Raw genomic sequence first — 72089 nt, forward strand, 5'->3', positions numbered from 1 at the left:
GCTTTTTTTCCAAAACATGCATTTTTTTATTGTAACAATCTCTTTCCTTGTTTTTGTTTCTCATGTGCTAATTACTGATCCTTTTTTCATAATTGGGGAATGATGTTAATTATAGATCGTGAATAAACTCTCATTCTAGAGGAAGCATTGATAGAGTGGATGAAGGGCCAATTCTTCCACTTTGTGAGTTCCTAGCAGTTGGAGTGACCTTGTTTTTCTGTTTATTTCTTCCAGGCAGGGATAACTAGAATATTTACACAATAACATTCCTAATGACAGCTGATTAGCAATTTATACTGTTGCAATTTTTGTACTGATTAACATTGGTCAGTTTGCACTTTCCTTGTGGTTTTATAATTTTCTCTTACATTGTTTGATACTCTGAGTGCTCGAATGATACATTGTAATGTTCTTAGTGAACTATCTGCTACATCACTTACTCTTATAATTCTTATGACCTAAATCCTGAATGAATATTGGTTTAATGTTTCATTGTATGATTTCTACAATGGACTACTTTGCCTATTTTAAAAGTCAGTTTGAGCCCAGTGCGGTAGCCTAGTGGCTAAATCATTGTCTTACATGTGCCAGGATCCCATACGGCTGCCGGTTTGTATTCCAGCTGCTCCACTTCCCATCCAGCTCCCTGCTTGTGGCCTGAGAAAGCAGAGGAGGATGGTCCAAAGCCTTGGGACCCTGCACCCACGTGGGAGACCTAGAAGAAGCTCCTGGCTCCTGGTTGCGGACACTTGGTGAGTGAACCAGTGGATGGAAGATCTTTCCTTTTTTCTCTGCTTCTCTCTGTAAAAATCTGACTTTCCAATAAAAAAAATAAATCTTCTTTTAAAAGTCAGTTTATTTTTCATTTTAGTTTTGAAATATGTACATTTATATGTTGAAAAATGAAATGTCTTTAACATATAAAGCATGTAAATATTTATATAATGCAAATGGATAATCAAGACAATTACAAAGTGTAGTACATCTTACACTTATTTGATGTTGGTGTTTTTGTCTACTTCAGTGCTCCCACAGTCCTAGGTGCCTGTTGTAGAGCCCGGCCTGAAGTGTTGTTCAAACTGTCCTTTCCATCTTTCGATGAGGTACTCAAAGTATAACATTGGCTGAGAAGAAGTGGCTGTCTTGTCCTCCATGTTCATCCGGGTGTGCTCCCCATTCTCAGGAACTGAGGTGGCTCAGTCCTGCAACAGGGGCTCTAAGATCCAGCCACATCTCCGTGTGATCTTCCCTGAGGTCAGGAATCAAGCACAATGGTCTAGTTGGGGAGCTCCCTACGCAACTCACCAGGAGGTCTTCAAACCTTGCCCTCATGTATGCCAGCTGTTGCAGAGTCAGGCTCAGTTTTCTCCTGGCACCCACTAGTGCTTGTCCTATAGGCAGCTGCCTGGTCAGTCCCATCACCAGCTCGGGCTTTCCCTTGAACTGACAGATACCTGGCCCACCCCCAGCTCCCACTCTGTATATACCAGCAGGAGCTGTGGCCTAGTTGGGACAACCCTGCCATCCCTTACCCATAATATCTCTCTCTTCACCCTCCACCTCCCTACCTCTCTCCCTTCCTCCTAATGGCTCCTATAGTTCCAGCACTATATTGGAAGGAAAAAAAAAAACAGCTGATATGTTTGGAGTACACATACTTGTCTGCTTCCAGACCTGAGCCACACATATGCCAGCAGGTATTGTAACCTGGCCTGATCTGGGCTGCTCCCAGCCTCGATCCTTGCATTCACCTGCAGGCACTGCATCCTGACCAAGGAGTTCCCCTAGCTCCTCTATCAGATCTTCTACCAGTGGCAGATCCTGCACATACTGTTGGTCCTTGACCCAGAGTGACTCTGTCCACCTCTTGTCCTGGTAGGAACAGTATCCTTGCCCAACCGTCCAACACCCTTTCCAGTTCTTGCTGTTGGGTGTTGCAGCCCAGACATAGCTCCCACATCGTTCATTGGGAGCCAAGACCTAGCCCAACCCATTCTACACCCCACCCTGGCTCTCATGAGTACCAGTAGGCGCTGGAGTCAGGCCCAGTCTGGTGCTACCCAGAGCCAATCTACACCCATGCCAAGGCAGACTGCAGCCATGTCTAACCTAACCCACTGACCCCATTCTGGCTCTTGCACTCACCTGTGGGAACCCCAAACCAGCTCAGGTATCCCCTTAGCTCCCCAACCAGGCCTGCTCCAAGCCTTAAGCCCTGTGTGTACCAGCGGAGATTGCAGTTCCATAGCAGTGAACCCACATAACAACCATCATATTCTACCCCCAGACCTGATTCACATGTCCGTCAGTGTCATGGTACAGTCCAACATTACCTGCCTCTTGTCCATAGAGGTCTTTGAGTAATTCATTCCTCTTCTGAACAGGAACCCTCAGGTCCCCACTTGGCCTCATTTGTGCCATTCCCTAGACCCCCTGAGAGCCCACATGCCTGTTTCCAGAGTGCACCGCCCCATATATCCCCTATGAGTCCACATGCCCAAGGCTCCACAGTGCACTGCCCCTAGAACCCCTATAAGTCCACATGCCCGTCTCCACAGTGTGTTACCAGGTGACCCAAGGGCTTGATTGGTGCCATTGACGCCCAGGCCGCCAGATCCAGGATTACCTCTGCCACCGCCTGACGCATGGGGTCAAGATGTCCCTAGGCAGGCTCCATCCAGGATTGCCTCTGATGCTCCCTGGCACACAGAGGCAAAAAGACTGCATGCAGGCCCCACCCGGGGTCACCCACCACCATTACCGGAGTTGCCTCTCATGTTTTATTCTTTCAGACCTAGGAGTACAGCTTTCCATTCTCTCTTGCAAGGTTTGAGACATCTGTCAATCTGATGGAAATTCTTTTAGAAGACCTAGAACTTTTCCCCTGCAAATTTTGGTATACTCGATTTATGTTTTACCTTTAAAAGTTTGGCTAGAATGTGCTTTGTGGTGAGGGTCCTTCTGATCACCTCTATTTGGTGTTCTATGGGCTTCCCTTATTTGAATGTCCATATCTTTCTATGGACAGATGTGGAAATGGGTTCACAGAAAAAGTCCAACCTCTACAAGACAATTTAAGACAGCTGACAGAGACAGCACAAGGTCACACCACACTCCCAATTCAATGCTGTCCACCCCTCTCATCAGAACACCACTCCATCACGGGGAGGCCATGAGTGGGAGCCACACCCACACAGCTTGTTTCCTTTGGACCTGGCAAACCAGGCCCAACAGGTCCAGGCACCAGAGGGGAGGGGTCCCCCCACAGGCTCTCTGACAGCACCTATTTAAACAGTTATATTGGGGAAAGACGGGAACAAGACTTGAATAGCACCCATCTGCATGCTCCTTGAGTAACTCAGAACTGCCAGTGTCAGGTGCACATGTGCTGGGACAGGTAGCATTATAGCATCTGGTGCACAATGGGAAAGGAGGCCCTGGTCCCTGGTGCTGAGCAGCCAGCAGCACACCAGGAATGAGGGGCAAGTGGGCGATGTGCTGAACCGGGTGGCATGCTGTATGACTGCTGCCCCAGTCCTCAGGTCCCAGCGACTTCCCTGGATCATCACCAGGCAGCTCAAAAAGATTCAGAGTGTCACGCAAAGTGAATACAACTGTCAGGATTTATTTAGAAACAGAAGAAAACCACCACAATCCAGAAAACGAAAGTCAAACAATTACAGGCACAGAGGCGGTCTCGGGAAGGCTCCCGACACTTACGCCATGAGAACGCCTTGCTCACATCCCTCCTTCACCCAGTTACCAAGCATCTGGCAATGTGGACAAGTCCCGACGTAGACATACACGTCTGTGATTCCCCCGAGGACAAAGGTCGTCAGTGGGCTGACACCATGGTATTGCACAGTAAGCCTCAGACTGCAGTGCCAACATCCCATTGGGGTGCCAGTTCAAGTTCCGGCTTGCTCCACTTCTGCTCCAGCTCCCTGTTACAGGCTTTGGAAAGCAGTGGCCGTTTAGGGAGTGAAACAGTGGATTGAAGATCACTATCGTTCTCTCTGTAACTCTTTGAAATACAAAAGAAATCTTTTCTTTTGAATATAAGTGCTCAGAGATACATTCCCCAATCCAGAGAGACCAAACGTGATCTAAAGCTGGGAGATGCTATTTTATCTGGCACATACACAGAAGGTATCGTGTTTATGGTCAGACCCCACTCTACAGAAGAAGAAGGTGAGAAGGGATCATGGGAAAACAACACAATCAGTTAGCTTTGCAACTGACAGGGTATTTCAAGTGCCATATAACAAATACAAAATTTGTGTGAAAATATAACATATTGCCATTGTCCCATCCTTAAGAGGATAGTCCCACCCAACAACGCAGGCTGGATATCAAAGAAACGAAGTACATTGTGAAGAGCACAGAGCCAGTCTGTCACACAAAGTAAGTCCTTTATGGGGAGTTCCTACTGCCTGTGGTTCCGTACGTTACATTTCAACATTTTCTCTGTATTTTTGCTGGTGTTTCTCCAAGTTCTCACTTCTGTTACATCACAAGGTTCTTCTTTTACATGAATTCCAACAGGCAGTGAAACAAAACATATGATGCAATGTTTTCCTAAACACCACAGTGCTTGCTCACCCCTTAGCTGTCATGGACAACACTGCCAGATGCAGAATCTAACGCGCCATCTTAACTCAGGATTCAGACTGAAGCCAGAGTGCGCCAGGGAGGAGACTCAGGTCAAGGCTGAATGCGTGCTGCTTTCTACGCCACCATTGAAAGGGTGCCTGGACTAGCCGTGCAGGGGCACACAGCTGGGTGAGCTCATGAGAGGGATAGTTCTGAAACTGAGTCTGGAATTTTCAGCTGTATCCATTAGAACAGAAAAGGAAAGCCAAGGGATGCAAGTCAGTGTTGAGGAAGTTTTCCCAGTTTGCAAATGACACTCTTCTCTATATAAACTTATACAGGGAGGCCAGAAGATTCTAGAAAGAGACTGCTGGATTTCATAAGGGAGTTCAGTAAAGTGACAGAAAAAAAAAAAATCAACCAATAAAAAAAATTAATACCCTCTGTGTCCAGAAACATTCCATGGCTGAGAAAAAAAAAAAAACCTGTAATATCAGTCCCTTTCATAATCATTGCAAAAAACATTTAGTATCTCTTAGCAAATCTAACCAAAGAACTCAGGGATCTTCAACAATGACAAAAATATTTAAAGAGACAGCAAAACCTGGAATAATCTTGTATGTCTGTGGATTTGGTAGAATGAACAATCGAAGCATTCATCCTACTGAGAGCAATTTACATGTCCAGCGCAATCCCAATCAAAGCACCCGCAGCATTTTTCTTGGATCGAGAAATTGCTAAAATTCATATGGGAACACCAGAGACCCCCAATACGCTAAAGCAATCTTTAAACAACAAAGCTGAAGCTGGAAGCGTCACAATACCAAACTTCAAGATGTGTTACAGGGCACTTGTATTGAGAACAGCCTGGTACCGGCACACAAACACAGCATGCAAATCAGTGAAACAAAACGGAAGCCAAAGAAATTAATCCACACATCTACAGGAAAATAACTTTTGAGTGATATTAGGCTGAAATTCTCCTAGGGAGAAACCACAGGCTCTTCAACAAACGGTGAGAGTAAAGTTGGGTCTACATTTGCAGACGGATGATAACAAAGCACCCGATTTTACACCTTATGAAAAATATCAAGGCTAAAATGGACCAAGGATACAATTCTAAGAGCTGATACCTTCAAATTACTAGAGCACAACATTGCAGACAGCCTGCAGGTCACAGGCACGGACAAAGGCTGCTTGGAAGACACCCAAGGAGCCCAATTCAAGTCCAAATAAAACCACTGGAATCACATCAAGAAAAAGCTTTTACACCGCAAAGGAAACCATCAGCAAAGTAAAGACTACCAATGGAACGGGAGAACATTCTTGCAAATTCTGTAACCAATAGAAGAACAATATTCAGGATCTATAAAGAACTCAAACTTAGCAACAAAACAATCCAGTTGACAAAAGTGCGAAGAACATGAACAAACTTTTTGCAAAAAAAAATGAAATGCAAACTGCTAACACCTGAAAGAATTTTCAAGCTCACCAGGCATCAGGGAAATGCAAATAAAAACCACAATAAAGTTGCACCTTATCCCAATTAGAATGGCTATCATAAAAGAAAACAGTGGATAAAGAGTAGCGAGACAAAAGTGCACTAATCTACTCTCATTGAGAACATGAACTAGCACAGCCAGATGGAAAACAGTATGGAGCTTCTGAAGAAATCTGAACAAATTCACCATATGACCATCCAGCCCATGTGTGGGAATTTACCTACAGTGACATCAGCCCCGGAGCGGGCTATCTGTACACCCACGTGTACTGCAGCTAAGTGCGTAATTGCTAAGATATGGAATCAACCCGAATGTCCATCAAGTGATGCATGGAAAAACAGTGGAATACTACTCAGCCAAAAAAAATAAGTAAAAATAAAATTCAGAGGCCCAGTGCAATGGCTCAACTGACAAATCCTCCACCCGCAAGCATTGGCATCCCATATGAGCACCAGTTCACATCTCAACTGCTCTGCCTCCTGCTTGTGGCCTGGGAAAGCAGCAGAGGATAGCCAAAAGCTTTGCACCCTGCACCTGCATGGGAGACCTGGAGGAGGATCTTGGCTTTGGGTCTGCTCAACTCTGGCCACTGCAGCCATTTGGTGAGTGAACCAGCAGGTGGAAAATCGTTTTTTCTCTCTGTAAATCTGCCTTTTCAAAAAAAAAAAAAAATACGTCTTTAAACTAACAACAAAAATCCTGTTTTGCAACAAAATGATATAGCTGAACATCATGATGTAACCACATTCAAAAAGATAACTATGCTTTCCCTGATATGTGGTAATTAATGTAGAACACACAAAAAGTATAGGACTGAAGTGGTCACTTTGGGATGTCACTGTCATTTTTAACCCTAGTTTGCACTTCAGCAGAATACGGCCTTCTGGCCTTCCACTTTTGTTTTGAACTTTATGAGTATTGGCAAATTAAGCCTTTGAATACAGAACAGATTAAAACCATGTTAAAATATTCTGGAACCATATGGAGGGAGAGGAACTGTGCAAAGTGTGGAACGAGGAAGCAAGGACAGCAACTGCCTCCTTGAATTCACGCCTACAGAATACAGACAATCTTTTCTTTACATTAACAATGTTTTCGCATTATCATGATACTATTTTTCTTTTGTATAGTTCTATATGCTTTAACTTGCAGCAAGTTTCCACAATTAATTCAAATTTCCCATCCATATTTAAAATTCTATGCCTATTGAGACTTCAATCATGGGAAACTGTTTTTTTTTTTTTTCCCAAATTCATTTCATTCATAAAGCTTTTCCTGGGCAAGGTTTCTGATGTGTGATCTCTAGAAAACAATTTTCTATATTCACTGCATTTATAAAGTTTCGTGATTATGTGAATCTTACGAACTATGACTTCTATGAAAATGCCTTTCCATACTCATCACACTGACTTGCTGTCGCCCTTACGTGTCTGGCGGTCACTGCCTTCAGAAATTTTCTCCCTTGTGCAAATTTTCTGATGTGTTTTTCACAACAGTGTGATTCCAGGTAAAAAGCTTTCCTACATTTCCTTTTGAAAAAGTTTTTGTCACAGGCAGACTTAAAGAGAGAGGACTCAAAGATCCTCCTTCTGCTGGTTCACTCTTTAGATGGCAGCAAGGACCAGAGCTGGGCTGGTGGCCTGAAGCCAGGAGCTTCTTCCAGCTCTCCCTCGTGGGTGCAGAGGCCCAAGCACTTAACACATCTGTTGCTTGCACAGGCGTATTAGCAGGGAGCTAGATCAGAAGCAGAGCAGCTGGGACTCAAACTGGTGCCCATATGGGATGCCAGCACTGCAGAGGCATAACCTCCTACGCCATGGTACCAGCACCTTTCCACATTTATTACATTCAAAAGGTTTTTCTTGTGTGAACTGTCTGATGTGATGAGGTGTGATCGCGGGGAAGGGCATTTCCGCACGCACTGCCTGCTGTGTCATTTCCTACTGAGTTAGGAAGTCTAACCTCTGCCAATAGACTTCGCCACATTCCCTGCATTCGAAAGGTATCTTCCCTGTGGGTTCTCTGGCGTTCATGCAAGTGCGTTTTTGACAAAAGGCTTTCTTCTACTATGCATAGGTCTCTTCCCTACGTGAAACTTTAAGAGGAATTGGGATTTCTGGGGAGATTTCTGTACTCGTACATTCACCAAGTTTCTACCTGTATGAATTCTCTTCCATGCTATTAAGTGCTGCTTCCTGGAAAAGGCTTTCCTACACTCATTACATTCAAGATGCTCTTCATGTGTAACTTCTCTGATGTTCAAGTGTAACTTGTGCCCAACAGCATTCTCACACTGATGACATGCATAAAGTTTCTCCCTGGATGGATTCACTGCTGTGTTAGGAGACTGGACCTGCAGCAAAAGGCATTTTTACACTCATTGCATTTAAATGTCTTTTCCTCATGTGAATTTTCTGATGCTTCTTGAGGTCTGACTTCCAGGAAAAGGCTTTTCCACACTCGTTACATTCAAAAGGTCTCTCCCCCGTGTGAATTCTCTGATGAGTTATGACATGCGACTTGTGGGAAAAAGCTTTTCCACATTCACTACATTTATAAGGTCTCTCCCCTGTGTGAATTCTCTGATGCTTTCTGAGGTCTGACTTCCAGGAAAAGGCTTTTCCACACTCACTACAGTCAAAAGGTTTCTCCCCGGTGTGAATTCTCTTATGCGTCAGGAGGTTTGACCTCCTCGAAAAGGCATTTCCACACTCATTACACTCGTAAGCTTTCTCCCCGGTGTGAATTTTCACATGCTTATTGAGGTCTGACTTACAGGAGAAGGCTTTGACACACACACTGCATTTAAACGGTTTCTCCCCTGTGTGAGTTCTCTGATGTGTTACGAGATGTGACTTCCTCGAAAAGGCCTTTCCACACACACCGCATTTAAAAGGTCTCTCCCCTGTGTGAATTCTCTGGTGTGTGAGGAAGTATGACTTGTGGGAAAAGGCTTTTCCACATTCACCACATGCAAATGGCTTCTCTCCAGTGTGGATTCTGTGGTGTGTTATGATGTCTGACTTCCTCGAAAAGGCTTTTCCACACACATTACACACAAATGGTTTTTTCTCTGGGCGGATTCTCTGGTGCCTGCTGAGGTATGACCTCCGAGCAAAGGTCTTCCCACACTCGTCACATCTATATATCATCTCCTCTGCAGGGATCCTTGGATTGGTCGCAAGGGCTGGTTTGCAGGAAAAGCTTTTCCCGCATTCACTGTACTCATTAGGCATTTTCCCTATGTGAGTTCTGTGATGAGTGGTCTGGGAGGATCTGTAGCTGAAAAACTGCTTAGTGGGCTCAAATGCATAGGATTTTCTTCCAGCATGATGTCTCAGATTCATTGCAAGATCTGACTGGTAATTCATGTCCTGCTCATACTTCAAAGAGTCACAGAGTTTATCTTGTGTGTGAGTCTGTTGATACCTACTGAGGTTAGGGTTTTTCAGCAAAGTTTCCTTTTCTAGCTGAATGGTACTTCCAGTGACAGTGGGCTTATCATAGGGATCTCTCGGATAAGCCCTCTCAAACGTGAAGAACATCTTCCTCTGCAAACATTTCCCCAGCCCACTGTGCTCGAGCAGCTGCGGCACAGGCTGCACCCTGGGGTGCTGACTAACCAGCCTCGAGCAATGACAATTCCCATGCACACCAAACACATCGAACCTCTCCCCAGCCTGCACCTCTTCTAGCACAGCAGGGAGATGCATGCTGTGAAATGCATCATACGTCTCAAGCTTCACGCCTGAATAATTTTCCTTTTTGATGACCAGTTTGGGAATATGGCTTGAGACCACACTGGGTGTCTTTCTCGATTCAGATCCCTTGTAAGTGAAGGTGGTGTTGTTTGTGATCAGAGTTTTCCTCAAACTTCTGTCCTGACTCTCCTTGCTGGTCACGATCAAATCGCGTCTTCTGTGGGCAACTGAAAGGAGAAAACAGCATGGTCATACTCATGAATCCCATTGAAGTGTGTGTTCTGAAACCCACAGGTAAAGGCAAGGATGTTCCTTCCTGTCTTAGCAGCCTAGGAGTTTAACAGGAGTATGTGCATATCAGTCCTTCTAATTTGACTCCGCAGACATTTCAATAACGCTTCCTCAGAGAAGGCAGGCTTCCTTCCGGCCACTCGCTTTTACAATCCTGATCTATGTCTGGGTTACTGTCATTTTCAGCTTCTCAGAACCACAAGCAGGCACAAAGAAAAGCTTCCATAAGCTCTCAATAAGCTTTTCCTTCCAGTGTAAGAGTTTTGTTTCTGTAACTCAAAGTATGTTCACCTTTGTAAAGTGTTTTCTAGCTCATTCTGAGAACAAATGTCCTTTTGCTACAATGGTTGCTTGATAACTTGCACTTCTGAAGGTCTTTAGTGTCTGTACTGGAGGATCAGTTTCCTTCTATTTTCACAGAAGACTGAATTTTTATGCATTTATTATCTTTTTGTTATTTTACAGTGATATTGAAAAAGGAAGGATTCAAATTATAAACTCTATTCCCACACCAATCTGAGCATTCATCATCACTACAGGGGTTGACCTAACTTTGGGACACACAACCTCCTCCCTTCTCTTCGTGAGCACAGAACCACTTCTTGCCAAGTGTCTATGACACTTCCGGCTTAGTCTCATTTTTTCTTTTAATTTGAAAGAGTTAACAGAGAGGGGGAGGCAGAGAGAAACAGTCTTCCTCCTACTGTCTTATCCCCAAAGGGCGGCAAATCAGCCCTTCTCAAATCTGCCTGAGAGCCAGAGGTGGGCCAGGCTGAACTTGGGAGTTGAACTTGGGAGCTTGGAGCTTCTTCTAGGATTCCCGGGTGGGTTTAGGGGCCGAGAGACTTGGACCGCCTCCTGCTGTTTTCTCAGATGCATCAGCAGGCAGGTGGATGGGCAGTGGAGCAGCTCAACTGCAGGCAGTGCAGCTTGACCCATATACCACAGTGTCAAACACAGCCCCGCAACTTCTGACATCAAAATAGGAACATTTTACTTTTTTAAGGGTCGGTGAACAGAGGAGGAAACAATATGAGAAATCTACAAAGAGTTCCCAGGCACTGTTCCAACCCTGAAATATCTGCAGGTATTCTTTATTTTATTATTGAATTAGAGGCTGAGAGAGGAGGGAGCGCCCATTCACTGGTTCAGCCCTGGAATGTGTGCCACACCCGGGCTCTAAGTGGGGCCCCAGTCTGAACAAATAAGAAGAACCAATTTCAATGAGCCCCTCAATTAATAAGAACAAATGGGGTTAATAAATACAAGAGAAACTTCCTGAGGAAAATCAGAGCATGAAACAGGTTAGAACTGAGGGGTTGCATCTAAGCATTCATGCCAAGGCCCAGGAGTGCTGGGGCTGCGCTCCTGGGAGCTGGGGAAGCCTGTGTCGGATGGCTTAGGCCAGCTGTCTCACGCCGGGACATCAGGAAACACCCGTAAAAGGCGTCTCAGAGCACGCTCGCTGCTTTCTCGCTGGCTCTGCCCCCTTGGCAAGCACGTGCCCACTGACCTTGGAGGCGCTGGGCTGGGCAGTCCCGAACCATCCATGGCTCTGCTCCTCGTTCCAATCTGAAGATCAGGTCAGGTTTGGTGAGGCAGTACCCTGTTAACAGGGAACAGTGAAAGACTCTGTCAAATCACGAATTTGGATTTTTCTGAAGAAGGAACATGTTCTGATTCAAATCTTGGAGGACAGGGGCTTAGAGTCTTCATGGACTCAATCCAGTACTCACCCAGCGTTCGCTTATAAAGTGCTCAGTTCAGAGTCAATTGGAAAAAAAAAAACCCATTCCAGTTGGGCATGTCGAGCCTGTCACTCACCCAGGGACAGCAGGCTGCTGTAGGTTTCCAGCATCACATCCCTATACAGGACGCGCTGGGCGTGGTTCAGCTCCTGCCACTCCTCCCAGGTGAATTCCACAGCCAAGTCTTCAAAGGACACCAAAACCTGCAAGCGCATGTTCCCCCTCAACACAGCAGATGTGCCATGAAACCGAAAGACCTGTGGCCCAGTCTCCCGAGAAACAACCCCCTGTCAGACTGCCTGGGTCTGTTACCAGCTGCTCGCTGATCCCAGCCTGCTGCTGACGCAGACCCCAGGAAGCAGCAGCAGGACAGGCACAGGCTTCCACAGCCCATGTGAGGGGCAGGCCCAGCCCTGGCTGCTCCTGGCATGTGGAGACCTAACCGCTCGGTGAGAGCTCTGTCCTTCCCTGTCTTAAACTAGCATGGAGTTTTTGTGTCTTTCTTTAGCTCGCATATAAATTTTTAAATGTTGCAAAATGGCAATGCAAGCTGTTTGTAAATACTTAAAGAACAGAATTAAGACTACTTCCAGCAGGTTAAAACCCACATGAAGAATGGGGTATTTGAAGATATACATCTCAGAGTACGCAGCCCAACCTGCACATACAGACGGCGTGAGAGGAACGTGTATTTACAAATCTGCAGCGTAGGTCCTCCGTGCAGCCCTGGTCTAACCGGGGATCCAGTACGTGTTTCCCAAAGCTAATGGGGACCACATTCGACCAAATGTAGATTTCCAGGAAGGACGGTACGCTATCTCACCACGATGACCATCAAACAGTACAGAAATAAACACTTACACAAGATGAGCTCATTTTCTTGGTCTTGGAAAAAATGCAGAGGTCTCAGAATTATACCTGGAAGAGAGGGGAGATGGAGAGTAGTGAAAGTAGTGTCTGGCTTGCTCCTACAGTCTACTGCACAAAACACGCTCAGGAAATAAACACACCAAGGGCAGACACGGCAGGCAGAGAGACAAGAAGCCTCCCTTGCATTCCAGAGCTGAACTGTGCCATGAGTGGCAAGAAAAGCACCCACGTGCCACTTGAACTGGCACAGATAAAACATCTTATCACTAGGTTAGTCATGTTTATTTATAATATTTATTAGTCAGTTCTTTTTTTTTAATTTGATGTTACCACCAAGATATAATGCATAATTTTAAAGATGACTGCCCAAGTAAATTATAGTATGCCAAAGAAAGATTCTGCTGTCACTAAAATCTAAACTCAGAAAAATACTTGTGTAGTATTAAGTCATTTCCTATTAGTTCAGATGTGCCACACAGGATTCCACACAATGCTTTTACTAGACTGTCTTGACATTTAAATATACAAAATTCCAAAGAAAATATACATCATGCAACCTGAATTTATATAGCCAGCAACTATACAGGAAAACAATGGATGGATTTTATTAAGTATACATTCTAGAAACTGTTCCAAATGACATATCCCCAAGCTTACAGCCTTCACATGATCCTGTCCCATGGTAACTTGCCTTTGCCACTTCCCTTGCTTTAGACCACAGGACACCAGCCAATGTGTCCCATGACATCTGCAGAGCAACTGCCTACTTCTTACTGGACAGGTGTCTCAGGAAGAAACCTGCTACTTGCCCCGAAAAGCAGCAACCTCGATCCTGGCACCACACAACTGCAACACAGAGCAATCCACCCCAGAATGACTCAGAAACCCACACAGATATCCATCGGTGACAGCGTGGAGAGGAACTGAATTACACACCAGAGAGTCCGATCCCACAGAAGTTGTCATGGGCATGACAGCGTGCTATTTGCCCACCAGAATGGTGTCAGCATGCTGTTGCCACACAACAAAAGCATTGCTTGACAGTACTAAGTCTGTCTTAATTAAAAAATAACAACTGGGAACAGTATTGTGTCTTGTTTGTATTGCTCAAACATTAACACTGAAAGTGTCATATATTTAAATTTTATAGAATCACTTGTCATACTAAACATTTATGATTATCAAGGATGAATAAATGATATTCAGTGAGACCAGCTGTTCCACTTGCAACCCAGTTCCCTATTAAGGCATCTACAGAAGTGGCAGGTGCTTGGCCGTCTGCATCCAGTGGGAGAGCTGGCTTCGGCCTGGCACAGCCCTGCATGCTGAGCCACGCGGGCAGCAAACCGTGAATGAAAGATCTTTCTCTACTTCTCTCTTTGTCTCTGTGTTATCTTCTAAATCTCTATGTAACTCTTTAAAATGAATTACAAAATAGATTAAGTAGGCATACTGCATTTGCAAAACACACAGAAAGTATAGAAGAAAAAAAGGGCCAGTCATACCCAAAGCAGTATCTTCTACAAAAGCGTTTCTTCTGAACTACCTTCACTTCCTAAACAGCGTCTCAACAATGACCACTTTGAGTACTGAATTACCTATGGTAAAATGGAGAACACCACACCAAAAGGTGGGATATGTGTCATGTACTCATCGACACTTGTCAACAGATTCATCAACTAAAGGTGTATTATCTGATAACAAAGATCCTGACGGTATTTCTGATGCTACCAGGAAGCACTATCAGACAGGGAGTGGGTTTGGGGGCACGGTAGGCCGATTCTCAGAAACATGATATTTTTCCATTGCAGACCACACCTTCAAGTCCTTTCCCAGCACTGATACATCCCAGGCCCTTGTCTTATCTTTCTCTAGCCATACACATCTCCCTTCTCATGGTCCATGTAACCCTTGCAACACCAACCATGCTTTGGTGAGCCACCGATGAGGTGACATGTGACATCACACGTGACGTCAGATCAAATCTTGATCTCCCTGGACAGTAAGAGCGATGAAGGCTGAGACCATGCAAAGCTACGGTCTTCACACTTCTGGGCTACTTTGTCTACTTCAAAGCAAAGCAACGGGGAGAGGGCTGGATCACTACAATATGACCTTGGTTGAATTCCAAATCACACAGCCCTATACTTCATGCAGCGTACCCTACCTCAGTAGAAAGAAAATCAGAACTTTAATTTTTTCTAATAGAAGCTACTGTCCAAGGAGACTAAATTTTGTATAGACTTCCCTGAAGCCTGCGGGACCCGTCTATCTCAACGTCCAGAGTGACTTATATTTTGAAAAACAATCAATTTATGTGTCTGAAATAAAGAGAGGGAAGAATCAAGATAAAGAGAGATTTGTCTTCTGGTTCACTCCGTCAAATGCTTATAAGAGCAAGCACCAGGCCAGCAGGGCAGCAGGCATCCCCATCAGTGGGTTAACCTGCTCCTCAGCCCCCAGCTCTGACTCAGCCCATCTCCACCTGCTGGCAGCATCTGGAAAGTGAGCCAACAGGTAAGTGTGCGCTCTCTGTTCTCTTTTCTCACAACCAAAATAAAAAAACTCAGCACATTTAGGCAGTCTCTTCCAAACGCCTGACCCTTGCACCCCAAAGCTCACAATCTCAATCACGGTGGACTCCAGCACCGTGGATCACACGCGCTGAAGAAACTCCCATCACTCAAGTGGTGGCTGGCTCATACCGCTCAGTTTTACTCACCCAGAACATAGTTCTGGCAGCAAGTACCTGAAGAGAAAAGAAATGAAGGGATGCTGCCCCCGTGTCAGCAGCTGGGAGGAGAGGGCGCCCTGTATTCTCAGTTGCACCTAACGGAGTAGAGTTTCCATTTCTCGGATTTCACTACATCAAGACAAGAGTATGAGGAGCCAGGTATGAATTCATATGGCATTGAGTTTCCATGCTGCTATCAAACTAATGTTCTCTAAAAAATATTCCTTTAGGGAATAGAACTCCATCAAATTAAGCTACTGCCAAGGACATCAGCATTCCATGATTCAACATACGCTAATCACATCAGGAGAACGAAGGATAAAAGTCATGACAATTAGCTCAATACATGAAGAAAAACATTCAATAAAATTCAGCATTCACTTATGAACAAAACTTCAGCAAAATATTTATAGAAGGAATGCATATCCCAGCTGTAGGTAACTGCCTAGATGGCCTGGTACCTAGGCAAGAGTTACACTGTTGAGAGGAAAGCAGCCAATAGGTGGCAGGGGTTCTGGGCCTGGTTAATGCCAAATTTGAAGTTCATTCTACCAATGTGCCAGCATACCTTTTTTTTTAATAAGTGGAAAGATGGGGGTCTCCAGGCAGGATGCACCACCCTAGGTGGCGGGGCCTAGCAACTGCCAAGAAGGAGGCTGGAGACATACTGGATTGGGAGTGGGTGAGTGTTCGTTTGACAAGGAATGATTTTGGAGGTCGTCCACAAACCAGGCCACTGCACTTGCAGGTGGACAGGGGAGCTGAGACAGAGTGGTTTAGAAGGCTGAAAGCAGAGGACATGTCTGGGTCAGTCGTGGGAGACCTGGGCTGGGCTAAACAGCATCATCTGCCAGCTGGGGCTGGAGGACATTCCTGGCTGGGCCTGGCCACAATACCTACCCATGAATGCCAGAGCAAGAAGTGGGTCAACTGGGCTGGGACACTAGAGAACTAGAGCTGGGGGGCAGATTCTGTAGAGGACTTGTGGTCCTGCACCTGTGGGACTGCAGCAACCACTGGTTTATGCAGAGAGCTGGCAGGCAATGACAGACTGAGCCAAGCTGGGCCAAGGAACACACCTGACAAGGACCTAGCTGACACACCGCTGGGGCTGGGAGAATGCTGGGTGGAGCAAGGCAGCAGCACCTGCTGGCGCATTCAAGGGTCATAAATGAGGGCAGACTACACCAAGCAGCACTCGACAGCACACACGAGATCCAGGGCTGACGGCAGGCCTGGTAGGAGAACTTGAAGAACTCCCATGCTAGGCACAGCTCCCACTACTGAGTCTGAGATGGGGCTAGGAGCAGGCTAGGGGAACTGTGGGTATTCCCCTGCCAGGCTGTACCTATAGCTGCTAAGCACAAGCATCAGGGCTGGGGTGGCTGGATGTGGGCCAGGCCCGGAAAGGGCAGCAGCATCTGTTGGGCATACATCAAAGGCTGGTTTGGAGGGCAAGTGAGGCTGAGCTAAGCTGCAGCACCCACTGCATGAAGGTTGGGTCTGACAGTCTGGCTGAGCTGGCCACAGCACCCATCAGTGTGTGGGATGTGTGGCTGAGGTGGAACTGACCAGGCTGCCTCAATGGTATGTGCACTGTCTGCTGCACATGACAGGTCGAACTTCATTCTGAATCGGCTAGTGCATCGAAGTGTCAACTCTGAGGTCACCTCAAGACTACCCAGCAGGACTCACCACAGGATGTGCAGTCAGACCTGGGAGCGCACGGACTGGGACTGGGCCTCCACAGCTGCGCGTGCAGTGGAAAGCATGTCCAGTTGCACATGGAGAACATGATAGCCAGCTCCACTAGGCCAGCAGAGGATGCTGGCTGCCTCAACAGAGGATAGAAAGAGGTTGGACAATTCTCGTGGCCAAGCTTTGCAGCACGTTCCTGGGTCTGTGGCTACGCCAAGGTGGACTTTTGTCAACCAGTGGACCTTGGAGCAGTGACAGCTCCAGGAACACTCTCGGAGCATTCTTCCCACATTGGGGTCTCCAGGGCATCAGCAAAGGACAGGCCCCCCCCCCCATCCCCGGGTACTGATGTGTGATCTATGTATGATGAGGAGGAAAGCGGCCCTCTCCCCCAAACCCTCTGCAGACAGAGCAGAGAAAAAGGAAAGAATGAGGCATGTGACCCACTCACCTTCCTCCACGCCTGGCCCTCCCCACCCTCATCGGAGGCCCACATGGACATTCATTCCTCTCAACTATGTGAACAATATTACATATAAGATCTTTTCTGCCCACAGTGTAATGAAGGCAGAAATTTAAAAACTCTGGAATATATACAAACACATGGAGACTTAATATGCTCTTTCATGAATAATGAGTTACAGAAAAGTCAAAGGAAAATTAAAATATTCCTAGAAGCTGGACTCCCTACCTTCACTGTTGAATCCTACCAAACTTTTAAAGATAATTCCATTTCTTTTCAAACTATACAAAACAACTGGAAGGGAAGGATCCTCTCAAACTTCTTCGATGAGGCCAAAAGTCCAAAACTAGAAATATGAAAAAAGGTACAACTAACAGAGATAACTAGAGACCAATGTCCTTAATGAACACAGGTGAAAAATCATAAGTAAAATACTAGCTAATATATTCTAACAGCACATCAGAAAGATCATTCACCCAAAATGGGACTTCTCCCTGGTGAAAGAGATACTTCAACGCATGTAAATCAATAAATGTGACACATCACATTAACAAACGCAAGAATAAAAACCACATGACAGACACAGAGAAAGCATCTGATAAAACAATATCCCTTCATGACAGAAATCAGAAGTAAATGAGGTGCAAACCAATATTGCTCATCAAGACCAAGGCAATACCTGACACACAACATCACACTGGATTTGGAATTAAGGTGCCCACTTTGACCACTGCTATTCAGTACAGCTCTCAACATTTCAAGCTCCAGCCATTAGGCAAGAAGTATGTGGGAAGGCAAATTATTCATTTTTTTTTCTTTCTTTTTAAGGCAAATTATTCTTGTCTGCATATGACATGATTCTCTATATAGCAGAATCAAAACCTCCACTAAGAAACTATTGGAACTCATTAGAGTGCATGGCAAGGCTCCAGGAGACACACACACACACACACACACACACACACCACTAGCCTCTGGGGCTGATGCTATGGCACAGCAGGCTTTTTTTTTACAATGCCTACATCCCATGTGGGCCAGAGTTCCTGTCCCAGCAGCTCCACTTCCCATCCAGCTCCCTGCTTGTGGCCTAGGAAAGCAGCAAAGGATGGCTCAAAGCCTTGGGACCCTGCACCCACATGGGAGACCCAGAAGAAATTTCTGGCTCCTGGCTTCGGATCAGCTCAGTTCTGGCCACTGCGGACATTTAGGGAGTGAATCAGTGAACGGAAGATCTTCCTCTCTGTCTCTCCCCCTCTCTGTATACCTGACTTTCCAATTTAAAAAAAAAAATCTTAAAAGCAAAAGCAAATCTGAAGCATCACAATACGAGACTGGAAAAAGCACTGTGGGAAACTGTAATCAAAATAGCCTGATATTGGCACAAAAATAAACATATCGGCAGACGGAAGAAAACAGACAACCTAGAGGGTAATCTGTGCATTTGCAATCAATTTTCTTGTCAAAGGAGCTAACAGCAATCCCTGGAGAAAGGACTGGACCTTCAGCAGCTGAATACATCCACACAAGCATGGAAAAAGATCCCAACTAAGTGTGTCGAGGATTCAGATGAGTAAATGTGTAACCATCAAATTACTAGAGAAAAACATCGACCAAATCATGCAAGGTATTCAAATAGGTAAATAATTATTTTTTCTTTAAAGATTTATCTATTTGGAAGGCACAGTACCAGAGAGAAAGAGAAAGTGAGAGAATTTTCCATCTGCTGATTCACTCCACAAATGGCTTTAATGGCTGGGCCTGGGCATGGCCAAGACGAGCATCCAGGAGACTCTTCCAGGTCGCTCAGGTGGGTACAGGAGTGCAGCACCTGGGCCGTCTTCTGCTGATTTCCCAGGTGCAGTAAAAAGGAAGTAAATTGAAAGTGGACCAGCCAGAGCATCAGCAGGTGTCCATATGGGATGCTGGGAGCGCAGGCAGTGGTTTAACCCATTACGTCCCAGAGCAGGCTCCACTGCAAAACACTTCTGGAAGACTCCATAACAACAAAAGCAGAAACAGCCAACTGGAATTATCTCTAGCTAATAAACTTGGGGTTTTTTTGTGATGTTTACATAGTTGAACAGGGTGGGAAGAGTCTAGGGGCGGGCCAGGCTGGACCAGTTCATAACAGCCACTAGCACATGTGAGAACCAGGACAGGGTGCAGGATAGTCTTTGTTGGGCCGCAACACCAAGCAGTTCACATTATAGCTGGGACTGGGGGCTGGCTGGCTTGAGTTGGGCAGCAGCAGCCATCAGCATGAGCTAGATCTAGGCACAGGCTAGGTTGCGCCAAGCTACAGCACCTGCTGGTTTATGCCAAGGTGACGTGGGCCATGCCAGACTGAGGTACAGCACCCACCAGCACTTGTGAGACCTGGGGGGTGGGGGGTGCGAGCCCAGCATGAGGGTTGTGGGAGGTGCTCCTACTAGGCCACTGCTTCTGAGTACTAGAATCAGGGGGCAGACCAGACTAGGCACAGCTACAGAATCCACTGGCCTGCATGTGAGCTGGGTTAGGGTGGGACTTAGTCCACCTCCTGTCCTGGCAGGAACAGTGGCCTTGCCCAACAGGCCCACACCCATTCCAGTTCTTACTGTAACAGCCCAGCCACACCTGGTCCACACCCACAGTTCTCATGTGGTTCAGTAGGTGCTAAGACAGCCCGGCCCATCTTACACTCACCCTGGCTTTCTTGAGTACCAGAGGATGTGGAGTCTAGCCCAGTCTGGTGTTCCTCAGACCCAGTCCACATCCACGCTGAGGGATCCTGCAGTCATGCCTGCCCAGAATGCCACCCCAATTCTGGCTCTCATGCTCACCAGTGGGGAACCACAAACCAAGCGGGGCGTCTCCTTAGCTCCCCAACTAGGCCTGTTTGCAGCAACGGATCTTGGGTGTACCAGCAATTGCTCTGACCAGGCTTGGCACAGTCCATTCCCTGACTTGGTCCTTGCCATGGAATGCTGCAGCCTGACCTGTCTCAGCCCACCCCCAGTCCCAACTCAGCAGGTGCTACAGCCTAGCCTGGCCCAGATTGCTCCTATCCCTGGCTCGTGCAAACCAGCAGATGTGACAGCTTAGCCTAGCATGACCCATACTCCAGCCTGTCTCCTGTACATGCCAGAGAGTTTAGGTTGGTCTGGCCCTGCCTGGTCCCTCTGGAACTTACCACATACTTGTCAACAATTGGAGCACCCTTATCCAGCTCGCCCAACACCCAGGACTGAATCACATGTTCATCAGCAATAGCTGTCGCTCACCAGGGGAATTCCCCCAAGTTCCCCCACCAGGCTGACACCCAGACTCAGATGTCACATGTGCTGGCAGGCACTAGGCCATGACCCAGCATAGTCTGCCCCCTCCATCCAGGCCTTTGTATGAGCTGGTGGATGTTGTAGCCTGGCCTGCCCCATACCCTACCCTTGAGTGTGTCTGCAAGTGCTACAGCCTGGACTAGCCGGACTGTTCCCAACCTCAGAATCCATAAGTATTGGTGGGTTCCATGGACATGCCTAGCTCAGCCCATCATCACCCCCAGCTCTTAAGCAAACCAGTGGAAACTGCAAACCACTCAGTCTCAACTCCCCCGCTTACCTGCAAGTACAGTGGCTTTGTGGATGGAAGTCCCTCAGAAGTCAATCCTCAACTGCAACACATTCCCTCAGTGGTCTCCCCTCCCACACATCTCCTGACCCTCCTCCCTGATCCATCCATGGACCATGCATGTGAGACAATCCCCAGGCTCACTCCAGCTACCTGGACGAGAGGTCCCGGGTTTCCCCACACCACTGTCAGCACCATCTTTGGGACCCCCCCACAAACCTGCACTCCTGGCCCCCAAAAGTGGAGGTTGGGCCTATGCCCTATGGACATTCAGCCACATGGCGCCTGCTGGCCTCAGAGCATGGCCTGGGGTCAGGCCTGCATGCACATGGCCAGCCAGCCAGCCACATGGCCACTAAGAAGGTTTTTAACTGCAAAGAAAATCAACAAAGTGAAGAAGCAACTGGCAGAACAGGAGAAAATACTTGCATACTATGTAACTGATAATGGATTAACATCTAAAATCTGGGCACAGCATGATGGCTCAATTGGCTAAATTCTCACCTTGCAACCATGAGGATCCCATATGGGCACCAGCAAGTGTCCCAGCTGCTCCACTTCCCAACCAGCTCCCTGCTTATGGCCTGGGAAAGGAGTAGGGGATGGCCCAAAGCCTTGGGACTCTATTCCCATGTGGGAGACTAGAAGGAGTTCCTGGTTCCTGACTTCAGGTCAGCTCAGTTCCTGCTACTGTGGCTATTTAATGAGTGAACCAGCAGGTGGAAAATCTTTCTGTCTCCACTCTCCATAAGTCTGATCTGCCTTTCCAATAAAAATACATAATTAACAAAAATCCAGAACATATAAAGAACTCAAGAAATTCAACAACAAAAACAATACAGTTAGGAATTGCATAAGTGACAGGAACAGGCATTTCTCAAGAGAGAATTCAAATGGCCAACACACAAAGACAAAACACTTAGGAACACCAGTGAACAAAAAACCACAATGAAGTTCCACCTAACCCCAGTTAAAACAGCTATCATACAGCAACCAGAAACAATGAGTACCACCAGAAGTGCAGAGGAAAAGGTACCTTAGTCCAGTGTTGGTGGGAACACAAATTTGTACAAGCATTATGAAAGACAGTATGAAATCAGATCTATCACAACCCAGCCATCCCACCCGAGAATTTACCCAAATAAAATAAAATCAAGTTTACTGCAGTTCAATTCACAATAGCTAAGATATGCGATTAACTCAGATGTTCAGCAAGTAACTGACGATAATGAAAACAGCATATATACTATGGAAAAGATATCTCTACACCATGGAAAATAGTACATATATGCTATGGAACATATATCTATACACTATGGATAATAGCATATAAACACTATGGAAAATACATCTATACACTACAGAAAAATAGTATAGAAACACTATGGAAAACAATTTAGTCAAAAAAATGAGAAAAGGTGAAACCCTGTCTTTTGTACCAAAATAAATGCAATCAGAATCCATTAAGCTTACTGAAATATGACAGTCCCCAAAGGACAAACACGTTTTTCTCTGATCTGTGGAAGATAATATAGAACACAGAAAGAAGCGCATACTTCTGGTTTTTTTGGAATGGGAGTATAGGGGCCATTTAATGACAGCAAAAGCTATTACATCAGCAGCTGGCAGCCCAGGGCGTGGGCTTGGCCGTGCTTCTAAAGTCAGCCAGTTTTGTAACTCTGCTCTTAGAAAGGCACCTGAAGGGGAGAGGAGGAGGTCACCCCCTAAGGCTGGGTGTGTTACACTTCTGGTGGAGAAAACAGGAAAGCGAAGGCTGGTTACTGATGCACAGACTCAGGCAGTGCTGGTGGTACCTGCTGACCTGGGAGCAGGGCTGGGCCCCACTCTCGCCTATGCCTGCAGGTGGTCAGGGCCCCAGGGACTTCTGTCCACAGCTTACAGCTGTCCCTCGACAGATGGACTCCCAGCCTGAGGCGCACAGGAGTGGGCGCCATGCACAATGGTTAGGAGGTGGGTGACCAGCTCTGTCACCTACCAGCCGTCCTAGGCATCGGAGGGTGAAACCGTGACCTGTCCAAGTTCCCCAGAGAGCTCACATTGAAGTCTGATGATGCTCGACTGAGATTCATCGGTCACCTATTCCCATAACCCACTTGCAAAGGACAGGGGTTACGGTCAGGATCATGAGCAGGGTATATGAAGGCACATCTTGGGGTTCCCATTCCTGGTGCTGGGAATCCCTGGGGGAAGGCCAAGTGTCCCCTCCTTGGCCTGCAGGGCAGGATGTGGTGGAACCTGGCCCAGTGACACATTCCAACTGGGCCGGCAATTGTTCCACATGACAAATTCCTGGGGGTCCCAGCCCCGAAGGCCTGAGGATGAAAAGCCTGCTGGGTTGCCTCTCCTCTTGCAGGAGGGCTAGGAGGTAAGATTTCTCAAGACAGTGTTAATGGTGTGTGTGTGGGGGGGGGGGGGCGGGACGGGCTTCATGACACAGAAGATTCAGTGTCTACAACAGCAGCATCTCCTATCAGTACTGGTTCAAGACCTGGCTGCTCCACTTTCAACCCAGTTCATGTGTCTGGGAAGGCAGAAGTGACGCCCAAGAACTTAGGCCCTGAACCCACATGGGAGACCAGATGGAGATCCTGGCTCTTGGCTTTAGCCTAGTCTAGCCATTTGGATAGTGAACTAGCAGACTCAAGACCCTCCCTTTCTCTCTGTAATGCTGCCTTTTAGATTGACACAGATGACGTGTGAAAAATGACCATGAAGTAGTGGGCTTCCTAGACAATATCCAATCGGGCTTCTTCCCCTGAGTAACAGGGCAAGGGCCTGGCTTCTGCATCTTATGCTGTGCATGGACACATCCGGGTCCTACCTAGGGACAGGAAGGGTGAAGGGTTGGCAGGCAGAGCTCAGAGATGGCACTGTCCCCTGAGCCGACGGAGGAGGGATAGGATCACACACAGCAGGCATTTCCCAGCAATCAGGTACCCTAGAAATCCATGCCATTCCCCCAGATATGGACAAAGCCCTAATCTAGAGCCACTTCGATCCCAGTAAATAGCAACCCACACGGAACTCAGCCTGGAGCCAACGCTCAGCTCCCTGGCAGTAGGCTGCAACCCACAGCCTCACCATCCTGGGGCCATGAGACCACCCGGCTGACAGGCCTGACCCAGAGCCTACATCTGTTCCTAGGCTTGGAAACCCTGGAACGGGGGAGGAGGGTTCCTGCTTGGCCCACTGCATTATGGAATGCCTGGCCCTTCTCTCAGGCAGCCTGGCAATGGGCTATCCCCAAAGCAAAGCTGCCTCCTGGAACGGACTCTGGGTTCTCCTGCTCACTGTTCCTGCATGGTCCTCCCGGGTACTCAGAGGGGGGTGGTGGAAAGGAGCGCTTGATCCAGACACACACTGTCCCTTCAGCCAGCTGGGGCTCACTAGCCTGGGAAATAGGCAGGGTGGGCCCACTGGCCTCAGCTTTGGGAACTAAGCACGGGGGTCTGGGGAGGCTCTAGCCTCAGCCCTGGGAACTAGGCAGGGGGTGCCCCCAAGAGTGTCAGTTCACACGACACTGAAAAACAGCAATGTCCCAAACATGGATCAGGGTGGTGGCCACAGAGCATGCAGAAGGCCAGCAACCGAGTGTGGGCTCAGAGCCCAGTGATGGTTACCATGGTAACCAGAGGAGGGTGGAGTTTGCTTCCAACCGAATGGGAAAGGATTGCGGAATTCTGGCGGGCCCCTCAGGCTGTGAAGCCACTGAAGCCTGGCAGGCCCTCAAGCTGTGAAACCACCATTGTACCAATGAGGGGCACAAACCCATATCCCCCCACCAAATAAGGACCCAGGCGACCCCCGTTTCAGCTTCCTTGTCAAGGGGAGTTTAAAAGGCCCCTGTATGTCTTCTTCCTCTGCAGCACACTTCTTCATGCCTGTCTTTCTGCTGCATGGGGAAGGGAAGCCCATGACCGTGGTTCCCTGAATTAAGGGCCGTCTAGAATCTTCTGTATTCAGCTGAGTTACTCTTTCCATAGTGGTTGGCGAATCTAACACCCAGCTACCGTGCTTCTGACCTCGCTTCCTGTTGATGTGTCCTCGGGGACATCCCTGGCCCAGGGAAGAACGAGGCGTCCAGGCTGCGAGCCTGTGCTGCCCACCCGAAGCCTCACACCCAGAAAGATCAGCCGCATGGAGGGTTCTTGGCTTTCAGCACGCCATGCCCGTGACACAGACAAAACAGAATTAAGTTATACGTCACACGGAAAAGGACATTGTTTTGCCTGAAATGTCCCACAGGTAGAAACTATAGCGGTGACCTTGCACTAATTTACCAAATCCAGAGAAATGGTACGAGTTGTTGGGGAGTACTGTGCCTGATCATGCAGGAAGGGACAGCCAGAGGAGGACATAAGGGCTGGAGTTGACAAAAACAAAGCCAAGTGTTGTTTGCAGACTTCCTAAGAGAGGGGACATTGAGGCGCTGTAAAACTTTTTCTCCTCATAGGCAAAGCAGTTGCTGCTGCCCTCAGCATAGGGGACCTTGCGGAAATCTTTGCAAACTTCAAAACATCTTGTTCACTTTGGGCTCTAAAGGCAACACTGTCCCTGCCAAGACACGTGTGGCAGTTTGGAATGCGAGGAACACTGGTTATCTACTTGTGGCGCTGCCACGTGTGGCACGCAGTGCCCCTGGCATCCACCCTGCATGCTGGTCAGGACCAGCTCTAATGTCCCTCTTGCATGTTGTCTTGTATCACACCTTGGTTGCATCTGCTGGCCAGCTGCTTCCAGAGACAAAGGAAGTATGCCGCTCAAGGTTTCTGATACTCCTTGCACAGGCCACACAGGCTGTTTCCAGGGAACAAACAGCTGGACCCTCAGTCCAAGGTCATCAGACTGCTCTAACACATCAAATATCTTCACCATAACATTGAAGGCAATGTATCCTTTATAGAGGTAAGACTTTGGATATTAAGGAAGTTGTGAGTGTGAATGAAGCCTTGGCGTGTTCACTATGGATGAAGATCCCAGGCAGCAGAAATCCCTGGCGTTTAAGTGTTTGTCTAAGCAAACAGCTTGACTGTAAACACCTCTACGATCTTTAGGCTTCTGTTGAAGTGATTCCCACAACGGTGTACTGGTGACACTGCAGAGAACACAATAACTTTTGCGTGTTGATCCGCATCGTAGTTTGCTGGCATGTGACATGTTTATCGGTCCTCTGTGATGTTGCTTGGCCTGTGGCTGAATCATCACACCTGAGTTTATCTCACACAAAGGCTACAAATGGTAACTGGCATAACCCGGAAGAGGCTAATGTGTCCAAATGCCATACTTCTCCCCCAGCAGTAAATCCAGGCCCCATTCACACCACAGTAACATCACACAGAGGCAGCAAGAAGGCTTCATTAATGCTTGTAGCAAATAATCCAGACAGGGAGGCACCGAAAAGAAACTTCTACAAAAACAATCTCAAGTCCATAATGCCTGTGGGAGAACGACAACCAAAAACTACCCTTAGATTAACAATTTTTAAAAAATTCTCCAAGAATAAACCTGAATTCAATCTTAGGGAAACAGACTTTGCTTTTCAGGGTAGCACTGATCCACACGTTCAGTACAGATGTGATTTTAATGCTTTCTAACATGTCACCTTCAGTTTTGTCGTATTCATTTTGCCTGAATAAAAATTTCGATATTCTAATTTGAGTTTGTGCCTGTGTACACAAGATATTTGAAATTGCTTCTTTGTATTTGTACATTTTATCTGGTTGAAGTCAGGCCTCCTCCAAGGCGGAGGAGCACTGAGCCCCTTCTCATTTCCCCCAAAAGTTCCCTCTGCAGCCCTAACACCCAATGTGACTGATTTCAGGCGCAGGACCTTTAAGAGGTAATTCAAGGGAAATGACACAAGCTGACTGCTGTCCTCACGAAGACAGGAGTGGATCATGGGAGAAGTAAAAAGGAAAATCAAAAATCCCCACGAACAGATGGTGGTGAAGGCCTCACAGTCATATGTATATGTTTGCTGAAATGTACACTTAAATATGTCCAGCCCCAGATGTTGGCAACTGCCTAGAATGCATTGTACCGAAGCAAGGGTTACGCTGCAGGGAGAAATGCAGCCAACAGCTGACGGCACTCTGGCCCTGGTTACATGCCAAATCTGTGTTACCTATACCAGTGTGCCAGCACAGCTACCTACTCAAGGAATGTGGGAAGGCAGGGAACACTGGGCCAGGCCATCCCACCCTAGCCCCAGACAGAGGGCTGCCCGGGAAAGGAAGGCTGGGAACACGCTGGAGTGTGAGCAGCTGAGGGCATGCTTAACAAGGCAGGCATAACTTCTGGAATCTTCCACGGACTGGGCCATCACAGGTAGGTGAGGGAGCAGAGATGGTAGAGGTTTCAGGGTGGAAACGAGAGGGCATGTCTAGGCCAGGCCATAGCACTCGCTGGCACACACAAGAGCCAGAACAGGGTGTGGGCTACGCCTGGACTGGGCCAGGCTGCAAGTCTGCCAGTGAGAGCTGAGACTGCAGAAGGCCATGCCAGGGTGCCGTGAAGGACCAACCAGCACATGCGGGATCTGAGCTTGGAATGGGCTTGGAATGGGCCTGGAATGGGCTTGGAATGGGCTTGGAATGGGCCTGGCAGCAGAGCCTGGGGGACTCCTCTGCTGTATCTCCCACCAGTGAGTGTAAAACTGTGGCTGTGAGCAGACTGGACTGGCTGGGCAAGGCATGTGTGTGGGGTGCCAACTAGGCTAGGCTCCAGCACCGGCTGGCACTTGCGAAAGCCAGAGTGGGTGTGGGACAGGCTGGGCTAGGCCACGGCACCCACTGGTGAGTGCCAGAGTGGGTGGGGGCCAGTCAGGCTGGCCATAGTACCCATGCTAAGAAAGAACCTGAAAAAGCTCTTCCCATGGTGTAGTCCCCTGGTGGCACAGGAGACTACAAATCTCCAAAAGCTGTCCCTGCCTCCATCCAGGAGCAGGAAGCATGATCTGTGTGTTTTCTGGATATCCGGCCCTGCTGTACACAGACACGGATGATGCATCAGAATCAACCTTCCAGCATGTGCTAACCAAGTGGAATTCTGATGATTCATCCCTGCATGGCAGATTTACACTGGAAAGGAACATGCTAGGATTGGAAAAATTCAAATGTGGGCGCAGTGTGTGACAACAAATAGCCACTGATTTTATTTTTTCACTTCAGGTTCTGATCATGACATCAGGATCCACATTTCCGTTTCAGGGATGCCTACACGGAGCAGGAAGAAAGGTTCGGAGGAGGCAGCTAAAGGAGCAGCTGCACAGGAGGTTATAGAAACGCCTCTAACCTGTCCGCTGAGACACACTAAGAGACCTCACTACACGGAGTTGGAGTGAACCGGCATAGCAGCAAGGTTCTACTGAAGATGTTTGATCATAAGGGCTCTCAACAAAAGCTTATGAAGCAAATATGACCTTACCCATCTGAGAACAGCAGCTTTAACTCGAATACTCTGTCCGGTATTTGGAGGAGAAAGACTTCAGGTGATAAGGGATGTGACTCATTCCTGCCTTCTTTGTTCACAAAATAACCCCAGTGGTCACAGTAGCCCACCTCCTTCGCTGAATCCTATACAAAGCAGAGGAGCATACTTGGGGGGGTGGGGGAGACTGTCAGACTGACTTTACTAACCTGTCTCCAGAAAATAAGCACAAATATATTCTAGTTTCCATTGATCCTTTTCCAACCCAAACAGAAAACGCACAGGTACCCAAAGCTCTGAACTTCCAAGGTCACTCCAGTTGACAACGAACCCTCATTTGTGTCAAAAGTCACTCAACGGGGGTTGACACTGTGGCATGGCACGGTAAGCCTCCGCCTGCAGCACTGGCACCCTCTGGGCGGTGGTTCAGTTCCCAGCTGCTCCATTTAAGATCCAGCTCCCTGATGGTGTGCCTGGGAGAACTATGATGGTGGCTCAAGTGCTGGGGGGGTCTGGGTGAAGCTCCTGACACCTCTCTCTGTTGCCTTCTATTGTAATGTTACAAAGCCCTGTTATGTCACATACAACGAATTTTAAAAACCTCACCACTGCTTTAAGTAATGTGGCCTAAACTTCAGGCCAACTTTCACAGCCAAGTGTGTGGACACTGTCTGAAGTAGCTATGAGCAACGGACAGCCTCTAGAGTGTATACTCATAAAACAAGCAGGAGCCTGCACAGTGATTCATGGAATCTACCACCTCTACTGTAACAACAGTACATTCATGGAATAGACACCGAAAGTCTTTACACTGAGGCTAGATCTGCACAGGAGTAACAGACCAACACCCGGTACTTGGCAAGTAATAAAATACTTCCCCTTCTTAAAGGACACTCCACCTCCAATTAGATCCAATCCAGTTCTGTTCACGCTGACTGATAAACTCTTCTATTTCAGAATCCAACCACTTCTTAGGCATAACAATGATCACGCAGGGGACACAGTCATTAGCAGTAACTGAAAAGTCCCTGGTTCATGAAACAAACCCATTAGATGAGACACAAGAAATTTCCAAACCCGGGATAGGCAAGGCCTACACCCCTAATCAGCATAAAGCAGTTACAGAAGGTAGGATGAATCCACATCCTTTAGCAGCTCTTAAGATGAAGGGGCACCAATGTCTGACGGGGGGAATGACACGGGATAGAGATAAAGCATAGGTAGTTAGCTACTTGGAAGCCACACCTCCCAACCCTTCACACCTTTATCTGCCTCCCTGTCAAATCAAATGAACCTTTGCCCAGCAAGTGCATCCCCCTACGAGGGACCTGGCAAAGTATAATGTGACACCTCCCCTTATGAAATCCATCAGAGGCCATAACAAGCAGGGGCTCCAGCTTCCTGAAGATGCAGAGAACAGAATGCAGATCCATCAACCTCTCTCTCTCTCTGTCACTTTTTCTCTTCCTCGTCCACTCTACCCCGCGACATGACCCATGGATGTCTGCATTTCTTATCTTTTAAATAAACCTATCACTTTAATCTATAATAGTACCTGTGCATAAAATGCTTTTTTTTTTTTTTTTTTTAAAGATTCATCCATTTTATTACAGCCAGATATACACAGAGGAGGAGAGACAGAGAGGAAGATCTTCCGTCCGATGTTTCACTCCCCAAGTGAGCCGCAACGGGCCGATGCGCGCCGATCCGATGCCAGGAACCAGGAACCTCTTCCGGGTCTCCCACACGGGTGCAGGGTCCCAATGCATTGGGCCGTCCTCAACTGCTTTCCCAGGCCACAAGCAGGGAGCTGGATGGGAAGTGGAGCTGCCGGGATTAGAACCGGCGCCCATATGGGATCCCGGGGCTTTCAAGGCGAGGACTTTAGCCGCTAGGCCACGCCGCCGGGCCCCATAAAATGCTTTTTAAGAGGCAAGAATGTATAAAGTGCCCAACCCAGCCCAAACATCTGTGTAACTCACAAGCTAAGTGTAAAGACAGTAAAGTTCAAATTTAAATGCTCTTCAAATATCATTACAGGAAATTAGGTGATTATAACCCCAATCTCCAAGACACTTGAGTTCTAGCAGCCTTTTTGTTTCAAACAATATCTGATAATACAAACTTTCAGAATTAGAAATACTGTGAAAGTGGGGGTTCTCAGGGGCTATCACATTTATTATTTAACCCTAGTCAAGTTTCTTCTTGACTCAGATGACCTTGCATCTAAATGAAATGAAGGAGAAAGATGGGACAGAAAACAGACAGATAATCCTGGAAGACAGGTAATAATGAAGGAAGGAGAAGCAGTTGGAGCAGCACAGAAATGGGATTTTGAATTTCTCTCTTCTCCTTTCTGTAAAACTATAAAGGAAGCTTTGGAGCACCTTCTGCTATTTGCATTCAATATATACATTTTGTTTCAAAGAAAAGTCTGTGAATAGTGAACCTGGTGTTGACCAGAAGGCAACTCTAGGTTATCTCCCACAGGAAGACTTCCAGAAACCACCAGTGCCATAATGAAAGCTGAGGTTCCTACTATGAAACTTAGACTATGCAGTCAAGTTCGATCGACCAGGTAGACACCACTACAGAGCCAGGAATGCGAAAACACTCCCTGTGTGCTCCACAGCTACTAGAAGAGGAGAGAAAATGCTGTGGACAGAAAGGACACTGGTACAAGCAGAAAGACACCCATGCGAGTGATCAGGTGCCCAGGGCAGAGCCAGGTCCCCTGGCGCACTGATCCGCACCTCTATGGCATAGGCCATCCTCCCCCGCTGCCATGTGCTCCTCTCCCATGCCCCACCTGCACTCCCTGCCAGCCTCCAGAGACCACCAACACACACGGGATGGGCCCAGAAACAGAGGAAACAGAAAGCAGGCTTTACAGATCCCTTCCACCAGGTCTTCAAATACAAATCCAAAGCAGAGTAGGGTAATGGAGACGGGTGTGGCTGGGCAGATGTAGAACAGCAGAGGCGGAGAGAAGTTACAAATGTGATCCAAGCAAGGCCAACAGGATTACAGAAAACAAAAATGCAAGAGCATTGTGTAATGGGAACTCGGGCATCGGCAATTACAAACTGTATTATTCATCACCACACCAAAGCTAAGCTAAATCTTCATGGAAGCACACCACCGCTTTCTCTCCCCATGAGGGGACACAGGCCCTCCTTGTCTTTGGTTCCTGGTATGGAGTTCCCTCACTTCAGTGTCGCTCAGGGACACTGTGAAGTCACCAACAATCCTGAGAGCACAGGAAAGCCTCATGGGGGCAGAGGTAAGAGGGAGGTGTTCTTGGCCTGCGAAGGCCTACTGGGGGCAAGGAGGGAGTGGTCCTTGGCACTGCTCACGGTGCCCTGTGCAGGTGTCCCCAGTCCTAGCCCCCTTTACGCCCCTCCATGCAAGGCACAGTTTTCTGCCAATCTTCTGCCTAGAACAACTAGGGCAGTAGGCAGCTGTTATCAAGTGGCAGCTGGCAGCCTGTCTTCATGACCGTTACCAAGAGGGCAGGAGCGGTAGGAACGGCAAGAAACAGTACAAGGTGGTACAGCACTTGTCAGAGTGAATCCAAGCAGTGGCCCGCAACACACGAGGATAAACAAAGTGGGGTCGGATGGCTCTGCAACCACCAGAGACTGCTCCTGCCCAACCTGCTCCCACATCAGCCACGCAAGCACTTCATCACCACTCAGAGACAGACAAACCGGCACAAAAAGGGGGGCTACATGATCTTGTCATACATCTTAGGGTTTGTGTTCTCCTGGAGAAGGCCATGTCATCTGATTGGCTGACACCACGTAGGGTCATCTGCTCTGGCTGTAATCCAGAAGCAGAGCCTGGAGACCTCATCCCTGTCCCATTCACCCCAGCAACAGCAATCTCCCCAAAATTCGAGACAAAGCGTTTGGAAAGTTAGCTCCTCGCCCCCACACCCGACACTGTCAGCCTGACGGCAGGTGGGCCCTACACGTCCCAACTTGCCTACGGTCGGCCGGGCTCGGCTGGCAAGGCTCTCCGTGCCACCTGCCTTCATAAAGACACATCTCCCTGCACGAGGCCTTTGGGACTAGAGGATGAGTTCTCAAACACATCATGAGAGCGCAGGGGAAAGGCAAACGCTACTGTGAGCCTCCAGTTGCTCGGCCTCTAGAGCATCTCACTGGCAACAGGGAGGGAGAGGAAAGAGTCACAGACACCCATGGCCAAGGTCCATCAGAAAGGGCAGTCCTGGCCCCCTTGACCTTGGAATAACCTCTGATTCGGGCTGCATGGCCAGACTGTCACCCAAGCAGGTGGCCTAAAGAGCACCACAGGACACAGCGGGAGCCAAAATGCTGTTCCGGACAGCTGGGATGCCTGCTTGCTCTCTGCTGTAAAACTTCTTCACTGAGGAACTGCTCATTCGAAGACACTTAACATGGAAGATACACAAAGGACTATTTGCAATTGGTCCATAAATATTCGCATCCTCTCCCTACACAAAGAACCTTGGGAACAGACTCAGGAAGTAAAAATTAAACAGAATTGCTCCAGTTACTGTCTTAGAGAATTATGCATCCTCCATAAACTGCTTCGTATAAAATAGTTCTCCCACTTTTTATGGGAAATACATCATTTCTGGTTTTCTCCATAAAGCCCAACAGTGGTGGCGTCAGGTAGATGGAGTCATCTCCTGGAAGAAAGACTATTTTATACAAATGATCACAAGGCATGGCCGCGCGGCAGTCCCCAGGGTGAAGCAGCGGGCACACGCTCATCCCTGCAGGTCTGCAGGCCCCGCCTGCCTACACGCACAGCAGGTGCACAATGAGAGTACAAGGTGGCTGCCCCAGTCCACACGGTCAGGGTTTCAACTACCAAACTGTTAAACATTTTCTGTTCATTTATAAAACTTCTGCTCTAAGCAAGAGATTTCTGTCAACATCTGGTGAAATCCTAAAGCTAACTGCTTACTTAGGAGTTCCCCACTGCATTTAATTAAACCACTTCTCTGTATCTTGCCAAAACATCATGTGAGTAAAACATAAAAGTGAATCGGCTGTGTCAGAAAGTACCCCGAAATCCCATCACAATTAACTCTGAACTTAAAAAACGATTTAAAAAGTCTAAAATACACATGGCTAATTTTCCCCATCTGCATAAATGACCTGGTTCCGATTACACACACGTTTTCTATTTTATTTTGAATGATGTTTACACAGTTGACAAGGACAGAAAACCATGTAGACAACTGATTCGGGTGGGAAGGGTTGAGGAATGGGGGAAAGTGGATCAGACAATTCTTTCCAATTTTTTTCTTCTTCCTGTCCTGGAGGGAGGAGAGAAGGGAAGAGCATTGCTCCCAGCAGCCTAACTGCATCAAGGCCAATGATGGGGGATGTCCACTCGATGCCATCCAAGGCTCCCAGGGTACTGCACAAGTGCTTTCGATGGTACGCAAATGCTATTGATTTTGTTGCCCCAAGGCTGAGAAATCCTTCCAAGGTCCACTGGGTGACATAATCCATCTCAGAGTCTCCCCTCAGCCAGATACTTGCTGTCAAAGCTTGACAGGGAGAGCTGACAAATTTGTCCTGCCCTCCAAAGCACTAGAGCCCTCGGTAGGCTTCAATGGTCTGTCATGCCCTGCAGGTGTATCTGCATCTGCCGTCCAAGGCACCAGCATCAGCAGCCGAGGAGGCCCACGTCCAACACATGCGAACCCCAATCATACCACAGATCCTCGAACTTTCCCCATGGTGGAAATATTGAGATCAGCCATCCAGTTGAAGGGGATCCACAAAAAACAGTCACCAAAGCTAACCCCAGACCTGAATCCTGTGTGTGCCAGCCAATGTGGGGTGCTGCATCGTCACCCACATCAGCCACAACGCACAAGGGCACTTGAGGCTACCTGGGCAGTTCTGTCTCATGCCCAATCTCATATGCAAATCAACAGATACTGGGACCCAGTCCATCTCTGCTCTCACACACACCAGCCAGAACTGCAACCTAGTTGGAGTACCTACCCCCAGTAACCAAGGAGCCCTGTCCCCAGCCTCGACTCCTGAACATGCCGCTTTGTGCACCAGGCTGGTCCACTTCATCTCGCATCCCATTTGGCTCTGGTATACATCAACGGCTGCTGCAGCCTAGCTCAGCATGACCAACACCACTCTCCAGCACACACTGATGCCAGCGATGCTACCGCCTGTGCAGCCAGGTCCAACCCTAGCCCTGGTTCTCATGTTCACCAATGGCAGTTGCAGCCTGTCAGAGGGGGCCCACAGCTTCCCCACTAGGCTCACTTCCAGGCCCACATCTTGCACTTGCCAGTGCTCTAGCCTGACAGGATTTGCCCCATCCCACTCCCCACCTCCATCCCAGCACTTGACAGCTGACATTGCTGCAAAGCCCAACCACCACGCACTTACTCTGGCTCATGCATGCACCAGTGCATGTGGCTGCTTAGCCCAGCTGGCTCTCTCCCTAACGCGGTTGACATGCAGGCCAATGTGAGTTGTAGCCGTGCCCAGCCTGATCTGCCCCAAGTCTCAGCATTCATTCCCACCAGCAGCAGCAGGGGCCCAGCAGGGGAGCCCCCACAGCTTCCCAGTTGGCCTTGTCCCTCTTCCCCCCACCCCAAGGGCTCTTAGGTGTGCTGCTGGGTGCTGTAATCCAGGCTGGCATGTTCTGCCTCACCTCCTCATTTGCTGGCGGGTGTTGCAGCCTGGCTCACCGGCCTGCCCCCAGCTCCACTTCACACAGGTGGGTGCTGCTGCAGCCTAACCTAGCCCTGGGAGCCCCCTTTCCAGGCACTAATGTGGACTGCCTGCTGTTGCAACCCCAACCTGGTCTATCCCACGCCCCATCCTGGTTCTCACATGAGCCACTGGGTGCTATGAACTGACCCAGCCCAGCCCACTCCCAGCACTGACCCACATGAATGCCAGCAGGTATGGTAAACTGGCCTGGTCTGGGCTGCCCTCAGCCTCAGTTCTTGTGCTCACCTGCAGGGACAGCATCTTCACAGAGGGGTTCCCCACACTCCTCTATCAGGTCACCCCCCAGTGGCAGACCTCGTGCATACCCGTGGATCCTTGGCCCAGCCTGACTTGGCCCACCTCCTATCCTGGCAGGTTTAAGTGGCCTTGCCCAACTGGTCCACACCCATTCCGGCTCTTTCCAGTTTGTTCTACAGCCCAATCCTGCCTGGCTCAATCCCAAACCCAGCCTTCACATGGTTCAGCAGGTGCCAAGACCTAGCCCAGCATGTCCTATACCCACCCTGCTTCTCACGAGCTCCAGTGGGTGCTGGAACCTAGCCCAGTATAGCACCCATGCCGAGGGATGCTGCGGCCATGTCCAGCCAGCTGACTGCCCCATTCTGGCTCCTGGGCTCACCAGTGGAAATGGCAGTCCAGCGGGAGTGTCCTCTTAGCTCCCTAACCAGATTCACTCCCAGCCACAGACCTTGCACATGCTGATGGTTGCTCTGACCCAGCCCAGTGTGGCCCATCCCTCAGCTTGGCTTTTGCCGGTGGGTGCTGCAATCTGGCTTAGTCCAGTGCACCCCACTCCCAACTCTTGCTGGTGGGTGCTACAGCTTAGCCCAGCCTGCCCCCAATCCCTGGCTTTCTTACACACTGGCAGGTGTGATAGTCTAGCCCAGAATGACCCTTACCCCATTCTGGCTCCTGTGCATGCCAGCGTGCTACTGTCTGACCTGTCCTGCAAGCTAGCCCATATACCTGCCAGCAAGTGGGGCAGCCTTGCTCGGGATGACCAAACTCAGCCCTGACTCACACGCTCCCCAGCATGAACTGTGGCTCACCAGGGGAGTTCCCCAAGTTTCCCCATCAGGTCCACTCCCAGACCCAGATCTCACGGGTGCCTGTGGGTGTTAGGCCCTTCCCCGGCATAATCCACCCTCCACTCTCCACCTTTGTATGTGCTGGTGGACTTTGTGACCCGGCCTCCCCAATGCCCAATTCTGGGGTGCACCTTCCGGGGCTACATCCTGGACCAGCATGTGTTGTTCCAAACCCTAGTACTCATGAATGTTGGTCAGTTCCACGTTTGTAGCTAGTTTGGTCCATTACCACCCCCAGCTCTTGAAATAACAGCAGATACTTCAGTCCCACATTGACAAGTCCACATATTCTCCTCAGAATCTGTCCCCTGAGACCTGCATTCTGATTAGTGTCATGGCCCAGCCTAATGTGATCCATCCTTTGCTCCAATACTACTGGCAGGTCCTGTGGTCCAGGCCCGCCCGGTAGCCCCCTAGACCTAGCTTTCATGTGCCCTGTGGTACATTAAGCTGACATTACCTTACAACATCACAGTTCCAGTCACTGCTGTTTCACTCACTTAGCTGACTGTAACGCATCTCTAGAAGCAACAAAAGACGGTCTCACACACATGGCTTTGGCCTTCCCTGCACTATCCATTACGGCCACTTGGAATGTGAACTGGTGGATAAAAGATCCCTCTATCTCTGCTTCACTCTAACTCTGTCTTTCAAGTAAAATTTTTAACATATTTTTTAAAAGGTAGGGTCAGCACCATGGCACACAGGCTAAGCCTCCATCCATCTGTGGCACTCGAATTCCATATGGGTGCCAGATTGAGTCCTGGCTGCTTCACTTCCAACTCAGCTCCCAGTTGACATGCCTAAAAAAGCAGCAGAAAATGCCCAAGTCCTTTGGCCCCTGCATCCACGCGTGAGACCCAGAAGAAGCTCCTGGCTCCTGGCTTCTGAGAGGCCCAGCACTGGCCATTGCAACATTTGGGGAGAGAAGAAGTGGATAGAGGATCCCCTGCTCTTTTTCCTTCTCTTTGAGAATCTGTCTTTCAAATAAAAGTGAACAAATTCTAGAAAGGAAAGGGAAAGGGTGGCAGAGGAGCCACAGCCAGAGACAGAACAATCCAGAAGGTGTACTGTCCCTGAGGGGACGTGCGCCCTGAATGCAAGCCACCAGCTCAGACACGCTGAAATAAAAGACACAGCATTTTGCAATACCGAATGTGAGCAACTTACAAAATCAGTTCATTTCACAGTTACTTTGGTTGAACTGCTACGCTGCACTGCCTTTCACTGAACAGGTTCAGCAGATGTTGGCCGATGCCTGTTAGTGTACAAGAGCTGACAAGCACCCATCTCCGAGAGACCCCTGCGGCAGCCATGCAGACAGGACAGCTGCGGCGGCCACCCATTACTCCTCATAGTCATAAAAACACACCACTCATTTTGGTGGCTATAAAAATGTAAGCACAAAGATCTTGTATCAATTTTTTCTCACGTAGTTTTCTTAAGAAAATAAAATGAAACAAATCTTAGGGCAAACCCTCACCAGGCTTGAAGAAATCGCCTTGTCTGCAAATCCAACCACTTCAGAGCACAGTTACGTGCTGAACACATTCTAGCAAACTTCCCAGTCTCCAAAAGTTTTGGTGTCTACGATGGGTGGGTGCATCTAGAGTCAAATCAGCCAAAAAAATGAGAAAGCCCACTTCATGAAGAGGAATTTACAATAGCTATGGACATGAAGCAGACAGCAGGCACACAGGCCAGCTGTGTCCAGCCCACCACGTGGGGCCAAGATGAGCACCCAACAACCTTTACAAGACAGCTGCATCCAGCCCACATGTGGGGCCAAGACGAGCACCCAGCAACCTTTACAATCTGTCATTCCATCCTCTGAGCCAAGGGAGGATCCCCCATTAGGAAGGAGGCCAGAGGAGCCCAGCACAATGACTGAGTGGCTAAATCCTTGCCTTGCACGTGCCGGGATCCCCTATGGGAGCTGGTTCATGTCTGGGTTGCTCTACTTGTCATCCAGCTTGCTGCTTGTGGCCTGGGAGAACGGCAGAGGAAGGCCCAAAGCCTTGGGACCTTGCACCCAAATGGGAGACCTGAAAGAGGCTCCTGGCTCCTGGCTTCAGATCAGCTCAGCTCCAGCCATTGTGATCACCTGGGGAATAAAGCAGCATACGGAAGATCTTCCTCTCTGTCTCTCCTCCTCTCTCAATATATATAACTTTGCAATAAAAATAAATAAATCTTAAAGAAGAAAAGGAGGTCAGATGGCCAGATCCTTCTCAGTATCATCACTATTAAGTGAGCAAAGGAAGCAAAGATGGCACTTTTGACCCTAGCCCTATCCCCTGGCACCTGCCCGTGGGAAGCACAAGGGTGGGGACTCTGGCATGGCAGTTCTTACCTGGCAAGACTGGCAGAAAAGTGGGTTGACGGCTCTTCCTGAACTCAATGGGAGACATGGGGTGGAAAATCCCCTCACCCCAGGATTCAGTGCAAGCCACGGGGTGAAGAGCCTCCCCTCCCTCTCCCCAGGATTCAGTGGGAAACACAGGGTGGAAAGCCCCCCTCCCAAGATTTAGTGGGAGACATGAGATGGAAAGTGCCCCCCCTCCCCAGGATTCAGTGGGAGACACGGGGTGGAAAGTCCCCTACCTCCCCTGCAGGACGTAGTGGGAGACATAAGGTGGAAAGCCCCCCCTCCCAGGATTCAGTGGGAGACATGGGGTGGAAAGCCCCCTCCCCGCCCCAGGATTCGCATGCCGACTGCAGTGCAGTGTCGACGGAGGACGGAAGTACAGGAAGGAAGGCAGGAAATCACAGCTCCACAGGTGCCTGGCACTCCACCTTGCTGTTGGCGCACAGGAGCAAAGGTAGGAGCCACTGCTGAATACAATGTCCACAACTCTGCCTAGCAGAAAAGAGACATGGAAGACTCGCGGCTGCTGCCAAGGATGGGCACATCCCAAGTGGCCTTGGCTACCAAAACCACCAGGGTTAGGAATGACAAAGGGTGGGAAGGTAGGACAGACACGCAGCATAAGGCCATCAGAGGTGAGAGGCTAAGTGGCATCTTCGATCTCAGCAGTGTTCCTGGCGGTCAGACTCTTGAAAAAGCAACAGAAACAGGAAACTCCCAGTGGGTTAGCCTCCATTGGTCTGGTTCACACATGCTCAGTAAGAGATGCCAAGGATCTTGAAAGAGAGGGGCAACAGCAGGAGCAGACCCCCATGCCTCTGGAAAATCCTGTGACACACACAGAGCTGACACAGGTCTGTGCACAGGGCCGTCCTGTGACACACACAGGGCTGACGTGGGTCTGTGCAGAGCGCTGTCCTGTGACATGCTTGGCGCTGACACAGGTCTGTGCACATCCCACTCAAAGTACACCAATCCATACCTTCACATACATTATTCCCTGAGAAAGCAGGACAAGGCCACGCCACCCAGTGGAACCATGTGGGGCTCTGTATTTTGAGCCCTCATGGTGGACTGGACCAGTTTCTGCCTACATAACTTCTCCACATATGCAGCCTCTCTTTGTCTCCCCCAAGGCCACGACGCTGAGAGAATCCCACATTGTACTCACATAGACGAGGACCAACACACGTGAGCTGTTGCAAGTTATTCACAGGACACTACTATTCTACACACTCTGGCACAGACATAAACATGCACCTTCCCTGGTCATATAACACTGTTTTCAGAAACAGGTTCCATGCGATCCACCATTATTTTCTGGTACACGTGCCTTCACATTACACAGGATTCCCACTTCTCTTTTATGAGAAAGAATAAAATCTTTTTAACTGCCCAGCATCTCCAGAAACATTTTAAAACATAATGGGTGTCATTAACACATGTTCTCTAGGATTATTTGTCTTCCAAAGAATTGGCAATCGCATTTCGTAACACACTCCCTCTTAAATAGATCTGTAATCTGCCTTTGCCTTGCCATTGTTTTGCAGGGGTGAGAAAGTTTTCTCTTTCAAACAAAACAGCACCATTTGGGTACTCATAACTTCATTTAGGGGCTATACAAAACTATCACCTTAAGAAGTGGCCCACCGGACCCAGCGTGTGGCCTACAGGCTAAAGTCCTCGCCTTGAACGCCCCAGGATCCCATATGGGCACAGGTTCCAATCCCAGCAGCTCCACTTCCCATCCAGCTCCCTGCTTGTGGCCTGGGAAAGCAGTCGAGGACGGCCCAAGGCCTTGGTTGGGACTTTGCACCCGTGTCAGAGACTCAGAAGAGCTCCTGGCTTCATATCAGCGCAGCTCTGGCTGTTGCGGTCACTTGGGGAGTGAATCACCGGATAGAAGACCTTCCTCTCTGCCTCTCCTCCTCTCTATATACATCTGACTTTGCAATAAAAATCAAAAAAAGAAGTGGCCTGCCATATACTACTTTGAATATCAAATCTCTCTCTGGCTTCTTGGAATCAAGACCAAATGATATCATGGACCTTATATGACCCATAGCGGAATTTCCTCACTCTCTCATTCAGGGCAAAATCATAATGGATTTCTGACTTCTGCTCTGATATGGTCACAGTCAGAGCTGATATTCAATGAAGGTCCCTGGAACCAAATGAAGTTAGAAGAGGCTTCTTTCCATTTCTGTGGTATAATGGGATAAACCACTGCTTGCAATGCCCGCATCCCACTCATTCACTCCTAGCTGCTCTACTTTCAATCCAGTTCCTGGCTACTGCTCCCGGGAAAGAAGATGAACTAAGTACTTGCACCCGTGCCATCCACGTCAGAGAGCCAGACAGAGTTCTGGGACGCTCGGTCTGGCCTCTGTGATTATCTGGGGAACAAATCAGTCAATGAAGACAGAATGTCTCTGTCTCTCTTCCTCCTTCCTTTCTTGCCGTCTGTGTGCATAACTCTTCCTTTCAAATAAACAGCAAGAACAACGTTTAAAGAAGTATACTGAATAAGAGATGGAATAAAGCCTGTTTATCAACAGCCAGGATAGTCTAACTTCTTAACTTCAAAAACACACACTGGGTGCTGCCACCGTGGCTCATCAGGCTGACCATTCCACACCATTGTGATCCCAACTGTGTGCTGTACAATGGAATGTGTTCCCCCAGAAAAACCTCAGTTACACTGCAGATGAATCCTCCTGGCTTCATGCAACCCATCCCCTCCTGTAACAGTTATCAATGACTTGTAACAAGAAAATGAATGGCCTCCTTCAAACTGCTTCCTTCCTGGCACCTTTTTTAAAACACATCATTGCTAAATTACCAAGCGGGAGGAACTCCAACAGCCTCAGGAACAAAAACCAGACTGACTCCATCTTACGGCAAGATGGGAGTCACACCATCTCACACCCTCTCGCCTACACACTCAGAGTGTTGAAACAGAATGTGGCATTCCACACTGAGCGCCCAGAGGTGCTCAGTTTCAACTAGTGCAACCACAGAATTCTGCCAGAAGTCCTTTCTCTGCAAACCTGTACGACAGTCCTCAGAGCAGGGACACGTCCAGAGCAGCAAGTCCCCCGGGCCCTCCCAAGGCTGCCAGGCATGGCTCTGTTCCTCTCCTCACTGCCGCACCTGGCCTCCACAACCTTCTCGCATGTGTGGGCGCCAGCTGGATTGGATCCACAGCATTTCTGCAACACCACACTATGCATCCCCTGTTACAAAACAAATTCTCTTCCGAACTTCTCTTCCAAGCAACTTACATCAGCACAGGGAACGAGCTGCTCAAGTCAGCTAGCCTTACAAGTCTAAGAATCCCAGTCCTGTCCGTTTCCATATCAAATGAAGGCTTCTCGCAAAATGTGCTCACGGCATCTCTTCACACTGGCAATGCTTACTGCTTTCCCATCAACACGCATATAACAGGAGAAACAGGAAGGGCAGCACAGGGCTGGTGGCAGCAAGAACGCGGGCACATGCATCCGACCACCGACGCGGGTCCTGCATCTACCTCCCAGATGGGCTCACAGTACGAAACGAGCTTCATATATTACCAATCCAGTGACACCACCAGACACTCCAACATTAACAATGAATTACTCAGACCTGATCATTTACTGAGGACTTCATCACATTGAGAACTGGGCAACATTTCTTTCCTCTAGTGTGTGGGGAGAGGGCACTTTCTTTTCCAGTTTCATTCAACACACACACACACACACACACACACAGATCTTATACAGAGGCTTCAATCGATCACAATCATTATCACAAATCCCAAATCTACAGGTACTATGCTCCCAATGCCAAAAAACACCATGCCCTTAAACATAGAACCCAAAGAAATAAAACTTGGCCTCTTCATTCAAAACTACAAACTGTTTGGTAAGCAGCTGGGTGGAGCACTGGGGTGGATGTAAAGGTGGCAAGGGACAAGTGGGACCTTTGCGCTAGGATGTTCTCACAGCTATTCCTGCAAACCCGCGTGCAAAGCACTCCAGTTACCGGCCACAGGAGGAAACCTACCTTCACTTCAGTTCACTTCTCAACTTGGCACAGGGATCAGTAGAAGCAGTGACAGATGACATCCCGTTCAGACACAGAAGAGCTGAAAACGGGAATTGAAAAAAAAAAAAAAAAGCATTTGGAAAGCAGCTACTTTTCCACCGCTTCGAACTCGGACTGCAGGAAGTCACTGGACAGGAGGAGGCACTGATCCACACAGCCAGGGCACAGCCTGCACGCCTGGTACCCGAGGCCTCCAGCAGAATGAGGGTGTCCTCCTCCCCCATCCAGCCAGCTGCCTCGGGCTCCCCCTCGGAACACCACTCAACGCCCCCCCTCCTCGAGCCACCGCGGGAGACACCGTGAAGCCGAGCCACGGCCACGCGGGGAAGCGGTAACGACCTCACGAAAACATGAAGAGTCCCGCGGAGTCCCCTGGCTGTCCTCTCGCCGCGCTCCCTGCCCAGTCTCCAAGTCGGGTCTCTCGCCCTCGAGCCCCCTAACTAGAACGCACTCCCTCCGGGAAGCCTGCGTGACACAGGGCGCAGGGCGCGCCGAGCGCTGGCAGGCGGCTGTCAGGCTGGCTCAGCCCGCCCCGCCGCCCGTCACACTCCGCCCACCTGGATCCCTTGGAGGCGCATCCAGGGGCGCACCCACAAAGTGAGCTGCCAAGCGCCCGTGCGCCCTCCCCTCCCCCAGGCTCGGCCGGCGTACTTGCTGTGGAAGCTGCCGGGTAGCAGGGCCGCGCTCCGAGGGCGCACAGGTGAAGCCGCGGCGCACGCGCGCACGCGCCAGCTGCGGACGGCAGGCCAGCTGTGCGCCAGCACACTGCCTGGGAGCCGAAAGGGCAGCGCCGGGAGCCGGGCAGGAACGAGCCGCGCGGCCGCTCCGCACCGGTTCCCTTCAGCGAATAAACCTCCCGGCACCCGGAACTCACCCGGAGGCCCAGCGCACACCAGCACGCACGCATCCTCCTACGCACACGTCCTCGGAGCTCCGAGGGCACCTCGGAACTCTGGGAAATGGAGTCCAGTCCCAGGCGCTCCTCGGCCTGCCAACCTGCTAGTCCTGCCCGAGGGTTAGGGCCAGCTTCAAAACCTCCAGCTTGGGGAGACTGAGGCCGTTGCTTTAGTACTCGTCCTACCTTCCTTTCCCTCCATCAGAAGGACTGGTGGGTGCTCATTTGGCTTGAACCAAATGCGTGAGGCCACTGCTGCTGACAGCAAATCCTGCCTTCTTCATAAGCTGCATCAACTTCTTCCTGAAAACTCACACCCACTGCCTCACGGGGGGGGGGGGGGGGGGGGGGGAGGAGGTCTGTCATTGCCTGTAACAACCACGTAGCAAGTGCTGTGAAAACACTAGAATTTTAGAGGAACGGCGGACGGCATAGTTTAGCCTATAGATTTAAAGCTAAATTTTTATTGGCGTTTTGTGAGTGCTCACAGTTTGTTTTGCTTTGCTTTTTCTGAATCGTTTTACACCATTTTCAAGGGAACTGGAAAGAGAGTAGCGTTCCTCAGTATGTCCTAGAAGCCAGATTAAGGACTAAATGCCAGGCATCATCTCATTTAACCTTCATGTTAATTTGGGGACAGTAGTATCACTGAATTCCAAAGAGGAAACGGAGATGAAATTTGCAGTGTGCAATGGGAATGTGGCTAGGAAGTCTGGGTGCAAAGCCCATCCGAACCTGAGAGTGGCGTAGGGCATCCTTGGGGGGAAGGGTAGGAGAGGAGGCTTACAGAAGTGACAATCCACACAGGATCAAAGATTGTCCAGGGATGACATCCTGAGTGCCAGCCTTGGCGCCATCACATGATCCTTTTTTTCTTCTGCTTATTTCAAAGTAATACCGAATTGCTGTGAATTCTCAGATACATGCATGCATTTTGTATTTAATCATTTTTTAGAAGCCAATTAAATAAGTTGCTAACTGGATCATATGCAGTTCACTGTTTATATCTACTCCTGTCTCTTATAGTAAATGGATTTGGGGGCGGCACAGTGGCTCATGAGGCCAATCTTCCACCTGCCAGCGCTGACACCCATATGGACACCAGTTCGAGTCCCAGCTGCTGCACTTCTGATCCAGCTCTCTGCCTATGGCCAGGGAAGGCCGCAGGGATGGGCTAACTCCTTGGAACCCTGCACCCACGTGGAGGATCCGAAAGAAACTTCTGGCTCATGACTTAGAATCATCTGAGCTCTGGCCATTGCTGCCATATGGGGGTGTAAACCAGCAAATGGAAGATCTTTCTCTTTCTCTCTCTCTCTCTCTCTCTCCTTCTCTCTGTAAATCTGACTTTCCAATAAAAATCAGTAAAATCTTTGAAAAAATAGTGGGATTAGAGTTGCTTGATTATAGAGATTTAAATTTTCATCCATTATTCTTCCTCTCTGTCTCTCCTCCTCTCTGTATATCTGTCTTTGCAATAAAAGATAGATAAATAAATATTTTTTAAAAGGGGGGGGGGGGCTGGCGCAGTACCTAGCAGCTAAAGTCCTCACCTTCCACGCACCAGGATCCCACATGGGCGCCGGTTCTAATCCTGGCAGCTCCACTTCCCATCCAGCTCCCTGCTTGTGGCCTGGGAAAGCAGTTGAGGACGGCCCAAAGCCTTGGGACCCTGCACCCGCGTGGGAGACCAGGAAGAGCTCCTGGCTCCTGGCTTCGGATCGGCTCAGCTCCAGCCGTTGGGCTCACTTGGGGAGTGAACCATCAGATGGAAGATCTTCCTCTCTTTCTCTCCTCCTCTCTGTATATCTGACTTTGCAATAAAAAATAAATAAATTTTTAATAATAATAAATAAGTAAATAAATCTCCATCCATCCATGTCCCACTAGCCTTTACTACGTTAAGCAATATGGATGGGCTGGATTGCTCTTTCCTGCCACATTATGAACTCTGTGAGGTCGAGAGTCACGTCTGCTTTATTTGATATTAGCATCTCAGCATCTGACAAGCCAAGTCCCTTCGGTGAATGAATAAGTGAGAGCATAAAAAGTCATCTTCGGGACTGGAAAGGCAGACCAAATGTATTTTACTGCGAGAGTTCTGTGCCAAGGATGTGAAGAGTTAGGGCATCATCATTTAAACTGAATACAGTGATAGAGGGATACAGTATGCAAGAATTCCTTCTAAAGGTGGCCATTGGCTATGCAGTGAACGGCCACAAAAAGGAGAAAGACAAGGAGCTGCGTTTGTTTTTCTCACCCACTGGGAATAGGTTTTTGCCACAGTTGAGTCCCACTTGCCTCCCTCCCGTTAGCCTGGGAAGCTGGGAAGTACAGCTGACTGACGGAGTTCTTCGAACCCAAAGAGGGCTAGACACCTTGCTCCTTGTCATTTTCACATCAATGCCATCACTGTGCAAGTGAGGTTGGTTTGAGCTGCTTTCACTCGACGTCGTTTAAAATTTGATGCCATATTCTGCAAGAGTTGTGGACACCTTCATTCCATCTTGTTCTATTTCAGCTTTACTAGCTGAAATTCATTTCCTAATCATTTACTACCCTTCCATTTCCTGAACATAATCAGTTGAGCACCAGCACCCTCTGCAGGATTGTCGTCTGATGCTGCAGCGTGGGTGGTGGGAAGAGGCCCGGGAGAGAGTGTGGGCTGACTCAGCAGTGAGATTCCACAAGGAAGCCCTCACATTCAGAGAGGGACCCACCTTTCAGAGGAAGTGCTTCACTCTGGGAATCAACTACAAAATGATCAAGAGTTGAAATGCGTACACCTTCACTCTCAGAACTCTTGGGGTACCACATATCGATTAGGAATTTGCACTAACTGATGAATATGGTCAACAGGAATGCAATACGTGCCTTGAAGCATCCCCTTTCTCAGAGCGTGTTGCTGGGGTTCAGAAGACAATGAACTCTATATAAAAGAGGATGGACTCATCGACCACAGCCAGAAACTTGAACTTTGTCCAGGCCTCTCTCTGAGTGGCAGGAACCCAAGAAGTTAGTTGTCTGACACCCACCGCCTTCCCAGAGGCAATAGCACAGAGCTGGATCGGAAGTGGGCAGCAGTGCCATGAGCCTTTACTCATGTCAAACACAGGCATTTCGGGTGGTGTTTTGACATTCCGTGCTGCAACAGTGCCATAACATCATTGTGCTAGTCAGAAGGCTTGAAGACTGAGCCAGGGCCCAGAAGACAAGTCCTGGCTGACAGGAAGCCATCAGAGCCATCATCATTGTCTTGGCCAAGGCTCAATCTCCTAGCTTATAACCTATTGCCTGTGGTCTTGCAGAGAAGTCTAACAATGACAGCAAGACATCTGGCTGCAGCCAGAGTTTTGCTTTGCTGATTGGGGTAGCATGAAACTTTCCTGGCTTCTTCCATTGCTGCCCAAGGGACTTCAGGGCTGGGAATTCATGCTGGGAGCCAGGGCCAGCAAAGAGAGCCTGGGCACTAGAGCTCACACTTGGGTTCTGGGAGGTAGGGAAGGGGTGATGCCCCACACTAGCATACTGGTGTGGTATGCTTGTGGACCAGGCTTGGGGACGTGAACACCTACTGGGGTCTTGGGCAGGTGGGTAGGCAGGTAGGGCCCCAGGCTGGTACACTGGCATGGGCCTGGGGACTCACGCATTTGCATAGGTCCCAGAAAGGCAGAGTGGTAGGCTCCCAGAGCAGGCAAGTAGGGTTCCTGGGCAACACATAATCCCGCAGGAAAACTGAGCTAGGGAAGCTGTGGATTGCTCAGTGAAGAGGATACAGGAAATGCAGAAGATGGGACTACTAAGAGAGTACATTACAGGTGAGGAATGACTTTTGGGAGACTGACTGATAAGACCACTGACTTGTAGGCAAGTGAGGCGGCTGAGACCAACTGGTTTGGAAGAGGAAAAGTGGAGGAAGCGCCTGCCTATGTAGGAGACCTGAGCTGGGCTAACTAACATTGACAATCTCCAATAAGCACTCACTGAAGCTAGGGCTCGGGGCACACCTGGCAAGGCTAGACCAGAGTACTCACCAGTGTGTGTCAGGACAGAGCAGGGGTCATGTTAGGCTGGGCCAGAACACTAACCAGCATGAAACAGAAGCAGGTCTGTGGGGAGATTCTATGGGGGATTTGCAGGCTCAGCTCTGTGGGACGGCAATACCCACTGGTTTACTCATAAGCTGGGGTGGTGATGAGCAAACTGGGCAAGACCATGATAACCATCAACACACATGGGAACTGGGTACCAGCAGGCACACCCAAGAACAAGGTGTGCAGCAGACTGGGCTGCATGATCTGCCAGCAATACAAAGGTGGAGAGTGGAGGGTGGATTATGCCGGGGAAGGGCCTAGCACCCACAGGCACCAGTGAGATCTGGGTCTGGGAGTGGACCTGATGGGGAAACTTGGGGAACTCCCCTGGTGAGCCACAGTTCATGCTGGGGAGCGTGTGAGTCAGGGCTGAGTCTGGTCATTCCGGGCAAGGCTGCCCCACTTGCTGGCAGGTGTATGGGCTAGCTTGCAGGACAGGTCGGACAGAACTAGGCCAGCAGTAGCATGCTGGCATGCACAGGAGCCAGAATGGGGTAAGGGTCATTCTGGGCTAGACTGTCACACCTGCCAGTGTGTAGGAAAGCCAGGGATTGGGGGCAGGCTGGGCTAAGCTGTAGCACCCACCAGCAAGAGTTGGGAGTGGGGTGCACTGGACTAAGCCAGGCTGCAGCACCCACCGGCAAAAGCCAAGCTGAGGGATGGGCCACACTGGGCTGGGTCAGAGCAACCATCAGCATGTGCAAGGTCTGTGGCTGGGAGTGAATCTGGTTAGGGAGCTAAGAGGACACTCCCGCTGGACTGCCATTTCCACTGGTGAGCCCGAGAGCCAGAATGGGGCAGCCAACTGGCTGGACATGGCCACAGCATCCCTCGGCATGGGTGCTATACTGGGCTAGGTTCCAGCACCCACTGGAGCTCGTGAGAAGCAGGGTGGGTATAGGACATACGGGGCTAGGTCTTGGCACCTGTTGAACCATGTGAAGGCTGGGTTTGGGATTGAGCCAGGCAGGATTGGGCTGTAGAACAAACTGGAAAGAGCCGGAATGGGTGTGGACCAGTTGGGCAAGGCCACTTAAACCTGCCAGGATAGGAGGTGGGCCAAGTCAGGCTGGGCCAAGGATCCACGGGTATGCACGAGGTCTGCCACTGGGGGGTGACCTGATAGAGGAGTGTGGGGAACCCCTCTGTGAAGATGCTGTCCTTGCAGGTGAGCACAAGAACTGAGGCTGAGGGCAGCCCAGACCAGGCCAGTTTACCATACCTGCTGGCATTCATGTGGGTCAGTGCTGGGAGTGGGCCGGGATGGGTCAGTTCATAGCACCCAGTGGCTCATGTGAGAACCAGGATGGGGCATGGGATAAACCAGGTTGGGGTTGCAACAGCAGGCAGTCCACATTAGTGCCTGGAAAGGGGGCTCCCAGGGCTAGGTTAGGCTGCAGCAGCACCCACCTGTGTGAAGTGGAGCTGGGGGCAGGCCGGTGAGCCAGGCTGCAACACCCGCCAGCAAATGAGGAGGTGAGGCAGAACATGCCAGCCTGGGTTACAGCACCCAGCAGCACACCTAAGAGCCCTTGGGGTGGGGGGAAGAGGGACAAGGCCAACTGGGAAGCTGTGGGGGCTCCCCTGCTGGGCCCCTGCTGCTGCTGGTGGGAATGAATGCTGAGACTTGGGGCAGATCAGGCTGGGCACGGCTACAACTCACATTGGCCTGCATGTCAACCGCGTTAGGGAGAGAGCCAGCTGGGCTAAGCAGCCACATGCACTGGTGCATGCATGAGCCAGAGTAAGTGCGTGGTGGTTGGGCTTTGTAGCAATGTCAGCTGTCAAGTGCTGGGATGGAGGTGGGGAGTGGGATGGGGCAAATCCTCTCAGCTAGAGCACTGGCAAGTGCAAGATGTGGGCCTGGAAGTGAGCCTAGTGGGGAAGCTGTGGGCCCCCTCTGACAGGCTGCAACTGCCATTGGTGAACATGAGAACCAGGGCTAGGGTTGGACCTGGCTGCACAGGCGGTAGCATCGCTGGCATCAGTGTGTGCTGGAGAGTGGTGTTGGTCATGCTGAGCTAGGCTGCAGCAGCCGTTGATGTATACCAGAGCCAAATGGGATGCGAGATGAAGTGGACCAGCCTGGTGCACAAAGCTGCATGTTCAGGAGTCGAGGCTGCGGACAAGGCTCCTTGGTTACTGGGGGTAGGTACTCCAACTAGGTTGCAGTTCTGGCTGGTGTGTGTGAGGGCTTAATGTGGGTGGACAAGGATGGGCTGACCTATAGCCTCCATTGGTTTTTCTACAAGAGGGGTTCATAAGCCTTAAAAAAACAAGTCTTCCTGGGAAAAATAAACAGAAAATTCTCTTTCCCAACTGAAAAGTTTCCCTTTCTTGTGGGGAGTTACAAGTGGAAAACTACAAAACTGTAAAAACAACAGTGAGACATAATTAGGGAACACCTGGGAAACACATGAGGAGGCATGTGGCCACCGAATCCCACTGCTGAAATTGAGGTCAGAGGGTACAAATATGCGTGACGTGTTACGATTGCTTGATCCTATCTGCAGCTGTTGACATGTCCAGAAAACAGTGATGGAGTGTGGGCGGAGCTGGCTGTCTCTGTGTCTGCTTGAGCTGAGCCCAACTCAACAGGGATCCTGAGCCTTGTGGAAACTGAAAGTTGCTGGCCTGCCCCTAGAAGTCTGACATGCTCGCAGAGCACCTCATAGTAAGTCTGAAGTGCTGGTAGCGCTGTGAGCGGTGAAGTATGTGTGTTTTTATTCAGCCCATTGTCACTCAGAGACACAAAGTAAATTTTAGGGGACCAGCACCATGACTCAATAAGCTAATGCTCCACCTTCAAGAACCAGCATCACATACGGGTGCCGATTCATGTCCCAGCAGCTCCACTTCCCATCCAGTTTATAGTCTTGGAAAGCGGTGGAGAATGGCCTGGAAAGGCAGCAGAGAATGGCCTATGTCCTTGGAACACAATCCATGCAAAGGAAACCCGAAAGAACTTCCTGGCTCCTGGCCCCTGGCTCCTGGCTTCCAAAGAGCTCCCTCTGACCATTGTGGCCATTTGGAAAGTGAATCAGTGGATGACAGATCTTTTCCTCTCTCTTTCCTTCTTTCTGTAACTACTTTTCCCTTAAAAATAACTAAATCTTTAAAACTTTAAGTACCCTATATGCAGATGGTTAAAAGGTGAGCAGATAGGGGGCTGTCACGTTACTGTTACACAGCAAACAGTACCTACGATGCCAGCACCCTGTCTCGGGTTCATGTCCATGATCGACTTCCTAGCTAGTTCCTGCATTTTGCTGCTCAGTTAACACTTCAGTTTATAAGGAAATGAAATGACTGGTGGTTCCTTCAACAAGCCACACACATACACCAATGTTTAATAAACGCGTGAAATGCCTTGCATACCTTGAGTGACTTCTCATCTTGCCCTGGATGGCTCCTGTTCAGATTTCATCCCTCTGTAATTATTAGGATGCCTTTGGGGGCGGCATGTTGGCTCAACTGCCAAGTCCTCCAACTCCAAATACCAGGATCCCATATGGATTCTGGTTCGAGTCCTGGTTGCTCCACTTCCAGCTCCCTTCTTGTGACCTGGGGAAGCAGTAGAGGACAGCCCAATGCTTTGGGACCCTACACCCATGTGGGAGACCCAGAGAAGCTCCTGACTCCTGGCTTATGGCTCAAATATGCTCAGCTCTGGCTGTCTCAGTCATTTGGAAAGTGAACCAGCAGAGGGAAGATCTTTTTTTCTTTTTTTTTTTTTTTTCCTTCTGACTGTAAATCTGCCTTTCCAATAAAATGAATAAATCTTTAAAAAAAAAAAAAGACTGATCAATTTGAGAACCATGGACATTTCTGCCCCTCAGAAACACATCGTGTCCCACACTTCGGTGATTCTATCATCTGTGTGACCCACCTTCTCCTAGCCCTAACCCTGACCAACCTGCTGGAGTACAGAACCCATTTAGACCCTGGTACAAAGTCGGCAGAGACACTGGGCTTGGATAGGGCAGAAGGGTCCAGGATAGGAAGGCACCTGAACATCCTTTCCCATGGTTCTCTGCAGGTGAGGTCACATCACAGAACAACTACGATCCACACAAGCCTCTTTCTATCAGGAAACAAGAACAATTTGTATATTTCTTGAATCTACAACCCTGCTCTCCATACAGCATAAATTGTGCATCAAATTCATTGTCAACCGCACGCTAACCAATGGAATTCTGGACATTAATTCTTAGATAGACAAACTCATATTTGAACAAGGGTATTAACAAAACAGAGATCAAAATGTGGGCAGATGTGGGCCAGGCAGCGTGGCCTAGCGGCTAAAGTCCTCGCCTTCAACGCCCCGGGATCCCATATGGGCGCCGGTTCTAATCCCGGCAGCTCCACTTCCCATCCAGCTCCCTGCTTGTGGCCTGGGAAAGCAGTCGAGGACAGCCCAATGCTTTGGGACCCTGCACCCACATGGGAGACCTGGAGGAGGTTCCTGGTTCCCGGCTTCGGATCGGTGCACAGCTCACTTGGGGAGTGAATCATCAGACGGGAGATCTTCCTCTCTGTCTCTCCTCCTCTGTGTATATCTGACTTTTTAAAAAAATAAAATCTTTAAAAAAAAAAATGTGGGCACTGGAAAGCTTGGGCTGGGATCGGGACAGACCAGACTAAGCAAGGCTGCAACACCTGTGCACTGCACGTGGACTAGATCGGGGAAAAGCCAGGCTAAGCAGATATTCCTGCTGGCGCAAGCATAAATTAGAGTGGGTGAGGGATGTTTGGGCTTAGCCGCAGCATCATCTGGCAGAAGCTGGCACTGGGGACTAATTCTGTCAAGCCAAATCACAGAACCACCCGAAAAGTGCATAAACCGGGACTGAGAGAGACCTGGGAGGGAAATAGTGGGTTCCCCTCTCTTGGGTCACTACTCCCGTGGAACGGCATGAAAACTTAGACGGGGGCTGGGGAGGCTAGACAGAGAGGCACTCAACATCTGTGAGGGCTGGAGAGTTGAGTTGGTTAGATGGAACTAAGCTTTAATACCCACTGACAAGTACAAGAGCCAAATAGGATGTGGGACAGACTGGACTAGTCGGCTATACATACTGGCAAACCAGGATAGGGGGTGGGCCTGGTGGGGGTTATTGTGGGTCACCACGACTAGGCTGCAGCTCTCACTGGTTGAAGCATGGGCCGAGTGTGTGCTGGGCAGAGCCAGGCTGGACTGCAACACCCATTGGTTCCAGTGGAAATCAGGACTGAAAACAGAACCAACCCAGCAATTGAAACCACCAGCTGATCGTGGTGACGGACTGCGCCGGGCCCTGTGCTTGCTAGAGCATACAAGAATTTGGTCTGGGAATACCTCAAAGTTTCTTTCTTTTTTTTTTTTTTTTTAAAAAAAGATTTATTAACAAAAACAAAAACAAAAACAAAAACAAAAAAGAATTTCCCTGCTGAAAGAGGAGAAAAATTGTTCTATAATAAATGCAATGTTTTATGGGAAAAGATGATGAAAATACTTACATGTTTATAAGATCCTTTAAAACCGTAAACAATAATCTTGTAGTTTTTGTTGTCTTATTTGTACAATGTAAATATAAGAATTCAAGATAATAAAAAGTTATATTTTTTAAGGAAAAAAAAAAAAGAACTTGCATTTTCTAACATATTGGTCACTCAATACCATATTAATTGACTTCATGATGTTGTCAATTTTGATGTGTCTTCCTGTTGTTGAAGTTGTGTAGTAACATTTCATTGAAGGGGATGATATTCTGCCTGCTCTACTTTCGGACCAAGGATGGTTTCCCAATGAAACTGTCAAATTTATCTGGACAATAAGAAGGTAGACTCTCTGTATGGTCCATGCCCGTAATGAAGGAATCCTGACTGGTTATGAACTGTACTACTGTAACAATACAGAGGAATTCAATATGGGGGAGGGTTTGGGGAGGGACTGGGGAATCCCAGAGCCTATGAAACTGTGTCATAAAATGATATAAAAATAAATAAGTTAATTAATTAAAAAAGAATATAGTCTGGAAAAAAAAAAGATTTATTTATTTTTATTGGAAAGGCAGATACACAGAGAGGAGGAGAGACAGAGAGGAAGATCTTCCATCCGATGATTCACTCCCCAAGTGAGCCGCAACGGCCGATGCTGCGCCGAATACCTCAAAGTTTCTTTGGAGATCTCCCCAATCAAACTGCTGGACTCAGAACCCTAGCCAAGAAAAGACAGAGGACAGAACAAGTCAATCAACCACCTCAGCTATATGTTGGCAGCAAAATACTGGGCAAATGAAGACTCTATGATGGACTGTGTCAATCAGTGGACAACCTCATCGAGTGAAACTGGCAGAGACTCATAACTGGAGAACTATTAAAACCATTTGAGCAAGGATCTCAGAGCATGCCCCACATCCGGGACTTGGGGTGGGTGGGAAACTGGGTGGGGCTTCTCCGTCAATATCCCCCTTTACCTCAGATACATGATGGAAACAATATGGACATAATACTATTACCCACTTCCCTATACCCCCTGAACCTTGCCATAATTAACTATGTAAAGATTGTCAACAAAAATACAATAAAAAAAAAGATGCCAAAAAAAAATGTAGGCAGATTTGTATTTCATTTTGTCTTCTGATAATTGTATTTCAGCTTTAAACACACATCTGTTTGAAACATGGGGAACATGACTAATTTGCTTCGAACTTAAGAAGTTAATACTCCTATGAAAATCCATGCCTAAACCTACAAATATATACTTATGTTCACCTATTAAAATAGCTAGTGTGCTATCCATGGATCACACTTCAGAGTTTACAATTCTAGTGCAGATGCTAGAATAACATGATGGGTCTTAAGTTAAATGTATTTAAAATGCACTGTGCAAACACAAAAGTTCCCATCTCTGTGAATGACTTCACTAAAAATTCCTGACATCCACAAATTCATCTGTCCATCGGACGATAACCAATCTTCGATTACGGTTCTGAGCATGGAACCTGAACTTTTCCCTGTTTGTAAGCTTCTGCTACAAACAGGCAAGAAAGTTGACATGAGAGTTCTGTGGTGATCCCCCTGATCCTGCTCTTCTGTAGGAGCTTCAGGGAGAATAAGAAGCAGTATTGATTTTAGCTCCACAACCTAGCCACGCTTTTCTCTATTCCTCAAATACGATTTTTCCTTTATAAGTCTTGAATCTTTTCTAATCCTACTGTTGTCCTTATTGACTATTATTCAAATGCAGGGATCTCAGTCTGGAGCTTCCAAACCCAGATTCTTCCAACTCGGATTACACAAACAAGTATACACTAAAAAGGGGGGGTGCAGGGGGTCTCAATATAATATTCCTTGAAATTAAAAACAAAAAAATGTTCAGGGGTTAAAGAGCTCAGCGCATGGAATACCGGGCGCTCAGCTCCTTGCGCAGACGTTGGAATCCTGGCCATCAACCACCTCTTGTAGGATCTGTCCTACTGCAGACATGGACTCCATGAGCATTCCAACAGACAGAAGGGAAGAGGATAGTAACTAATAGTTTGACTAATCCATAGTTTGACTCAGTTATCTTCTTCGATATAGCTTTCATAAGATAATTACAGCTCGTAACTTTGAGCACTAAGTCATTACAGTCATCCTTATAATTAATTCACATGGAATTCAGAGGAGTAGATGGTCCCTGTGCTAAGAGAAAGGGGGTGTGTGGAACTGGCCGATGAAGACTTCCACAAAGATGATGAACTGAGGCTAGTCTTCTTCCAATACATATTTGCTTGAAAAGCAGATGAGGAGAAAGGAAAGACAACAGACACACGAATCCCTGCTTCTCTCAGCAAAACTTCGCAAATGGATGCCCTCGCCACATCTCAGCCAGGACAGTGTCAGGAGGAGGAAGCTCTCTGACTCTCCTACATGGATGGCAGGGGTCCAAGTACTTTGGTGATATCCCACTGTTCCCAGGCACCTCAGCTGAAATCTGGATCAGAATCACAGGACTGAAGCTTGCACTACAATATGGGCGGCCAGCGTTGCGTGCAGTGAGCTAACCCAGTGCCCCACAGTGTCAGCCTCAAAGACCAACCTTCTCAGATTCATCACCACGCCTCTAGTGTCTGAACATGCTTCGTGTTAATTCATTACATAATTTTATTCCTAAGAAAAGTTGTACAAGGAGGTGGTGGCATCATGTAGTAGGTTAAGTCTCCACCTGTACTGAGGACATATTTGGTCATAGGTTCGAGGCCTAGCTGCTTCATTTCCTTGCTAATGGCCTGGGAAAACAGTAGAGTCTGGCCCAAGTGGTTGGGCCGTTGCATTCACATGGGACACCCAGAAGAAGTTCTTGGCTCCTACCTTCAAATTAGCCCAGCTCTGGCCTCTTGTGGCCATTTGTGGAGTGAGGCAGCAGGTAGAAGATCTTTCTGTCTCTCCTTCTCTCTCTGTAACTCTCTTTCAAATAAAAATAAATAAATCTTAAATATATATATATTTATATATATATATATATATTTGAAAGCACAGAACCTTTCACTGATTCCTTGATTCTGAATCAATTACTGTGACTCATTTAGTTTGTATGCTGGCATCCCTTGTCTTTCGATGCACTTCTATGTGTGTGTGTACTTGTGCGTGTATGTGTGTGCACGTGTGTGTGTGTAATCCACAAAAACATGTCGTATGTGCATGGAGTTTGGGACACTACAACATAAGATATTTCATAAAAATTAGAACTGACTCAGTATAAAGTTTGTCAGGAATTGTTTAACTTTCTAAACCAGAATAATTGAGATAGAAATGAAAGTCACCATGCAATTCATCTACTAAGATTATTCATACAATTGTTTTTCAGTTACTTATAATTATCACCAACATCAATTATAGAATGTTTTTATCAGCCTGGTGTGTTGGGGAGTGAATTAGCAGACTGATGTCTGTCTTCTTTCTGACTTCGATTCTGAAACAAGAATATATACAAAGAAATTGGATTATTTGGCTAACTTCTTGATATCCCCACATTTCCAATTCAAAGCCACCACAGATCCAGTGTCCTGTTGTCTGCCTATGGTGTCCTCATGTCAGTGCAGTCTCCGTAAATCTGTTTTGTTCTGGGTCCAATCTCTCTGATGCTTCTGGCAGCCGGCAGACACAATGAAGGTGTCACTCCCAGCTGGCAGCTAACTGGAGAGGACATCTGACATTCTCAGTTGCTCTTGGACGCATGGAGTGGGATTTCCATGGAACTGCCGCATGACGGAGAAGGGAGGAAACAGATCTAGACATAAACAACATAGCCTCCCTGCTCTTACCAATTTTTTTTCCAGTAAATATTTCTTTTTCTGCTGTGTCTTTTGGGATCATATTAGACAAAGATTCCCACTCAGTTACATTTCAGCAAAGTAGGTTGAGTCACCGTTTGCAAGGCTAGCATCCAATACCAGAACAGCATTTCTGGTCCTGGCCATTCAGCTTCTGCTGACTTGCAGCTGATGCACCTGGACCAGCAGCACAAGGTGCTCCAAGGACTCGGGTCTCCACCACCAGAGTAACAGACTGAAACAGATGGGCTCCTGCCCAGGACCTGCCCTAGCCCAGGCCACTCGGGCCTTTAAAAGATTGATTGGTGACAGAGGATCTGTCTGCGTTTCCTGCTGTTATTGTCATTGGGCCTTTAGATAAATTAATAAATACTTCTAAATAAATTTATGAATTGTACTATAATACCAAAACATCATGCAAAAAAATCTCTCTAGAAACCGAAAGCTTCAAGCTTACATGCTCTGAGAATGAATCATTTTTCTAATTGTCATGTAGTAATGACAAATTATCAAAAAGAAATTAAATATCTCAGGGGAATGATTCACATAATTATTTACGTGCTTGGGAGACTTTGAAGATATTCATAAAACATTATAATTCAAGGCTTATACTAATACTGCAATGCTCCTTTCCATGCTCACTAAGCTGGTAATATCAGTGTAAGTGTTAGAAAATGCACATGATTACATACTGGGTACATGAAGTCTTCTAACTGATCGGCAAAGAGCAGAAAAACAAACTATGATTCACTATGAGGTTAATTTAGGAAATAATTTTTTTTAAAAAGTATTAATTAAAAACCTTCCTACAATAATGTTGGGTTAATGCTTTTTAATTTTTTTTAAATGTATTAATAAATCTTTCTGGAAAGGCAGATTTATAGACAGAAGGAGAGAGAGAGAAAAATCTGTCCTCTGCTGGTTCACCCACCAGATGGCTGCAACAGCCAAAGATGAGCTGGCTTGAGCCAAAGCCAGCAGCCAGGAGCCTCCTCCTCCTGGTCTCCCACATGGATGCAGGGATCCAAAACTTTGGGCTGTCCTCTACTGCTTCCCCAGGCCACAAGCAGGGAGCTAGAAGGGAAGTGGAGCAGTTAGGACTGGAACTAGAATCCATATGGGATCCTGGTGCTTGGAAGGCAAGGATTTAGCCACTGAGACATCATGCTGGGCCCAGGTTAATGCTTTTTTAAAAGATTTATTTATGTTTATTGGAAAAGCAGATTTACAGAGAGAGGGAGAGACAGAGAAAAAGATCATGCATGCACTGATTAGTTCTCCAAACGGCTGCAACAGCAAGAACTGAGCCCAGTTGGGATTCAGGATCTTCTTCAGGTCTCCCAGGTTGGGCACAGCTCTGGGTCTTCCTCTATTACTTTCTAGGCCATAAGCAGGGAGCTGGATGTGAAGCAGAGCAGATAAATCACAAACTGACACCCATATGGGTTGCTGGTAATGCAGACAGGTTAGCCAATAGAGCCATTCGTGCTGGCCCTCCAGGGCATGTGTGCTTTTAATGCATACTTCTTATGTGCCCATTAAGTCCTAAGTGGCAGCTTGAGTTACACTACTCTAAAATTTGCAAGGTGTTAGGAAAACCACCCTCATATTAATTGTTTTGTAGACTTACAAAGCAGTTTTTGTGCTGTTCTCTAGTACTTCAATGTTTATCTTTTAGAAAGTATAATATTGAGTAACAAACATTGATTTTTCCCATGTTTTTTTTAATGTTTGCTAATATGATTCCTAATGTTGATTTTACCTTTACACAAACATCAGCCATTTCCATGACAGTGTGCATGTGTCCATGTGCACAAGAATTTTGACAGATAGTGTGAAAATGATACCGTGAAAAATTCTCACATTGCAAAAGCAGTCCTCCCCAGAGCTAGTTGCCTATGAGGCATTGGACACCTTAGAACCAGGAGGGCTGCAGCATGTCTTCTTAGAAGTTGTATCAGAAAAAAATAATGATAGAAAATACAAATGGAACACATGGAATTCTATTTGGAGCTAGAACTGCTGGGAGTGATTAGGGTTGAGTGGTGTCTTATGTGTGGCTCTGACTCAAGCTCACAATGTCCCTGTAGCAGATGCAGATGGACACAGGAAATAGCCCATGAGGGTTCAGCAAACCGGAGGGGACACAGACTGCAGGAGGAACCGAAGCTGCTACTGCCTTGCTCTTAACTCTTCAATCTCTCAGACTATGAGAAGTGAATTTCTGTGATTCAGCCACATTCCTGCAAATATGTTGCGTGTTCATCAGAGATAAGTAATACATTCTCATATCTGTTTCCATTTTCTGTAGTGACTTGGAAGGCCACTGTCATCATCAGAGAAATACAGAAATGAAAAACTGCGGCTTCAGGTGTCTAACCCCTGAAAAAGACAGACAGCACATAAGCAAACCAAGTGTTCATCCCGTGGATCTAGAACATAAGAAGGCGTCAGGCACAGCAGCTAGGCCTGGGCGCCGGTTCTAATCCCAGTGGCCCTACTTCCCATCCAGCACCCTGATTGTGGCCTGGAAAAGCAGTTGAGAACGGCCCAAAGCCTTGGGACCCTGCAACCGCATGGGAGACCCGGAAGAAGCTCCTGATTCCTGGCTCCTGGCTTTGGATCATTTGGGGAGGGAGGGAATCATCGGACGGAGGATCTTCCTCTCTGTCTCTCCTCCTCTCTGTATATCTGACTTTGTAATAAAAATAAATAAATCTTTAAAAAGAAAAAGAAGGCGTCAAATATAGGCAGTGCAAGAAAACTGTATGTAAAAGGGTACATAGAAACTTCTTTCTCTCCCTGAAATTCCCCAGTGTTTCTTATTGAAAAGAAGTCAGGGCAGTGGAGACTTAATCGATTTGCCAAGTGTAAATGCCGCTCTGATTGCTATGGGTCCTTTACAGCCTCGGCTCTTTCTCCGGTAGCGATTCCAAAGATCGGAAACGCACTGTGTTAGACCTGAAATGTAGTATGCTCACCCATGAAGTTGATAGGCCTTGATTTGCTTTTGCAGTTCCAACTTTTACCAACAGGGAACCCCTTCAGCACTCCCGGGGCAGACTGCTCCCTCGGGGAGTGACTGACTCGCCTATAGTGTGTCGATGCTTTGTTGCAAGGCCTGCACATCCTGTTCGCAAAACATTTGCACGCGTTTACCTTGTTCGTTATAGGGATGAGGTTCGACTTTCCGCCGCCTCTGCGGACGTACGGCAGCAAGACTATGCCATGCTCCGGGAAAATGCACGAAACAGTTGCCCTAAGTTTCCTAGGATATGCGGTGGGGAGACAAACCATTGGACCCCAAAAGGTCTCAGTTAGAAAGTCGGCATTAAAAACTTTAAATAACTACCAAAAACAACTAGGTGGATAGTAATTGACTATGTCCTACATTAGGAATTCCTAGTCATTAACTACAGAATCTGCTATGTGAGAGGGTGACCCTGAGCTAACTGGTAAGTGCATTCTAAGCCCCCTGGCCAATACAACTTACAAATTTTAAGCAACGATTAAGGGAAACATTCACCTATAATGCAGAAGGAGCCTCCACTCCTTCTTTGGGTCCTTCCTGCTAAGTTATGTCCTACAGGGGTGTTTGTACAGAATCCTTTCCCATTTAAATGGGATTTGCACCATAAAGGACCTGCGGGTCTTTTTTTTTTTTTAAGATTTTATTTTATTTTTATTACAAAGTCAGATATACAGAGAGGAGGAGAGACAGAGAGGAAGATCTTTCACCCGATGATTCACTCCCCAAGTGAACCGCAATGGGCCGGTGCTGTGCTGATCCAGAGCCAGGAGCCAGGAACTTCCTCCAGGTCTCCCACGCGGGTGCAGAGTCCCAAGGCTTTGGGCCGTCCTCAACTGCTTTCCCAGGCCATAAGCAGGGAACTGGATGGGAAGTGGAGCTGCCGGGATTAGAACCAGCGCCCATATGGGCTCCTGGCGCATTCATTTAGCCACTAGGCCATGCTGCCAGGCCCAGGACCTACGGTTTTAACTCCTCCTCTTCAGATCTAACTGAACTTGTCAATCAAGGCTTACCACATGCCTTACAGCTATATGGTTTTGGTCCCCATGCGATTATCCTGCCCTTGGAGCCAACGACTTTAAATGAGCACTAATACTAAATTTAACAAAAAAAAAAAAAAAAGAGAGAGAGAGAGAAAAGAAAACCTTTTTCTGATTGTCACAGATATACTGGAAATCATTATCCTGCTGGAAATTTACAGGATTTCTTACAGAAAACTGAGTTCATTTTTTTAATTATTTTTTTTATTAATTACATTGTATTATGTGAAATAGTTTCATAGGTACTGGGATTCTCCCCACCCCTCCCCAAACCCTCCCACCATGGTGGATTCCTCCACCTTGTTGCATAACCACAGTTCAAGTTCAATTGATGTTCCCTCATTGCAAGCATATACCAAACATAGAGTCCAGCATCTTCTTGTCCAGTCAAGTTCAACAGCTTCTTAGGCAGACGCCCTCTGGTTTGAAGACAGAGCCAGCAGAGTATCATCCCGATCAATTAAAAGCTCCAACATACCATCAGCAAAAATTTACACCATTATGGAATTAATTGACATAGTAATGAGTAACCAATATGTTAAATATGTTAAAAATAAATGAGAGTTCTTAACCACATTCTGTGACCACCTCTCATATTCCCAATGCTCCTGTCACCTTTGCGGATGGATGCGGTACCAGAAAAGGTGAAATCACAGCCCAGACATCTGCCCAAGAGGTCGAGCTGGACACCCTTATCACGTCACTATAAAAGGAAAAGGTTTCTTCTACTTTAAATCTTCTTTCCAATTCTGTGCAGATAGTAAAGCTGCTTCCTGATATTACAACAGGCAAGACTAATTAATGACACTGATCTTTTCGGTACGTACACATCTTTGCAGCAATTGCTTCAACAGCGTGCCTTCCGCTTATATGTTAGATATATTTGTTCTCATTGAAATCTTCCAGGATCTTTAACAGAAGGAAATCTTCCGTAGGACATTTAACCTGCCCTAGTTTTCCTCAGCACAGAGGGAGCACTCTGCCCTGCATTCTAACGCTTACATGTTCAGCAAACTCATGCTATTACTCAACAACGCCCTGTTTGCCAACCTCTGTCCTGCACCGAGTGCCTGGCAGCCTGCAACCCCCGAGGATTACAAATAACCTGTTATGGCAATGTGGTTTTATGCGTGTCCCTTCTCACAAACACCTTTGACCTGTGAGGTCATCGACACTATCAGTTCATTTGGGCCACTCTACATAAATCTGAATCTACCCGAGCTCTTGTTTCTGTTCTATTACAAACTTCTGCCCTTATGGGTCTTCCACAAAAGTGAAAAGTTGACAACGTCTCTGCTTTCACCAGCAGCAACATTCAACAGTTTTGCATTGAATGGCAGATTGAACATATTCCAGAAATATCTTTTTTTTTTTAAGATTTATTTTATTACAAAGTCAGATATACAGAGAGGAGGAGAGATAGACAGGAAGATCTTCTGTCCGATGATTCACTCCCCAAGTGAGCCGCATCGGGCCGGTGCGTGCCGATCTGAAGCCGGGAGCCAGGAACCTCTTCCAGGTCTCCCACGCGGGTGCAGTGTCCCAGTGCATTGGGCCGTCCTCCACTGCTTTCCCAGGCCACAAGCAGGGAGCTGGATGGGAAGTGGAGCTGCAGGAATTAGAACCGGCGCCCATATGGGATCCCGGGGCGTTGAAGGTGAGGACTTTAGCCGCTAGGCCACGCCGCCGGGCCCCAGGAATATCTTATAATCAATCCATGAGGACAAAGCTTTACTGAGAGGGCCCACCAGACCTTAACACTTCAACTATTAAAAAATTTTAAAAGGAGGAGATAGCCCCAAGAATGTACTCGCTCTTACCCTATTTACTCCAAATTTTTTTTTATTTGCCACAAGGAGATATTTCTAGGATATCTCATCACTTCTTTGACTCACAGAGTTGTATGTGGGACTGCAATACCCCTGCATGATATAAGCAGTTGAAAACTTGGCAAGCAAGAAAGATGAACAGAGTTGGGAAGGGAATGCTCTTGTCATTCCAGATGGATCCACTACGGAAGTATGGGTTCCTCTTTGATGCATCTGGCCCTGAAACAAAGCAAATACAAGGGATGCTTCTGGTACAAAAGGTCCCTGGCGTGATAGCCCAGTGGCTAAATCCTCACCTTGCATCCACAGAGATCCCGTGTGGGTGCCGGTTCGTTCCTGGCTGCTCCACTTACATTCAGCTCCCTGCTTGTCACCTGGGAAAGTTCCTGGCTCCTGGCTTGGGATTGGCTCAGCTCCCGACGTTGCGACCAACTGGAGAGTGAACCAGAGGATGGAATCGCTTTCTTTCCATATCTCCTTTTCTCTGTATATCTGCCTTTCAAAAACAATTTTTAAAAGACAAAGAAAAGGTGACAGAGAGGATGACAGCATTAAGCGTCCCCAAGGAGAAACTGAAAAGATACCAACCACATCAACGTAAGGATAATGTCCCTTTGCGGGGCCACGTAAAGGCTTTGGCTAGAAAGGCTTAAGGGACCCTCACCAACACTGGGGTGCTGAAGAAGGCAGAAAGACTCCTTTTGGCCATGACAGCAGAGCTTACTTGTGCTATTGCAGTAAGTGGCAGACATGTTTATTGGTGCCACACCCCATCCACCTCTGCTACAGCTGGGGAAATGGACTGACTCTGGGCCCGTGGTGTGTACTAATGATGGTGTCCAGACTCCTGGTCCCTGGCATTCATTCTTCCTGGCCTACCTCCCATGCAGAGGAAGGCAAGGCTATTCACGTGTCCTCGTTTTAAAACCTTGTACCTGTGGAGCAGGAATCATAAAATGCCTGAGGCCCAAGTCTCAGATATGGGGACACAATGTCCGTGAAAGACCACACCTGGGATTCTTGGGGGCTCTAATGTTTCTCTTTCCAGCAACTCTAAAATCTAAGCATTTCATAGGGAGTCAAACAAACACTATGGGACGGCCCAATAAGCCAATTTGTGAAACAGTCACCTGGAAATGCTACAATATTTACACTATTCATGGGTCCACTTGCAGGGACAGATGGGGAAAGTTTCCATTCACGCAGGGTATCGATTTGCTGGTGGGGGCCTCACAGTTTCTTTGTTGCAAGCTGTATTGATGACTCTGAACTGTCATACTGTAACAATGACACTGTCCCCTCCCCACCAATTAAGATCTCTAATTTGGACTTTTAGAAACAGGATACACAATTTTTTGAGTGGCTGATGGGGGACTTGGCCCACCTCAGCCACAGATAATCTTTTTTTTTTTAATTATTTATTATTTTACTTCATTAATTACATTGTATTATGTGACACAGTTACATAGATACTTGGGTTCTCCCCACCCTTCCCCAAACCCTCCCACCATGGTGGATTCCTCCACCTTGTTGCATAACCACAGCTCAAGTTCAGTTGAGATTCCCCCATTGCAAGCGTATACCAAACATAGAGTCCAGCATCTTATTGTCCAGTAGCCACAGATAATCTTACCTAACAGGTTTCTCTGACCTCAACGATGGCATCTTTAGAAATTGCCTGCAGCCATGAGTTACATCTCTACCTGGGCAGGAGCAGACTCGCTGTGGAAATAGGCAAATCACACGTTTCATCAAAATGTTAGCAGATATTCACAAGCCCATGTAAACTTCCCTATGTTATAGCTGCTTGCCCTTCATAGTCTGGACTGTTAAAACTGTTGCCTTTACATGTGTCTTAATGCTTCTGTACCTATGGATTTCACCTCTCACACACTTTGTTTAATTGTATTTTTTACTTGTTTTTTTTACTTCTTTTTTTATTGTTTTTTGATACAATTTAGTTGGTGGTGGGCTCTCCCCTCCCCTTCTCTTCTCACCTCCTCTCTGTTCTCCCCTCTAGGTTCATAATGTGTGTCCATCGTGAATTTTCCCAAGTCCATCATGCTTCCACTGGAGTGTCTCCCAGCCATGTAGGAGGATAACTTTTTGTTGCAGGTTAATTCTTGTATCCTGGGGCCCTAATGTAGGCACAGTGAGAATTAGGTCTTTGTTGTCTCCTAAAGCAAACACTTGGGATTTGGCTGACAGTCGATCTTACCAAGCCTTGGGAGAAAGATCCCACAGCAGGACTAATGCAACAGGTGTTACAGCAGCTCCAGCAGCGGAGTGAGCGCTTTGTTGAATGGATTGCCTTGGAACTGATCTGTTTTTTGGCTATTGTGGCAACAACCACAGTCTCCAGAGGGGCACTTTGTTTGTGGATCCAGACACATCGATTTGTGGAACAACGGCAAAAGGACTCACACACTCTGGACACGGCAGGCTCGTATTGACGAATACATAGAATCAAAGTTACAGGATGTTCAAACCACTGTGCACTGGATGGGGGAACAGATGTTTGATTTCCAAAAGCCACTGTCATCACAATGTGACCGGAATGTGACATCTTACTGTGCTACTCCTGCTCATTTTAACCATAGACAATATGCCTGGGACACATTGAGAGATCATCTTCAGGACCTCCAAGAAAATGTGTTCCTTGATGGCCACATCTTACAAGAAAAAAATATTTCAAACATTTAGTAACAACTTCCTCCCATAACAGGCCAATGGTTGACTGAGGGCATTGGCGCTGTCCTCCAAGGGACGGACACTAAAACCTGGTGGCGGTGTTACTCACAGCTTCTCACAACTAATGTAGCTGTTCTTATTTGTCTCTGTTTTTCTGTTTATAGGATCTCAACAGTTCCAAGGATAACTGACTGCTCAGAACAATAAGTGGTTAAACACTACCTGATGCTGCTATCATTAAAAAATAAAAAGGGAGAGATGTCGGAATACATCCAACAAGATAAGCTGGGGTGACAGATGCAAGGTTGGAAGCCTGTTGAGGCTCCAGGAAGAGGAAGGGCCCCTGGCCCCGCGTGCATGTTGCCCCAGTGAGTCCTTGGAGGTGATTTTTTATCACACACACACACACACACACACACTTACTATGGACTGTGTCTGGGGTGCACCAGACAGAGCTAGGCTCCAGTACCTGCTGATGTTTGTGAGAGCCAGGGTAGATGTGAGACAGGCTGAGCTAGATCTCTGCTGAACCACGCAAGAGCTGTGTCTAGTCATGGACCAGGTGTGGCTGGGCTGTAGCAACCAATAGGAAGAGCCAGATAGGCAAGGCCAGTGTTCCTGCCAAGACAGGAGTTGGATTAAGTCAGCCTGAGTCAAGGACCCACCAATGTGTGAGATCTGCCACTGGGAGGAAACCTGATAGAGAAGCTTGGAGAATTTCTCTGTCGGGACCCAATCCTTGCAGGTGAGCACAAGAATCAAGGCTGGGAGCAGCCCAGACCAAGTCAGATTTCAGTGCCCATCAGCATATGTAAGGGTCAGGTCAGGGGACAGGCCAGACTGGGCCAATTCATAACATCCATCGGCAGATCCAATAACCAGGACAGGGTGCAGGACAGGCCGGGTCAGGCTACAACACCAGCTAGTTAATATTAGGACTGGCACTGGAGTCAGGCCGGGCTGGGTTAGACTTCAGCACCCACCAGGAGATGCCAACATGAGGTGGGCCATGCCAGACTGGGCCACAGCACCCATAAGCACGTGAGACCCGGGTGGGTTTGGGAGCCCAGTAGGGGACTATGGAGGCTCTTCTACTGAACCACTGGCAAGCAGGAAAACTGGGATGGGGGCAGACCAGGCTGGGCAGGGCTACAACACCTACTGACTTGCATGTGAGTTCAGTCAGAGGAGAACTACAGTGAGCTAACCTATTGTACCCACTGGTGCATGTATAAGCCAGAGTTAAGTGTGAGCTGGCTGGGCTTTGCCTCAGCATCAGCTGGCAAGTGCTGGGACTGGGGGCAAATCCTGTCAAGCTAGACTGTAGAACCACCTAGAGAGTGCAAGACCCAGGACTAGAAGTAGACCCAATAGGGAAATTGTGGGTACCTCTCTGATGGTGAGCATGAGAACCAGGGCTGGGGGTGGGCCTAGCTAAATAGCACCTGGTGGCATTAAGTGTGGGCTGGATAGTGAAGTTGATTGGGTTGAACTAGATTTCAATGCCCACTGATGTGTACGAGAGCAGAATGGGATATGGGGCAGATTGTACAGTCTGCTGTACAAATTGGCAAGAATGGGAACCAGGGCAGAGGGCAGACCTGGTGAAGGTTAATGCAGGTTGCTCCAATTAGGCTGCAGCTCCCACTGGTGAACATGAGGGTTGAGTGTTTGGTGGGCAGGGCTGGGCTGGGCCACAGCAACCATTGATTTACATAAAAGACAGGGCTGGAGAGAAAACTGACCCAGCAATTACAACACTAGTGTGTGTGTAGGCTGATGTGAGGTACGGACAGAGCTGAACCCCACACTGGTAAACACACAAGAGTCAGGTCTGAGATATCTTCAGGCAGGGTTTTGGGGATTCCCCTCAACTAAACTGCTGGACTTAGAGCCCCAACCATGGAGAGAATCATAGGGTTTGTGGTCTGACCCTGGAGTGCATGTGTCAGAACTGGATCTCCTTAGTGGCTAAGATGGAACAGTGGATGGCATGCCCAAGTGGACATGGAGGATATGGCAGTCCATTGGAGCCTGCACAAGACATCTGGTAACATAACAAAGGAAAGAGGACAGAACAAGTTGGTCAACTACCCCAGCCAGACGTTGGCCACAATTATCTGGGTGAACAGAGACTTTAGGGTAGACTATGTCAGCCAAAAGGATTTCCTCATCCTTGGATGAGGATATTCAATCAAATTGTATCACATCCCTGCTACCTTGCCAGCAAAACTCCAGATGATGAATCATATCTGGAAGGATACAGCCAAACCTCCCGACTATTTTTTTCAGGGCCTACATGTGACTGCACCGTGCCTTTGCTCAAATTCCGCCATTGCTTCTTGATCACCCAGGACGGACTGCATGCTTACCCTGACATTTTACTTCTCCTGCCTCTGCCTGGCCTCTTCCATCCTCTCTCCAGCTGCACTGACCTTGCTACTGCACCACGCCCTATATTCAATTTAATTGAGGGGGAGAGATATCTTATATCTACTGTCTCAGTTGGTCATTTCCCAAACACCTGCAATGGCCACATGCTGAATTCGATCTGAGCATCCCACGTTAGTGGAGGAAATCCAAGTGCTTGAGTCATCACCATTGATTCCCAAAACATATGGCAGCGGGAAGCTCAATTGGAAGTAGGATGGGAACCACTTACTCTAATGTAAACGTCTTGAATGACCATCCAATTGCTGCACACAATGCTTAACCATACCCACCTCTCACATCTGCTCCATACTTTGTTCCTAACACTTATTAATAAATGTTTATTAAATTATTTCAATCGTTTGTAACACTAGGTAAATTCTTATTTAACTTGCTGACTGTCCATTTTTCCTAGATAGATAGATAGATAGATAATGTGTGTGTTAAAATTGTTGCTGGGCCCAGGCTTCTCCTGCTTCTCCTCTTTAATTTCTTCTTGCATCAGAAATACAAACCTGAATTGATCCACTCCACAGCAGGAATATTTACTCTCTTATATTCATGAATGGCTTTCACTACACATCATGGTCATGAGTGTTTCTAGATTTTGCTAGATTCTTTTTTTTTTTTAAGATTTATTTTATTACAAAGTCAGATATACACAGAGGAGAGACAGAGAGGAAGATCTTCTGTCCAATGATTCACTCCCCAAGTGAGCCGCAACGGGCCGGTGTGCGCCGATCCGAAGCTGAGAACCAGGAACCTCTTCCGGGTCTCCCACGTGGGTGCAGGGTCCCAACGCATTGGGCCGTCCTCGACTGCTTTCCCAGGCCACAAGCAGGGAGCTGGATGGGAAGTGAAGCTGCCAGGATTAGAACCGGCGCCCATATGGGATCCCGGGGCGTTGAAGGCGAGGACTTCAGCCGCTAGGCCACACCGCCGGGCCCTAGATTTTGCTAGATTCTTTTTTTTTTTTAAGATTTATTTATTTTATTACAAAGTCAGATGTACAAAGAGGAGAGGCAGAGAGGAAGATCCTCCGTCCGATGATTCACTCCCCAAGTGACTGCAACGGCCGGTGTGCGCCGATCCAAAGCCGGAATCCGGAACCTCTTCCGGGTCTCCCACGCGGGTGCAGGGTCCCAAAGCTTTGGGCCGTCCTCGACTGCTTTCCCAGGCCACAAGCAGGGAGCTGGATGGGAAGTGGAGCTGCCGGGATTAGAACCGGCGCCCATATGGGATCCCAGGGCGTTGAAGGCGAGGACTTTAGCCGCTAGGCCATGCCGCCGGGCCCTAGATTTTGCTAGATTGTTAACTTCTGTAACTATCAGCTGAACGCGAACAGGTGTCCACTCTGAGCCTGGTACTTACCTACCAGGAGACGGTCTTTGGGCGCTCATGCCAGAAACACTGCGGAAGCCCCTGGCATCTGCCTTCCAGGGCAATGATGCCATCCATCTGTGCCAGCATCTTCCTGTGAACTGACCAGCACTTCAGAAGGTGAGCACCAAGGCCCTCCAGGGCAGGGGCTGCTCAGTCATGTGCCAGCTGGGTCCTGGGATTGTCGCTTCTCCTCTGCCAGCCTGTTTGATCTCATGAAAACTAGGGTTCTAAGAGGAACAACACTGTCAGCAATCGTGAGGATTTAAGAGGATTAGCCATGGATGACGCTTACCATGTGCCAAGCCTAGAAGAATGACAGCTGAAAGCCTGTAGTGGTTTTTTTTTTTATATTTTATTCAGTTTCAAATTCTTTTTGCCCCTGGGAAAAGCTGTTTTCTATTTGTAAAGTGGATCTCTGATAGAAAACTAAAAACTGGTTCTTGCCGGCCAACTGCGTTTTGTCTCCGTTATCCCAACCCCCTCCCTACTCCAGTTCAGATGGACTATCATTTTAAAGTTTACTGCTCAAAGCAAGTGATAGATTATTGCAATGCCAATCAAAATGTCAATGTCATTAGTCTCAGATCTACAAAAAAGGAAACCAATCTCGCATGGACCTAAGGACTTCAGCCACGTACCAGCTTGCTTCATTGGCAGCAAACCAGCAAGTGCTAAAATAGAGGTATTCCAATACGGAATGCTGACCCCCAAATCCCGGCTTAATGGCTGCACCACAATGCCTGTCCCCTGCTTACTTTATATAGTTTCAGCTCTTATTTATAAGCATTTGCTCCATTTTGAGTTAATTTTGTTTCAAAGATATAAAGCAAGACCTCATACTTTTGCTTGTGGACTATCCAGTTTTCAGCAGCATTTGTTGAAAAGACTGTCATTTCCCCTCACTGAATGTGGGAAATTCACATAATAGCAACACTATTCCTGTAGGAAGACACAGGTTCCACCTTTGCTTGCGGTCCGAAGATCCAGGGATGTCAGGGACCAAGCCAAGTCTTCTATTGCCTGATTGAGGTCAGCTTGACCTTGATGATGGTGTGATCCAGGGATCCTTCGCTGAGGCCTGCCACCAGTAGGAAGGTCACAACCGACATGCCTACCAAAGTTGGAATGAAGACCACTCAGTCAGGTACTGGTACCTAGCCCTGACAGACAGGCCCCCAGCCATACTTTTCATGTGGACTGGTATGTGGCAGTCAGTGATACTCTATGATAACAGCCCATCTCAGGATTCCCATTTGGGCTGGTGAATCAGTCTGGCCCAATTAGATCTTATGAATTCTCCCATCCAAACCACCAGGTCTCAGTTCCACGCTTGCCAGAAAGTTTTGTGATCCCATTGCTGGGAATCACCCAAAATTCATCCCTCACCTATACTCACACTGACCTTTTCCATGGATGTCCCTAGGCAGCAATTACATATCCTAAAAACCTCAGAGCTCACTACCAGGTGGCCAGCAGGCAGAACCTCACGCCAAATAGGTGCACCGGCCACCCAAACCCTAAGACTCGGTCACCGCCTGTTGGCGCGGTCACCACCTGTCGGCAGTGACTTTGGCCTGAGTCCCCAGCATTGGGTCCGGCCTGGCTGGGGCACCCCCCATAGCTGCCACACTGCAGGGAGCTGCTTTTGCCCCAGCCCCGTGGCCAAACACTCTGTGGTTACTTTTGAAAGCAGTAAGGGTAAGATTTATAAACAATTTCTATCTCAAGAGGTATGGAACTATCAGTTTGTGGCTAAATGAATTATGAACTATCGCTTAATGACCTTCTCTCATTTAACAATGTCTTGAACCCTCCTAGTAACTGGTGGGCATACACATCGCTACTTAAATACATAATATTTTTGAAATGGATCATATTCAAAATGTTACATGCATTTGGATGTAGGAGAGACAGAAAGCTCCTATTAGGGGATTCTTTCCCACATGACTGAGATGGCCAAGACCATAGATGAGAACTCAAGCTGGGTCTGACACATGTGGAGAACAGACTCAAGGGATTTGTGGTTCTTGAAAATGTTTCCAAGCACATGTCGTCATTGCACCCATGACACTCAAAAACAAATCACACAAATAATGTTCCACTGCTGTCCAGGCACAGGACTCCCGCCCTCCACTGTGGGACCCAGAGACGCCAGCCAGTACGGGCTGAGCTGCACCTGTGTCCTCTGTCAAGTGTAATTCACAGACACCCCTCCATCCTGTGTAATTCAGACACACCTCCATGGGTAATTCAGACACTTCTCCACGTGCAGGATGGCTGAGCTCCTTAGTTTTGATGACTATCACATTGTGTTGTGGGGAAAAAATTATTTATTCCATCATGGGCCCAAAACGAAGAGCATTTTTTCATAGCCACAAAACACAGGTTCTATGATAATTGAAAGACTGTACTCTGCAGCTATCATGC

At 48.0% G+C, this 72089-nt stretch overlaps 1 pseudogene; it reads right to left on the reverse strand.

Annotated features, from left to right (window-relative positions):
* Positions 1-7184: 7184 nt before the first annotated feature.
* Positions 7185-44050, reverse strand: LOC131482983 (zinc finger protein 717-like; annotated as a pseudogene).
* Between the last annotated feature and the right edge of the window lie 28039 nt (positions 44051-72089).

This window comes from Ochotona princeps, chromosome 22, assembly GCF_030435755.1.
Source record: "Ochotona princeps isolate mOchPri1 chromosome 22, mOchPri1.hap1, whole genome shotgun sequence".
Lineage (NCBI taxonomy): Eukaryota > Metazoa > Chordata > Mammalia > Lagomorpha > Ochotonidae > Ochotona > Ochotona princeps.